This window comes from Theobroma cacao, chromosome 2 (assembly GCF_053813885.1).
Source record: "Theobroma cacao isolate CCN51 chromosome 2, ASM5381388v1, whole genome shotgun sequence".
NCBI classification, from domain to species: Eukaryota; Viridiplantae; Streptophyta; class Magnoliopsida; order Malvales; family Malvaceae; genus Theobroma; species Theobroma cacao.
In genome coordinates this window covers 39,932,695-40,004,783 of record NC_142640.1, presented here as the reverse complement: position 1 = coordinate 40,004,783, position 72,089 = coordinate 39,932,695, and the positions used below count along the sequence as shown (strand labels likewise).

Sequence of the window (72,089 nt, the reverse complement as noted above, 5' to 3'; positions counted from 1 at the left end):
AGGGTGATATTAGTGTTCAACAAATTCAGTCAAGTGACAATCTAGCATATTTGTTTATTGAAGTCATTCCTACTGCAACATTTGAAAAATTGGTACAAAAGATCGGAAGGCGCTATTTTAAATATCTTAAATAATGCAATTATCAAGGGAAGTAAAATACGCACTGTGTCATTTCCTTCATCAAGGTTTTTCCCACTGGGTTTTTCTTGATAAGGTTTTTAATGAGGCAGTATTTTAGAAGCGTATTCTTAAAAAGAATTATGTACTCTTTTTTCTTCACTCGAATTTTTTCCCATAAAGTTTTTTCCTTGTAAGATTTTAACGAGGCATATTCTTGATACAATAGATATTCAAGGGGGAGTGTTATGAATATTTTTGTGAATATCCAGTTATACTATATATATCTAGGTTTGGATGTAAATTAGATTGGATGAACATTAGAATTTAATCCATCCATCTAATCCCTTAGTATTATCTTCATCTTCTAAATTTAATCTAGATAAGGGGTTATTATCCTATAAATAGACCTTTTCACTTCATTTGTAGATACACACTTAAATAAGATTTTCTTAGTTATTAGCCTATAAATAGGCCTTTTCACTTCATCTGTAGATACACACTTGAATAAGATTTTCTTTCTTTCTCTAAATACTTTGTTTTCCTTTAAATACTTTCTCTTATATTTCTTTTATATTTGTTCTCTTAAGATTTATTTCATAACAAATAATTCATAAGAGCAATTTTTATCCTATTCCATTATCATGAATCAAACTATATAATAATTATTTACCTTTTATTCTATTCTTACGAAATGATTATTTCATTCCACCTAAACACATCTGAAAGTATAAAAATTAATAAATTATTTTTTTAATTAAAAAGAACTAAAATAATATGCATTGCAAATTTTGAAGACTATAGATTTAATTTATTTAAATCTTAATTTCATATTTAAACAAGACTTGACTTTGAACAAGGGTTTTTAAACCCAAGCATGCTATGATAAAAGGAAGATTAAAATCAGGTCGAATTCAGCTAGTATTATCTAATTTGCTATATATTTCAATTCTCTTATTATTTTTATATTAATAATAATCATAAATATTAAAAATGTGATAAAAAAATCCAATGTAACAGCTAAGACCAAATTATAGTATACATTAATAATCATCATAAATATTAAAAATGTAATTTAAAAAACTGTATATATATTGGGGAAGCTATTTTCCCCTTTTTAGACAAAAAATAAAAGGAAATTTGTCTCCACCAAATAATAAAAAAGAATTTTCATCAATAAAAGCACGAAAATGACTTATGGCTACCACCCAAAGATTAACTAATGGCCTAGATATCATTAAAATCATTTTCTAAAAATAGAAAAGAGGGCTTGGGCTTGCCTAACCCTATCGTCACTTAAATAGTTACATATTTAGGCCCAAATTTGAATTTTATCGATATACTTAGGGATGATAATGGATACCTTATTACAAAACACTCACGAGTATCTAACTCGATTAAATAGAGTTAAGGTGCCCTATAATCAGGTTCGGGTAGGGTTCAGTTAGTAATTTTATTACCTGTATTGGGTTTGGGTACCACCCCTTAGATACTCGATATTCGAACCTGATTATGTTTTTTTTTTAATTTTATGTAGTTAAAGACAAACCTATGTTGTTAATTAAATTAATTCATGAAACTATGATTATTAATTAATTTGTAATATCTTTTAATACATATACTTTATATATTGATTAATTTATAAAGAACATAATTAGTATTATATATATACTTTTAGTGTATATACTTTAAATATATAAATATATTTACTTTCTATTTTGTATTAATGTTACAAAAATTAAAACTTATAAAATTATTAATTATAATATATATATCTTTATTTATATAAGCTTATAAAATATATACTTAAAAAGAAGTTCTGAGATTAGAATAGTTTTGTAACCTAACTATTTTTTTTAATTTCATGCAATTAATAACAAACCTATATAGTTAATTAAACTTGTAATGTTGTTTAAGTTGTTGATTGGATATTTGTTTTTAGTTATTTAAGTTGATATTTGAGATATTTATTTTTTATTATTTAAATTTAAATTTTTTTTGCGTGCTTTTATAAATTTAATTTTTAGTGAATTATATGGAATATGGATGAAAATATTATTATATATAAAAACAGATATGAATTCGGATTCGGGTAATTAAGTACCCATGAAGAGTATTTTAATAATTTTTTTACATAATCAAGTTTTTAAACGTGATCAGATAATTATCAGATAGTGGATATGTATTAAAGTTCGCGTTAGGATAGTAAATTTAAAAAATATATGGATAATTATAAGATTCTGATATCTCATTTATTAATCGAGTTTGGGTACCTCAAAATTAATGAATACTCTACCCGTTGACTTTTCTAGATATACCTCTTAGTTATTGGCACATATTGCTTTTTATTAATTTTTAAGTGTAATTTTCACATTTAAGCGTTGATTTTTGGACCCATTTTACGTTGGATTTTGTGTCGAGCTCTTATTCCCCTTATTTTGAATATAAGTTTATGCTCTATATCTTTAACTTATTTGATGTGTTTATTTAATTTATCTCTTTATCATACTTATTTAAGTGATTCATTTTGTAAAACTTTTGTGTATGTTTGATATTAATTAAATTTTAATTTGAGACCAGGAAATTTTATCTAAGTGACTCTTTCCATTTGATTTGAGATTCTTATTTAAGGATGGTTTTTAGCTGATAATTCTTTGCTTGTTTATAATCCTTGTTTCTATGTTATAATTGCGAGCTCAATAATATGAACATGGAAAAGAAAATAAGATATACAAAAAATATTTACATCAATATGTATCCAAATCATCTTTAGAAACAAGTAACCAATCATTTTAACTTAAAAATCCCTTTAATTAGTATTTTTACTTTTCACTTTTTGATATTTACATTTTGTTTTCTATTTATTTTTATATTTATGTTTTAATTTTCATTCATTTTTTTTGCAAAAAAAAAATTAAAAATTTAAACAGTAAAAGTATATTGACGCTTTAGTGTTCCATTCAAGATTTTCATAACTTTTGGGTACATCAAAATTTTCAAATTTAATTAATAAATTGAAAGTATTAAAAAGAAAATGGGATAAGATCTAAATTTATAACTCCATGTAGGTTAATGAACCAAATTCACCACTTCTCTTTGAATACCTGCAATTTTAACACTATATTTCTAATTTGATTAAAAATAATGAACAATTAATGATAAAAGAATATTTCGTAAAACATTCCTTTACTTCTCTAGGTAATATTCTTTTTACATTTAATTTTTGACTTTCTTTAACTAAATCAAAATATAACTTTTAAATTACACTTATTCAAAAAAACTGATAAATTTAGTCAATTGCCTAATATAGAGTGGTACATTTAATCTTTATGTAAAAAATAAAAACAATAAATTCAAGAAGTTAATTGAGCATAATTTCAATTTCAACAAAACCAGCACAAAGCAATCATATATTAGTACTAAAAGCTTGGATAAATATTTTTATCTTAATTTGTATGATAAAGGGTCTTTTGCACAAGTTCTACTGTAACTATTACTTAAAAATTCAACATGCACCGCCATGATTGGAAATTTGGAATTACGTCTTTCTTAAAATAATTAAAAGCATATGGAAAAAGGGTTAATTATATATTTGATATCTGAATTATAATTAAATGTTTGATTTGATATCTATAAGTTAAAATTTGTATAAAACTTTTAACTTTGTTTCTGTTAAATAATTTGCATCTAAGGTTATTTCTTTTAGTCAAATAGGTCGTGTGATAAAAAATAATTAATAAGAATATAACGTGTGTCTAATTCTTATTGACTGTTTTTTAATTTGTCAGGTCACCTATTTAACTAATACATAGAGTTAAATATGTTCAAGGATAAAGGAAAATTGGAGTACTTAATTGTAAAATTATTGACTTCAAGTACTAAATCAACTTCTTTAAAAAAAAAAAAAAGAAGTACTAAATCAACAATTTCATTATAATCCAGATATGAAGTATGTAATTAAGCCATAAAAAACTGAGAAACTTAAAGCTATACAAGAAAGATCATGAATGCAAGATCTTTTCACTGCCATTAACTAGTTTGAAGTTAGATATATGCAATTAATATATTATTTTGTAATTCCTATTATGCATACCTTAAAGTATATGTATTCAATAATCTTAATTGTATTATTGAAAACTAATATATGTATATATGTACGTACGTACATATATCACAATAAAAAGAAATTAAAGGGGAAAGCGCAAGGAGTACATAGATATATCAGTATAAATTCATATATTTAATACGTTGATTGAGTTGCACATTTGGTAGCTAGAATCTGGATTTATGACATTATTACGAGCCTTTGACTTAATTAAAACGTTGATCATAAGCATTGGTTGATTTAAGCATCGTACGAAATCCATCACCATTATCCAGTTGTGCTTAACAGCTCACATATTAAATTTCAAGGAAGCACTCATCTTTGGAGTCAACCAGCAAGGAAAAGTTTATTAATCTTGACTCAAAAGACTCAGGCACATGCATGATTAACCATAAGGGCCCCTTAAAACAGTTGCAAAATTGTGCTTCAATTTTGATATTAGTCTATAAGCTTAAAAAAATGATTGATCAAAAAGGCTTACAGTGAAAGAGGAGGTGAGATGAAGTCACCTCTTACATATTAGATCAGCATTCAAGCCAGGAAGAGAGCCATCTATATACACAAAAATATTCCATATTCATTGCATTGGGATTCTAGGGACAACAATGCACAGAAAACCCCAAAAGAGGAAGAAAGAAAAATGATAAAAGAGAAGAAAACTTCCATATTCATTTGCTATGGCAATAAATCCCCTCACATCAAATTAATATGTCAAAATTGCCTTGCTATGACAATGATTTGAAATTTTAATACAGTGACAATATTGGCATGCAAATTAATTATATATGCATTGCCATTTGATTTTATAATATTATTACCAGATTTAAAACCTCATCTTTGCTTCATGCGTGAAACATATGAAAATATTTGGAAGAAGAGGTACGAAAAAAAATTATTGATACTCCAAGAAGAGCTTGCCGTGGCTAAGTCTCCTAGTTTTCTAGTTACATATAGAATTCAAAAAGGAAATAATTAATACATAAAAATTCACACAAACCAAAACCAAAAATTAAAAACGTAAATAAAACCCTAATTGAAGAGATGCACTAGAATACATGAATATATATAAACTATAAAAACCTGTCTATTAACATTCAAAAAAAGAGAGTATTTCAAGTGCTGAACATATATCAAGAACAGCATTTATTGACATATATATTGAAATCCAGATAAAGCATAAAGAAATTACTTAAGAATTTTTAATATTCAAGAGAGAGAGGTCATCTCATACTTTTACTTCTGCAAGTAGCACAGACACACATGTAAAAAAACATACATGACATACAATATTTATGCCATCTTTAATCACTTAATAAACCAAAACAGAACAAATCTGTTTTGAGCTTATATACGATTTCAGATGTTAAAATCTAAGAAATCCATACAGAGAAATGAAATAACTCTCAAACTTTGTATAACAATAGTAGTATTAGATTCTTATTGATCTAGTAAGCAATCGGACCGTGATGCTTCAATTCCCCAAGAAAGAAGAGAAAAGTGGATAAGATGTATTTGATATTAAAATCATTTTTGGTGAAGAAGAGAAGAGAGAAAACCTTTAGATCAGATTAGACTGGGAGTGAAAAGGCAAGCAGGTAGAGGTAGAGGTAGGGTTTCTTCTTCTTGAGTGAACCCATCTTCATCGGCTAAACCTCCTCTTTCTTCCTTCTCTTTCTGGTTCTTCCGAGCTTGGTTGGGGTGCTGGAAGGCGGTAGTTTTGGTGCGGTTGGTAGATAGCAAAAGATGGAGTGGCGATGATGAAAGTGAGGGAATAATGATGAGAGGAAGAGGGTAGAGGACATGATGATGGCTGCAGGCTGTTTTTTTTTTGCTTTGAATAGAGAGATAAATATCACAAAGATTTGCGTGCTTATTTAGTATTATACAAGAGAGGTTTTATGCTTTGCTTCCTTGTTTCACATGGGGATAATTATCATGGACGCCAGCCGAAGCAATTTGCTTTTCTCGATCCTAACCCAAAAGATTGAGAAGTTTCTACACACTCTTCTTGTCTACAATATATTGATATGCAAGAAGGGCGTACAATATAATACTGAATGTAAAGATAGGAAGAATGGACTAGCTTTGGTGGTGGTTTACCCTTTTCTCCAAGGAGGCAATATCGTTTAATTAATAACCCTAGCCCCTAGAATTATGCAATGAATATTACTAGCATGTCTCCTTTTTTCCCATAGCAACACTGTTATTTTTTCCTTTTGACCCTTAGGGATATGATATTCTCTTTCTTTTCAATGTATTCAATGTTACGTTCATCGCCTTATTCACCCAAGTTTGACCATTTTTAATTTGCATATATGCAGGTAGTTAATTCCGCAACTGCTCCCTATGAAATTGAGAACCCCTTTTTTGTGATATTGAAATTTGAAACTGTATGGCTTGACACCCTCAAGACATGCTGTTGTTTCTCTTAAAGAAGCAAATATAATATTCCTCTATATCTTAGAGCATACATACGTGATGACGTATCTATGTTTACACAGAACTAACTTTGATTTAACTGCCAATGAAGAATTTGTTAACTGGAGGTCATCAGGTTTAAAGTTACTAAGCCATTGCACATGTTTCAATGCGATTTGAGGATAAATTGGTAGCGGGGAAAATTAGCCAGCGATGACTTTGCCATTAGATTCCTCCTGTCCTTTTCCTTTCCTTTTCTCCCTTTTTTTTAAAAAAAATTTTAAGCTGGTTAAAATTTCCTCCTCTTGCACTCCTCTACCATCTGTGAGCCGAAGCCTAAAGACTAAAGAGGTACACCGACATGGAAATCAAATTGGATATTCGCAAATTTGGACATTTACAGCTATAGTTATTTTTTAAATATTATAGTTCAAACCCATAATCTATACCAGTTTTTATCTTAGAATATTGTAATCACAGTGGCATGCTTGGAATCTTAACATTTAATCAATGCGGACCTACCAGTTCTTGTTGAATGTTGATGTTAAACCACAAACTGTCCCCTACCTAGACTGAAGTATTGCTTTGGCATTTTTTTTGGGATATCCCATGAAACATTTCATTGACTAATGGGGTTACGTAAAATCGTAATCTTCCATAGGGAAACAAAATTTAACCCGTAAACAAGCACTCTATACAAAATTTGCCTGAAGCAGCCCTTTATAAAATGTACAATTCCAAAAAAAACCAAAACACATCTAAAAAGATTGACACAGCCTAAAAGCATTCTTAGTGTATGAACAGAACCATTTCTCAAGGGCCATACAGGGCTCAGCAAAGCCACACAAACCAGTAGCGACAACTCAGACCATAGCCAGTATCCCAGAACATAAAATGCCAAGCAAATCAAGGGCAGCAGCCTGTTTAGCCACCAAACAGTCCCAGTAAAATTCCAACGCAGCAAGCACCTTAACAGAAAAGGTTGTCGATAGTCGATACTCACACCTTGAACAGTCTGCTGTCATCCCTCATGTACTGCTTTGGCATTTGAAAGGCGCAAGATAATTTTCTCCAAATATTTAACTACAGCTGGTAGTGCGATACAACTACAATTTAGATTTCTAGCTTAATAATTACTATAATTGCCATTCATGATACGCGATTAGTACATTGGAACATTAATTTCTAAAACACGCATAAACTTCACCAGAAATATTGTGACATTTTCATGTTTGCTCCGATTATGAGATGTGATGGCTGCAAACAAGATGATGATGTATAAATTGAAGATAATGATTAGGGTGATGATATCATGACAATGATGATTACGTTGCTGGCACTTCATAGCAACAAGTAAACAGCATGAAAAGAGACTTTTGCTTATGACCCTTGTCCTTCCGTGCATGTAAATCAACATTAATTCTCTCAAAATTGACATTCCAAAGGGTTATTATAATTAAATTATCTGCTTCAGCAAAGCACATAACCTTCCTAATTTCAGGTAATTAAATGGGGGAATACTGTAACGTGCTCATTGTTCTTTGACATATTGGGGCTCTGTCTTAACTCCCATGCAAAGATTTCGTGAGGCACCATGATGACTCAAGCATTGGATTCTCTCTATCTTCAGTGGTCAACATAGCATTCATTGATTTGTTGTCTTTTGTTCATGCTTGCAGCTGAAACCATATCTATAGAATACTTAAAAATTAGTCTATACGTGTTAGTTAGATTAATCAAATTCAAACTGGTCTTGATTAGAACTTAGAAATCATTTTAAGTGCAGACAAGTTAAAGAACAGGAGTGAGGTTGAAATCTGTGAAAATTCATGAAAATAGAGAAAACCATTGTTTTTGGTACTGGTGCAGACAAGCGTAGGTTATCAAGCTTCCTGAGAGGATTAAAGTAACAATAAGCATATTCTAGTTTGGCCTAATTCAAGAGTTGTTTTACTTTTGATTACAAGGTCACACAAATATTGATGATAAAACGGCAAAGGCAATGGGGGTGAGGGTGGGGGAAAGAATCAACATTTAATCCATTCTTGCTAACTTAATGTTTGACCCTGATAAAGTTAGGCACTTCAGTGGACATCACTTTTAGAAAATTTCCTTTTAAACTTCTCTTTAGGGTTCAACTTTAGCAGCCGAGTCTCAAAAGCCTTATCGGGTTGGTCCTAAGGGGCCAATTAGAGGAAAAATGATTTCCATTTTTTTTCCTTTTTCAGTTTTTCCTGGAACAAACCGGCACATGATTTCACCACCGAGAGTGCTTCTGTCATTTCACAGGAAAAGCATAGAAAAGAATGATCATAAACAAACAGCCTTCCTCTTTTCGGCTGAGTGGAGGCAGACCCTTTTGAAATTTTGGAGCCATTCTCATTCTAGTGGGGGTATATACAAGTGATATGGCCAATGGCAGCCAAAAAGTATGTTTCAACTTTCTAATTTAATCTTCACAAAGTTTTCTCCTGTCTGCGGTTAAAAATCTTGAAAATTTTGGAGAGGGGATTGTTTTAAAATGTAATCCACTTTTAATCCTGCATTCTACTGTTCTATCTTTTGCTCAAAATTTGAAATTTTCATAGTGAGAGAACAAGATGATGTCAACCCATTTTCTCACCACAACAATGATTATGATTTCATTTTCTGGGGCAACCAGAAAGTCATAAACTTTGGGATGAAATAAATTCTTTTACCTATTGAGGAAGCAGCAGGGACCAATGGCCATCACCTTTACGCTCCACCACCAACCAACTCACCCCATGTCCTTTTTACCCAGCTGTAATACTTGTCAAAACTCCGTGAATCTTCGAAGTAAAATTTTTCCAAAGTACCTAATATAGTTGTATTCTATTCTGTGTATACCAAACTTTCCCACAACATCTGATAAACCGCTTAGTGATTTTTCTTGGAAGGTCCAAATCTCAAACCCCCGCAACATAAGAAGGGACCAGGAAATGTTGGGTGAAAGTAAATAAATTGGTCTTGCATTAACAAATGCCCAACCCACTGTATATAGTTTGACTTGGATGCAACAGTTTGTTATTATATTATTTTTATCATAAGGTGTGAATGTGACAATCCACCTATTAAATGTAAAACAGGAATCATTATCAATTTTTATAGTTTAAATGTGATTGATCATCTAATTGAATTTTTTTTTAATGAGATCTTAAACTTGATTTAGGTTCATTAAAAAAAGATAGGTTTCAATTTACAAAATAGATTTTGGAAGTGCAGTTAATATGTGAGGAACTAGAAGGTATTAACACCGTTAATGGTACCAATTAGTAATCTATTATCTTATTTTCATTTTAAACAAATAAATTTTTCTATTTGTTATGAAAAATAACTTAAAAGAACAAATAAAGATAATTGAAAGAACAATTAAAGAAAAAAAAGAAAGTATTTAGGGGAGAGAAAAGAGATCTTATTGAAGTGTATCTTTACAAATGAATTGAGGGGGCCTATTTATAGACAAATAACCTCTTATCTAGATAGAATTTATGAGATGAAGATAACACTTAGAGATTAGATGGATTTAATCCTAATCCAATCTAATTTACACAAATTTAGATATAGATAGAACAAATGGATATTCACAAAAATATTCATAACACTCTCCCTTAAATATCCATTATATTAAGAATATGCCTCGTTAAAATCTTACAAGGAAAAAATCTCATGAAAAAAAATCCGAGTGAAGGAAAAAGAGTTCATAATTCTTTTCAAGAATACGCTTATGAAATACTGCCTCATTAAAAACCTTATCAAGAAAAACCCAGTGGGAAAAACCTTGATGAAGGAAAAGAGTACAGTGAGTATTTTACTCCCCCTGACAACTGCATTATTTAAGATCTTTAAAACGACACATCCTAATCTTTTGTACCAACTTTTCGAATGTTGCAGTAGGAAGGGCTTTAGTAAACAAATCTGCTAGATTATCACTTGAACGAATTTGTTGAACACTAATATCACCTTTTTCTTGAAGGTCATGAGTGAAGAAGAATTTTAACGAAATATTTTTTGTTCGATCGCCTTTAATGTATCATTCCTTTAATTGTGCTATGCAAGCGGTATTATCCTAGTATAATATTGTTGGAATTTCTTTCTTGATTGACAAACCATACATTTCTTGAATATGTTGAGTTACAGATCTTAACCAAACACATTCACGACTTGCCTCATGAATTGCTAAAATTTTTGCATGGTTAGAAGAAGTAGCAACTATAGTTTGCTTTACAAAACGCCATGAAATAGCTATACCTCCATATGTGAATAAGTAACCTATTTGGGATCGAGCTTTATGTGGATCTGATAAATATCCTGCATATGCATAACCAATTAAATCTGATTTTAATGCATTTGAATAATATAAGCCCATATCTATTGTTTCTCGAAGATATCGAAGTATATGTTTAATTCCATTTCAATGCCTTCGAGTTGGAGAAGAACTATATCTTGCTAATAAATTCACAGCAAATAAAATATCAGGTCGTGTATTGCTAGCAAGATACATTAATGCTCCAATTGCACTAAGATATGGTACTTTAGGACCAATAAGTTCTTCATTATCCTCACGAGGTCAAAAATGGTCTTTTTTCACATCTAATGATCTTACAACCATTGGTGAACTCAATGGATGTGCTTTGTCCATATAAAATCATTTTAGCACTTTTGCTATATAATTAGATTGATGGACAAAAATTTTCATTTGTCAAGTGTTCAATCTAAAGACCTAAACAAAACTTTATTTTTTCAAGGTCTTTCATATCAAATTCTTTCTTTAAATAATCCACGGCTTTTGATAACTCTTCAAGAGTTCTAATAATGTTTAGATCATCAACATAAACAGCAATCATTGTTTAGATCTTTTTATAAAAACACATGGGCATATTGGATCATTTTTATAGCCTTCTTTCGACAAATATTCATTAAGGCGATTATACCACATGAGTTCGGATTGTTTTAATCCATATAAAGATTTATTTAATTTGATCAAATAAATCTCCCGAGATTTCAAATTTTGTGCTTCAGGCAACTTAAATCCTTCAGGGATTTTCATATAGATATCACTTTCAAGTGAGCTGTATAAATAGGCTGTAACTACATCCATCAAACGCATTTCAAGCTTTTCATGTATTACCAGACTAATTAAATATCGAAATGTAATTGCATCCACCACAGGAGAATGTGTCTTTTCATAATCAATACCAGGCTTTTGGGTAAAACCTTGTGCAACAACCCATGCTTTATATCTCACAATCTCATCTTTCTCATTTTGTTTCCGCACAAATACCCATTTATATCCCACTGGTTTTACCCCATTTGGTGTACGGACTACAAGTCCAAAAACTTCACATTTTGTAAGTGAATTTAATTCCATTTTGATTGCTTCTTTCTACATTGGCCAATCATTTCTATATCTACATTCTTCAACAGATGTAAGCTCAAGATCCTCATTTTCTTTCATAATATTGAGCGCTACATTATATGCAAAAATATCATCGACATTTATTTCATTTCGGTTCCATCTTTTCCCGTCATGATATAATTTATTGAGATCTCTTCATTTTCACTAATTTTAGGTACCTGAATTTCTTCTAAAATTATGTCAAGGGTCTTTTTTAGAGTTTTTGTTTCTTCTTCTTGACCATCTTAAATATTTGCTCCTTTTCTTTTTTGAGGATTTTTATCTCTGGAACTGATTGGTCTTCCACGCTTTTGGCGTGTCTTAGACTCATTAGCAACAACAGATTGTCCTATATAAATTTTGATTGGAGCATTTGCAACTGGTATATGAGATTTAGTTAGTCTTTATAGGTCAGTAAATGCGTCTAGCAACTGATTTGCTATATTTTGCAAATGAATTATCTTTTGAACTTCTTATTCACATTGATTTGTGTGAGGATCAAAACTAGATAATGATAATGTATTCCAAGATATTTCCTTTTCCAACTGCTTATTTTCTCCCCCTAATGTTGGAAAAATTGTTTCATTAAAATGACAATCAGCAAACCTTGCAGTGAATAAATCTCCTGTTGAGGGTTCTAGATATTTAATTATAGATGGAGATTCATATCCAACATATATTCCTAACCTCCTTTGAGAACCCATCTTTGTGCGTTGTGGTGGAGCAATTGGAACATATACCGCACATCCAAAAATTCTTAGATGAGAAATATTTGATTCCTGATCATAAACCAATTGTATAGGGGAGAATTTATAATAACTGTAAAACCCAACCCTATAAATACATGTCATGACATACATGCACTGAGTAGCATGTTATTATGCTAGGAAAGCACATAAGAAAAGACGAAACCCGATATCGTACCTAACGGTACACTTGAGTTGATTTAACCTCGAACTAGTTCAAATAGGAATTGTAGGATGAAATTTAATATTTTATAGTCCAGGAATGAAAAAAATGATTGTTCGGAGTTCGAGGGTTCATTTGGGGTAAAATTGGAAATTTTGATGTTCAAGGGCAAAATCATCATTTTGCCACCTAAGATAATAATTTGATCATGGAGTGAAATTTTTGACCAAGATTAACTATTTGGAGTATAATTTAATGATAGGAAGTGAAAAAGTTTAATTCTGGTGATTTTTGGAGTGTAGGGGCAAAATCGTAATTTTGCCACCCACGGACAAAATTTGAGATTTTGAGAGAATTTAGATCAAATTTGACAAATTGGAGAATGGTATGAGTATAAGGGATGAAAAATATGTCTATGAGCAATTTTTCAATTTTTGGGGCAAAAATGTAATTTTTAACTTTTACGGGGGCAAAAGTGTAAATTTTAAAAAATTACTCCACCGAGACTTTGGATAAGTCTGAGAATTTTATCTAAGCTATGGATATGTGGGACAAGTGTATGGTGAAAATTTGGAAACAAATGGATGAAATTTTAAAAATGGGCCAATGGGAAAGTGACACATGGCATTTTTTTAATAAAATAATATTATTTTAATGAAAAGTCAGCCATTTAAACCCAAATTTTAAGTGCTGGCCGACCATAAGGAAGAACAAGAGAGGAAATAGAGAGGAAAGGAAGAAAAAAAGAAAAACCAAAGAGAAACAAGAAAATTCAAAGGGAAATTCGCGGTTTTCGACCGTTTACGCGTCTAACGGTAAGATTTTTCGATTTTAGCTTGATTTCTACCTTTCCTATGCCTTTATTTCCATTTAGCATGCTTGAGGAGAGAGATCAAAAAGTGATATCAAGGGCTGGACGAAATTCTAGGAGAGAGAAATTGAAATTTTTAGGTTTTGATTTTTAGTTAAATTGATAGTTTTAGTTAGTTAAATGTGTTTAGAAATTAAATTGGGCAAGAAATCAGTAAATTTTCACAATACCCACTCTTGGCTGGATGCTCAATGCTGTAAAATGATGATGAATTGATTTTATTCTAAGGAAAATGAAGAGAAAATGATGAAAAACGATTAAACGTGATAGAAAAACAAAGTAGAAAATTAACCGACTTAATGTCCCATTTTTCGCCGAATTTTCCAAGGAAGGGAGTGAGCTGATTTTGTTGTTTTTAGAAGGTTATTGGCTGATATTTAATGGTTAGAAATGTTGGAGAGAGAATGGGATGATTTAGAGCTAAAATGGAGCGCGTTAGCAATTTATCGGGTAAAGTGCCAAAAATAGGTTAATACCGCATTTAAGCCGTTTTAGGCTATTGCATTTCATACCATGCATTAGTATAGGATTTAAGTTAATTATATAGTGATTTAGCATCAATGTGATGAATTGTGTAAATTTTTGTAATGTGTCTAGGAGGAGAGCCTTCCGAAAAAGGCAAAGAAGTCGTACCCGACAAGTAGTGATCGGGGCGCTTAGAAAGCTTTTAGTTTGTACAAACGGTGAGTAAACTTATTATTATTGTAAATTATCTAGAGTTTATTTTAAATGCCCTTAATGTATTTTATGAAATGAGAACGAGATTAAAACGGGATTTTTGATGTTTTAGGAATAAATGTGACAAATAAAAATATATTGTATTGATTATGAAATTGAGTAATTGGAGGCTACAAATTGACTTGAAAAATATATATTTTCCTAGGAATGGCTTATGAGAAATGAGTATATGTGGCTATATTTTGTGAATGCATTGGGAAATTTATGTAAGTTGTTTTACTATGCAGGCTGGATAAATAAATAAAAGCCACGTTATACTGTCGAAATTTTATTAAAATTGGTGGGTTAGTCACTGCAGTGACGGGTTTCCGTGGACTGCCTATTAGAGGGGCACGGTAAACCCAGTTATATAGTTACTCCGGTTGTAGAGGCGAGGAAAGTAACTCCTGGGGTAGTATTAGAGCTCACTTCACGTCGAACCCCCACGTGAATGTGTAACTCGGCCAACGCCAAGGAACGGCTGGTTTTTAAAAATAAAAATGTGTTTCACGTGTGAATATTTTAACACCCTTGGCGGACTCGGTTAGATGCCTCGGCCAAGGTATCCCCGAGGATTAGTTTTGGCTTGAGCCTTGTTTTAATAAAAGACATAAGCCTTAACAACTGTTTTGGTAAATTACAAATATTTTATGGTTTAAGAAACAAATTGAAAACATTATGAAATGGGTTGAAATTTGTTGTTTAAACTTGCCTCAATTTTACTCGCCTTTAGATATTTATGATAATGTCTGTTTACTCATTGGGATTGCAAAATCTCACCCAACTCCTTTCCACCCATTTCAGGTTCAGTATAGACTGTAGATAGCTGATCTCATCGAGGACTACCATTGGATCTGCATTTTCCAAACCGTAGGTTCACAGTCCTCTTTACTTTTGTTTATTCGGGGGCCTTCTTGTTATTGTAAATTAAATTAAATATTTTGGCTTACTGTATTTCAGTATGTATAAATTTATTTAGCTTTTACGCTATAAAAATTATTCACGTATAACTCTATAAATATTGTTTTATAAGAAAATAGAATATTTCCCTTAATATTTCTTTTATTTTCTTATTATATTCAAATAACCGTAATTTCGTTTTAAATGAAGATTTTTTACTTTTAAACTCATTTTGAATATGAATTATGTATTTTGTACTTGTATATTACGTTTTAGCCAGTTTTGAAATTTTTGAGAAAAAAATGACCAAAATACCCCTGTGTGGCGAAAATTTTATTTTGATTGTTTTTGATCTAAAATAGTAAATATTCTCTAAAAACTCGATATTTAACAATGATTGCTCACAGGAAAGGAAAGAAACTGATATGTAAGCCTTGCGGGGTTCCGATTGGCATTCCGGATAATGATTGTCATGGGCCTGAGGGAGGTTTCGGGTCGTGACAATTCTATTGGTATCAGAGCTTTTGGTTTTAAAGATAAGAGTTTTTGGTTTTAAAGTGGTTTTAAAAAATTACAATATCAGTGTGGCCCCGGATTAAGTTAGGTTAGGTTGAATAGAATGCATGCATCTGCATATAGAGCCTAAGGTTACCTAAACTTGCTCGTATTTTTTATAGATTACAATGCCTCCTCGACGCGGATGCCCACCTCTCACTAGATCGGTTGGGAGGGGAAGAGGTCGTTCCCAACGTCATCAGCCGGATACAGTAGAGGAGGAATCAACTGCATCTACCATTCGGGCAGCACCTGCTGCTGAGCAGGCCGATAGTCCTCCACATCCTCCATCTCCTCAGCCACCTACGGGTATTCCCGCCATGCCTACTGAGGCAGCACAAGCATTGGCAGCTTTCTTTGCAGCAATGGCTGGTCAAGCTCAGACTGGTCAAGTTCCACCTGTAGTGCCTCCAACTACTCCTTTAGTTCCACCACCAGTACAGGATGTATCCATTTCCAAGAAGCTGAAGGAGGCTAGGCAATTGGGTTGTGTATCTTTCACGGGTGAGTTGGATGCCACTGTGGCAAAGGACTGGATTAATCAGGTTTCAGAGACACTCTCTGATATGAGATTAGACGACGACATGAAGCTGATGGTGGCTACGAGATTATTAGAGAAGAGGGCTCGTACTTGGTGGAATTCGGTGAAGTCCCGTTCCGCTACTCCTTAGACATGGTCCGATTTTCTTAGGGAATTCGATGGTCAGTATTTCACTTATTTCCATCAGAAAGAAAAGAAGAGAGAATTTCTGAGTTTGAAACAGGAAAATCTAACTGTAGAGGAGTACGAGACTCGTTTTAACGAGTTGATGTTATATGTGTCGGATCTGGTGAAATCTGAGCAGGATCAGGCCAGCTATTTCGAGGAAGGGCTCCATAATGAGATTAGAGAGCGAATGACAGTGACTGGTAGGGAGCCACATAAAGAGGTGGTACAGATGGCTTTACGGGCAGAGAAGCTCGCGATTGAGAATAGGAGGATTCGGACTGAGTTTGCAAAAAGGAGGAATCCTGGTATGTCTTCTAGTCAGCCAGTAAAAAGAGACAATGACTCAGCGATTTCAGGGAGTACTACTTCTGTTTCCGTGACATCTCCTCGACCTCCATTTCCACCATCACAACAGAGACCTTCGAGGTTTAGCAGATCTGCTATGACTGGTTCTGGGAAGAGTTTCGGAGGTTCTGACAGATGCAGAAATTGTGGGAATTATCATAGTGGGCTATGTAGAGAGCCAACAAGATGTTTCCAATATGGACAGACGGGTCATATTAGGAGTAATTGCCCACGGTTAGGACGAGCCACGGTAGTTGCATCATCTTCACCAGCTCGCACTGATATACAGAGGAGAGATTCTTCTGGGTTGCCACCGAGACAAGGAGTGGCCATACGGTCTGGTGTGGAGAGTAATACCCCGGCACATCCACCTTCGAGACCACAGACTCGTACCTCGACAAGAGTTTTCGCTGTGACGGAAGATGAGGCACAGGTCCGACCTGGAGCAGTGACAGGTACTATGTCTTTATTTGATAAAGATGCTTATGTTTTGATAGATTCTGACTCAGATAGGTCTTATGTGAGCACCACATTTGCATCAATTGTTGATAGAAACTTGTCACCATTAGAGGAAGAAATTGTAATTCACACCACTTTAGGAGAAAAGCTAGTTAGAAACAGTTGTTATAGAGACTGTGGGGTAAGGGTAGGCGAGAAAGAATTTAGGGGTTACTTAATTCCTCTAGAGATCCTAGATTTTGATCTAATATTGGGTATGGACTGGTTAACTGCACATCGAGCGAACGTGGATTGTTTCCGAAAGAAAGTTGTTCTTCGAAATTCGGAGGGAGCAGAGATTGTGTTTGTAGGGAAACGCCGAGTATTACCGTCCTGTGTAATCTCGGCCATCAAAGCTTCGAAATTAGTGCAGAAAGGGTATTCGACTTATTTGGCATACGTGATTGATACTTCAAAGGGGGAACCTAAGTTAGAGGATGTCCCGATAGTAAGTGAGTTTCCTGATGTATTTCTTGATGATTTACAGGGACTGCCTCCTGATCGAGAGCTTGAGTTCCCTATTGATTTACTTCCGGGTACCGCACCTCTTTCTATCCCTCCATATAGAATGGCTCCGGCAGAGTTGAAGGAACTGAAAGTCTAGTTGCAAGATTTAGTGGATAAAGGTTTTATTCGCCCTAGCATTTCTCCTTGGGGAGCACCAGTTCTATTTGTCAAGAAGAAGGATGGCACTCTTCGATTGTGTATTGATTACCGTCAGCTGAACCGAGTGACCATCAAGAATAAATATCCTTTACCCCGGATAGATGATCTGTTTGATCAATTACGAGGTGCTATGGTATTCTCTAAGATTGATTTGAGATCTGGGTACTATTAGTTGAGGATTAAGGAGCAGGATGTACCCAAGACTGCTTTCAGGACGCGTTATGGGCATTATGAGTTTCTGGTGATGCCGTTTGGTTTGACTAATGCCCCGCCAGTTTTTATGGATCTTATGAACAGGGTGTTCCATCCACACTTGGATAAGTTTGTGATAGTATTCATAGATGACATCCTGGTTTATTCGAAGAATGATGATGAACATGCGGTCCATTTGCGCATTGTGTTGCAAACTTTACGCAAGAGACAACTCTATGCCAAGTTCTCTAAATGTGAATTATGGTTGAAGGAAGTGGTTTTCTTGGGACATGTGGTGTCTGGAGCTGGAATTTATGTCGATCCCAAGAAGATTGAGGCAATCTTACAATGGGAGCAACCTAAGACAGTGACGGAGATTCGTAGTTTTCTCGGCTTAGCTGGTTATTACCGGAGATTTGTTCAGGGATTTTCTTTGATAGCCGCTCCTCTGACTCGTCTAACTCGTAAGGGAGTTAAGTTTGTGTGGGATGATGTTTGTGAGAATCGATTTCAGGAGCTAAAGAACCGGTTAACCTCCGCTCCCGTTTTAACACTTCCTGTTAATGGTAAGGGATTTGTACTATATAGTGATGCCTCAAAGTTGGGGTTGGGGTGCGTATTGATGCAGGATGAAAAAGTTGTGGCTTATGCTTCTAGACAGCTAAAGAGGCATGAAGCAAATTACCCTACCCATGACTTAGAGTTAGTAGCAGTGGTGTTTGCTTTAAAAATCTGGAGGCATTACTTGTATGGTGAGCATTGTCGGATATTTACGGATCATAAAAGTTTAAAATATTTGCTCACCCAAAAAGAGCTTAATTTGAGGCAAAGGCGATGGTTGGAGTTGATAAAAGATTATGACTTGGTGATAGACTATCATCCGGGAAAGGCGAACGTTGTAGCTGATGCCTTAAGTCGTAAGTCTTCATCGTCTTTAGCAGCACTTCAGAGTTGTTATTTTCCAACATTAATAGAGATGAAATCTCTTGGGCTCCAGTTGAAAAATGGTGAGGATGGATCCTTATTGGCAAACTTCATTGTGCGACCTTCGTTACTTAATCAGATCAAGGACATTCAGAGGTCTGATGATGAGTTAAGAAAAGAAATTCAAAAACTGACCGATGGGGGAGTTAGTGAGTTCAGATTTGGAGAGGATAACATCTTGATGTTTAAAGATCGAGTTTGTATTCCTGAGGGAAACCAGTTGAGACAGGCGATCATGGAAGAAGCCCATTCATCTGCCTATGCATTACATCCCGGAAGCACCAAGATGTATAGGACTATCAGGGAGAATTATTGGTGGCCGGGTATGAAGCGAGACGTAGCAGAATTCGTAGCAAAGTGTCTCGTATGTCAGCAAGTTAAGGCGGAGCATCAGAGGCCAGCAGGTACACTTCAGTCTTTACCTGTTCCCGAGTGGAAATGGGAGCATGTAACTATGGATTTTGTTTTGGGATTGCCGCGGACACAGAGGGGAAAGGATGCGATCTGGGTGATCGTAGATCGGTTGACTAAGTCCGCTCACTTTTTAGCTGTCCATAGTACATACTCTATTGAGAAGCTGGCTCAGCTCTATATAGATGAGATTGTGAGGGTACATGGAGTTCCCGTTTCTATAGTGTCAAACCGAGATCCTCGATTCACTTCTCGATTCTGGCCAAAATTTCAAGAAGCTCTCGGAACCAAATTGAAATTTAGCACTGCTTTTCACCCACAAACGGATGGTCAGTCAGAAAGGACTATCCAGACCTTGGAGGATATGTTACGGGCTTGTGTCATTGACTTTATTGGGAGTTGGGACAGACATTTGCCATTAGTGGAATTTGCTTACAACAATAGCTTTCAGTCTAGCATTGGTATGGCACCATACGAAGCTTTATATGGAAGGAAATATCGTACTCCACTTTGTTGGGATGAAGTGGGTGAAAGAAAGTTAGTGAGTGTGGAATTGATCGAGCTAACTAATGACAAGATCAAGGTTATACGAGAGAGGCTAAAGGTAGCCCAGGATAGGCAGAAGAGCTATGCAGATAAACGGAGAAAAGACTTGGAGTTTGAGATCGATGATAAAGTTTTTCTTAAGGTTTCTCCTTGGAAAGGTAATAATTTGAATACTTTGAAGTATTAAATCTTATTGATTATACTATCATGATAAATTATGGTGTTTTATTGGATAATGAAAAGTGTGATTCGATTTGCGAAGAGGGAAAAGCTCAACCCGAGATATATTGGACCATTCCGAATCATTGAAAGGATTGGACCAGTGGCTTATCGGTTAGAATTACCTCCGGAGTTAGATCGGATCCACAACGTTTTCCATGTCTCCATGCTTAAGAAATATGTACCAGATCCTTCTCACGTCCTCGAAGCACCTCCGATCGAGTTGCATGACGATTTGAAGTTCGAGGTACAACCTGTGAGTATCTTGGATCGAAAGGATCGAGTACTGAGAAACAAGAGTATTTCAATGGTCAAAGTATTGTGGAAAAATGCTCGAATGGAGGAAATGACATGGGAAGTAGAGCATCAGATGAGGAACCAATACCCGCATCTATTTGTCGAATCTGGTAAGTGAAATTTTGAGGTCAAAATTTTATTTTAAGGGGGGTAGAATTGTAAAACCCAACCCTATAAAAACATGTCATGACATACATGCACTGAGTAGCATGTTATTATGCTAGGAAAGCACATAAGAAAAGACGAAACCCGATATCGTACCTAACGGTACACTTGAGTTGATTTAACCTCGAACTAGTTCAAATAGGAATTGTAGAATGAAATTTAATATTTTATAGTCCAGGAATGAAAAAAATGATTGTTCGGAGTTCGAGGGTTCATTTAGGGTAAAATTGGAAATTTTGATGTTCAAGGGCAAAATCGTTATTTTGCCACCTAAGATAATAATTTGATCATGGAGTGAAATTTTTGACCAAGATTAACTATTTGGAGTATAATTTAATGATAGGAAGTGAAAAAGTTTAATTCTGGTGATTTTTGGAGTGTAGGGGCAAAATCGTAATTTTGCCACCCACGGACAAAATTTGAGATTTTGAGAGAATTTAGATCAAATTTGACAAATTGGAAAATGATATGAGTATAAGGGATGAAAAATATGTCTATGGGCAATTTTTCAATTTTTGGGGCAAAAATGTAATTTTTGACTTTTACGAGGGCAAAAGTGTAAATTTCAAAAAAATTACTCCACCGAGACTTTGGATAAGTCTGAGAATTTTATCTAAGCTATGGATATGTGGGACAAGTGTATGGTGAAAATTTGAAAACAAATGGATGAAATTTTAAAAATGGGCCAATGGGAAAGTGACACATGGCATTTTTTAATGAAATAATATTATTTTAATGAAAAGTCAGCCATTTAAACCCAAATTTTGAGTGCTGGCCGGCCATAAGGAAGAACAAGAGAAGAAATAGAGAGGAAAGGAAGAAAAAAAGAAAAACCAAAGAGAAACAAGAAAATTCAAAGGGAAATTCGCGGTTTTCGACCGTTTACGCGTCTAACGGTAAGATTTTTCGATTTTAGCTTGATTTCTACCTTTCCTATGCCTTTATTTCCATTTAGCATGCTTGAGGAGAGAGATCAAAAAGTGATATCAAGGGCTGGACGAAATTCTAGGAGAGAGAAATTGAAATTTTTAGGTTTTGATTTTTAGTTAAATTGATAGTTTTAGTTAGTTAAATGTGTTTAGAAATTAAATTGGGCAAGAAATCAGTAAATTTTCACAATACCCACTCTTGGCTGGATGCTCAATGCTGTACAATGATGATGAATTGATTTTATTCTAAGGAAAATGAAGAGAAAATGATGAAAAACGATTAAACGTGATAGAAAAACAAAGTAGAAAATTAACCGACTTAATGTCCCATTTTTCGCCGAATTTTCCAAGGAAGGGAGTGAGCTGATTTTGTTGTTTTTAGAAGGTTATTGGCTGATATTTAATGGTTAGAAATGTTGGAGAGAGAATGGGATGATTTAGAGCTAAAATGGAGCGCGTTAGCAATTTATCGGGCAAAGTGCCAAAAATAGGTTAATACCGCATTTAAGCCGTTTTAGGCTATTGCATTTCATACCATGCATTAGTATAGGATTTAAGTTAATTATATAGTGATTTAGCATCAATGTGATGAATTGTGTAAATTTTTGTAATGTGTCTAGGAGGAGAGCCTTCCGGAAAAGGCAAAGAAGTCGTACCCGACAAGTAGTGATCGGGGCGCTTAGAAAGCTTTTAGTTTGTACAAACGGTGAGTAAACTTATTATTATTGTAAATTATCTAGAGTTTATTTTAAATGCCCTTAATGTATTTTATGAAATGAGAACGAGATTAAAACGGGATTTTTGATGTTTTAGGAATAAATGTGACAAATAAAAATATATTGTATTGATTATGAAATTGAGTAATTGGAGGCTACAAATTGACTTGAAAAATATATATTTTCCTAAGAATGGCTTATGAGAAATGAGTATATGTGGCTATATTTTGTGAATGCATTGGGAAATTTATGTAAGTTGTTTTACTATGCAGGCTGGATAAATAAATAAAAGCCACGTTATACTGTCGAAATTTTATTAAAATTGGTGGGTTAGTCACTGCAGTGACGGGTTTCCGTGGACTGCCTATTAGAGGGGCACGGTAAACCCAGTTATATAGTTACTCCGGTTGTAGAGGCGAGGAAAGTAACTCCTGGGGTAGTATTAGAGCTCACTTCACGTCGAACCCCCACGTGAATGTGTAACTCGGCCAACGCCAAGGAACGACTGGTTTTTAAAAATAAAAATGTGTTTCACGTGTGAATATTTTAACACCCTTGGCGGACTCGGTTAGATGCCTCGGCCAAGGTATCCCCGAGGATTAGTTTTGGCTTGAGCCTTGTTTTAATAAAAGACATAAGCCTTAACAACTGTTTTGGTAAATTACAAATATTTTATGGTTTAAGAAACAAATTGAAAACATTATGAAATGGGTTGAAATTTGTTGTTTAAACTTGCCTCAATTTTACTCGCCTTTAGATATTTATGATAATGTCTGTTTACTCATTGGGATTGCAAAATCTCACCCAAATCCTTTCCACCCATTTCAGGTTCAGTATAGACTGTAGATAGCTGATCTCATCGAGGACTACCATTGGATCTGCATTTTCCAAACCGTAGGTTCACAGTCCTCTTTACTTTTGTTTATTCGGTGGCCTTCTTGTTATTGTAAATTAAATTAAATATTTTGGCTTACTGTATTTCAGTATGTATAAATTTATTTAGCTTTTACGCTATAAAAATTATTCACGTATAACTCTATAAATATTGTTTTATAAGAAAATAGAATATTTCCCTTAATATTTCTTTTATTTTCTTATTATATTCAAATAACCGTAATTTCGTTTTAAATGAAGATTTTTTACTTTTAAACTCATTTTGAATATGAATTATGTATTTTGTACTTGTATATTACGTTTTAGCCAGTTTTGAAATTTTTGAGAAAAAAATGACCAAAATACCCCTATGTGGCGAAAATTTTATTTTGATTGTTTTTGATCTAAAATAGTAAATATTCTCTAAAAACTCGATATTTAACAATGATTGCTCACAGGAAAGGAAAGAAACTGATATGTAAGCCTTGCGGGGTTCCGATTGGCATTCCGGATAATGAGTGTCAATCGGGACGTCGCGGCGATTGTCATGGGCCTGAGGGAGGTTCCGGGTCGTGACAAAATGGATATTCACAAAAATATTCATAACACTATTATCTTATTTTCATTTTAAACAAATAAATCTTAACTTCATATTTAATTTTATTTTCCTTAATTGCTTTTATTTGTGTTCTAATTTTATTTCTTCATTTTAAATATTGAAAACTTTTCTTTAGTCTTTACAACACTTTTAGTGAAAACTAGGAGAATTCCCTCATCTAAAAAATATTCAAGAAAATCACTTAGTACCCGTTTGGCCTGACTTATTTTTAGCTTATCTACTGCTTAAAAGCATAAGCTAGATCAAATAGGGTTTCGTAAAAAGCTCTTTAAAAAAAGTAGCCTTTTTTTAAAGAATAAAATTTGAAAAAAAGAGCTTAAAAAAAAAGGCTCCAATTAGGAGCTTTCTCTTCTCTTTTTCTTTTAAAAAACACGCCAACTTATTAGGAGAGCTATTTTTTCCCAAAAAGATCTTCCCTCTCATAAAATACTCCCTCCTTCTCTCCTTATCGATCTTCCTCTCCTCTCCCTCCCTTTTTGTAAATCATCATTGTAGAGTTTTTTTGTTCTTACAAAAATTAAGAAAAAAGAAGATCAAAATTTCAAAACTGCATTCAGATATTATTTTTTTTCTTTCTATTTTGGTTTTCATTTTATTTTCTATCGTTTTTTTTTTACTTTGAAAACTCTCTTTATTAGTTGATATTTCTCAATTTATTGTTTGATATAACAATTATGTGATGTTTATTTATTCTTAACTTCTTTATAATGTATATAATATTTGATGATTATGATTAAAATAATTAATTAAATAGGTCAATGGTAGTTGAGATAAATTAAATGAAAATTAAGATAATATTTGTTGATTATGGTTGTTGAGATAATATTGTTCATAGAGGTGAACTTTGTTAGTAAGGACATCAATAACTAAACGTAATTTTCCTGAATTATTATTACCACCTCAGACTTTTCTTCTTCTTTTTTGGTTTCTCTTCCATTATTAAGGTTAAGAGTTCCAGTAGTCGACTCACTGCTTTCTTTGATCTCTCATTTTTTTTATTTGATTCAATTTTTCTCTCTTGATTTTATTTATTTATTTATTATTATTTAATAAAAAATTATTTATGAATTATGTGTTACTTATAAATTATTTGTGGAACTCTTTTTTTATGATTTATTATTAATTATAAACTTTATGTTATATAAAAATCCTTTTAATATTTTCAAAATTTTATTTTAAATAGATAAAAAAATAATTTTTTTTATTTTGAATAAAGAAATTTGTGATTAATAGAAAATTATTTATTAAATAAACTTTATAGTAATTTTAACTAAAATTAGAGTTTATATAAGTTGTTTTGCCAAACAACTTATCTATAAAAAAAAGTTTATAAAAAGTAAATTTACCAAACAACTTTAGCTTAATTTTAAAAACTATTATTTTTCATAAGAGCTTTATAATAGCTTTTAAGTTAAAAAAAAGCTAGGACAAACTTGCTCTTAATTTTTTTTTTGGAGAGATTTCATGGTTGGATTTTAATATTTTATGAAAAAAAATATTTGGGTTAAATTCTTTTATCTTTTAAATGTTCTAACATTTGGAAAAATATTTTATCTCCTCTATTGTAAAGCCCGACCTTATAAAATACTAGTCATGACATACATGTGATGATAGCATGATTGCATGTTAGGAGAGTCCCGAAAAAAATTTACAAAAGTCAGTATTGTACCTAGAGGTACAACAAAGTTGATTTAATCATCAAACTCGATTAAATAGGAATTTTAAGGTCAGATTAAGATCATCACAGTCCAAGGATGACTGAAAATGGTAATTCGGAGTTTGAGGATCAATTTGGAGTCGAATCGGAATTTTCACTATCCAAGGGTAAAATGGTCATTTGCCACATAGGGACAAAATGATAATTTTTAGAAAAGATTTATTTGGCCCCATTTGACTTATTGGAGTATGATTTGAGGTTTAGAAGTGAAAAATTTTAATTTCGATATAATTTGGAGTATAGGGGTAAAATGGTAATTTTGCCACTCCAGGGGCAAAATTGTAATTTTTCACCACCAGGACAATTTTCCAGCACATGGTCTTCCTTTTTCCTCATTTTTTACCTTTGACTAATCATGTGGTGGAGATAAAATGTTTAAATTTTTAAAATTTTAAAAATAGACCAATAAGAAAATGCCATGTGTCAAGCTTAGGATAATTTATTATTTAACTAAAAAAATCAGCATAAATCAGCCCATTACTCTCCAAATATTCGGCCAAGCAAGGAAGAGAGGGAAAGAAAGGAAGAACAAACCCTAGGTGAGGAATTTCAAGAGAAAAAGTGTGGAAAATCAAGGAAAACAAGTGAAAAAGGTAGGATTTTTCAACTTAAGCTTGAAATCTATTTTTGTCACGACCCGGAACCTCCCTCAGGCCCATAACAATCGCCGCGACGTCCCTGATTGACACTCATTATCCGGAATGCCAACCGAAACCCCGCAAGGCTTACATATCAGTTTCTTTCCTTTCCTGTGAGCAATCGTTGTTAAATATCTAGTTTTTAGAGAATATACACTATTTTAGATAAAAAACAATCAAAATAAAATTTTCGCCACACAGGGGTATTTTGGTCATTTGTTTTCTAAAAAATTTCAAAATTGGATAAAACGTAATATACAAGTACAAAACACATAATTCATATTCAAAATGAGTTTAAAAGTCTAAAATCTTCATTTAAAACGAAATTACGGTTATTTGAATATAATAAGAAAATAAAAGAAATATTAAGGAAAATATTCTATTTTCTTATAAAACAATATTTATAGAGTTATACGTGAATAATTTTTATAGCGTAAAAGCTAAATAAATTTATACGTACTGAAATACAGTAAGCCAAAATATTTCATTTAATTTACAATAACAAGAGGACCCCCGAATAAACAAAAGTAAAGAGGATTGTGAACCTACGGTTTGGAAAATGCAAATCCAATGGTAGTCCTCGATGAGATCAGCTATCTACAGTCTATACTGAACCTGAAATGAGTGGAAAGGAGTTGGGTGAGATTTTGCAATCCCAATGAGTAAACAGACATCATCATAAATATCTAAAGGCGAGTAAAATGGAGGCAAGTTTAAACAATAAATTTCAACCCATTTCATAATGTTTTCAATTTATTTCTTAAACCATAAAATATTTGTAATTTACCAAAATAGTTTTTAAGGCTTATGTCTTTTATTAAAACAAGGCTCAAGCCAAAACTAATCCTCTGGGATACCTTGGCCGAGGCATCTAACCGAGTCCGCCAAGGGTGTTAAAATATTCACATGTGAAACACATTTTTATTTTTGAAAACCAGCCGTTCCTTGGCGTTGGCCGAGTTACACATTCACGTGGGGGTTCGACGTGAAGTGAGCTCTAGTACTACCCCGGGAGTTACCCTCCTCGCCTCTACAACCGGAGTAACTATATAACTGGGTTTACCGTGCCCCTCTAATAGGCAGTCCACGAAAACCCGTCACTGCAGTGACTAACCCACCAATTTTAATAAAATTTCGACAGTATAACGTGGCTTTTATTTATTTATCCAGCCTGCATAGTAAAACAACTTACATAAATTTCCCAATGCATTTACAAAATATAGCCACATATACTCATTTCTCATAAGCCATTCCTAGGAAAATATATATTTTTCAAGTCAATTTGTAGCCTCCAATTCCTCAATTTCATAATCAATACAATATATTTTTATTTGTCACATTTATTCCTAAAACATCAAAAATCCCGTTTTAATCTCGTTCTCATTTCATAAAATACATAAAGGGCATTTAAAATAAACTCTAGATAATTTACAATAATAATAAGTTTACTCACCGTTTGTACAAACTAAAAGCTTTCTAAGCGCCCCGATCACTACTCGTCGGGTACGACATCTTTGCCTTTTCCGGAAGGCTCTCCTCCTAGATACATTACAAAAATTTACACAATTCATCACATTGATGCTAAATCACTATATAATTAACTTAAATCCTATACTAATGCATGGTATGAAATGCAATAGCCTAAAACGACTTAAACGCGGTATTAACCTATTTTTGGCACTTTGCCCGATAAATTGCTAACGCGCTCCATTTTAGCTCTAAATCATCCCATTCTCTCTCCAACATTTCTAACCATTAAATATCAGCCAATAACCTTCTAAAAACAACAAAATCAGCTCACTCCCTTCCTTGGAAAATTCGGCCAAAAATTGGACATTAACTCGGTTAATTTTCTACTTTGTTTTTCTATCACGTTTAATCGTTTTTCATCATTTTCTCTTCATTTTCCTTAGAATAAAATCAATTCATCATCATTGTACAGCATTGAGCATCCAGCCAAGAGTGGGTATTGTGAAAATTTAATGATTTCTTGCCCAATTTAATTTCTAAACACATTTAACTAACTAAAACTATCAATTTAACTAAAAATCAAAACCTAAAAATTTCAATTTCTCTCCCCTAGAATTTCGTCCAGACCTTGATATCACTTTTTGATCTCTCTCCTCAAGCATGCTAAATGGAAATAAAGGCATAAGAAAGGTAGAAATCAAGCTAAAATCGAAAAATCTTACCGTTAGACGCGTAAACGGTCGAAAATCGTGAATTTCTCTTTGAATTTTCTTGTTTCTCTTTGGTTTTTCTTTTTTTCTTCCTTTCCTCTCTATTTCCTCTCTTGTTCTTCCTTATGGCCGGCCAGCACTTAAAATTTGGGTTTAAATGGGCTGATTTTTCATTAAAATAATATTATATCATTAAAAAAATGCCACATGTCACTTTCCCATTGGCCCATTTTTAAAATTTCATCCATTTGTTTCTAAATTTTCACCATACACTTGTCTCATATATTCATAGCTTAGATAAAATTCTCAGACTCATCTAAAGTCTCGGTGGAGTAATTTTTGAAATTTACACTTTTACCCTCGTAAAAGTTAAAAATTACATTTTTGCCCCAAAAATTGAAAAATTGGCCATAGACATATTTTTCATCCCTTATACTCATACCATTCTCCAATTTGTCAAATTTGATCTAAATTCTCTCAAAATCTCAAATTTTGTCCGTGGGTGGCAAAATTACGATTTTGCCCCTACACTCCAAAAATCACCAGAATTAAACTTTTTCACTTCTTATCATTAAATTATACTCCAAATAGTTAATCTTGGTAAAAAATTTCACTCCATGATCAAATTATTATCTTAGGTGGCAAAATGACGATTTTGCCCTTGAATATCAAAATTTCTAATTTTACCCCAAATGAACCCTCGAACTCCGAACAATAATTTTTAGTCATTCCTGGACTATAAAATATTAAATTTCATCCTACAATTCCTATTTGAACTAGTTCGAGGTTAAATCAATTTAAGTGTACCGTTAGGTACAATATCAGGTTTCGTCTATTCGTAGGTGCTTTTCTAACGTAATAACATGCTACTCAATGCATGTATGTCATGACATGTATTTATAGGGTCGGGTTTTACAATTTTCCTTAAGCATTTCTCCTTATTTTCCATGCTTAAATTACATGTTTTTATGATGAATTGTTGGCTGATCAAAATGGGTTAGGAGAGAGAAAGTTGTTGGATTTATTTGATTTTAAGTTATGTTAGTGTTTTTAGTTAGTTTAGCATATTTAGAAACAAAACAACAAGAAAAGAATTTGTTTTCTCCCACAACCATTAATGGCCGAATTTACCATGTATGAGTGAGCATGAGTTTGATTTTTATTCTAGTAGAATTGGTTAAGAAATGATAAATTATGAGCCTAGAAAAATAATGGAAATTTTCGGAGCAAAAATATGAATTTTTACCCACTAGGGGTATTTTCATAATTTGCTATCGAGACTGATAATTTGCACCACATTGAGGGACATTAAGTCAATTTGGGTGCAATTGAGGTATAGAAACTGAAAAAAATTAATTTGGGATTAAATTGGACGTGTTAGTAATTTAATCAGGTGATAAGACAAATTAGGCCAATATCGAGTTTAGATAGTTACCAGTGCATTTTTGCATTCCATATTATGCATTAATAGTCTAAATTAGTTTAATTTCAATTTAGTACCAATGTAGTGAGTTTCTCAATTTTGTACTGTGTCAAGGTGGTGAGTCCTTCGATAAAGGCAAGAAAATTGCATTCGAGGACCAGTAGACAGAGTGCGTTGAAAGTCTGCATTCTAGACATTGTGAGTAAACTTATTGTTATTTTAATTATCTAGGGTAGTTTTTAGGGGATTTCATGATTTCTATGGAAAAATGAATTTAAAAAGGTAAATTTTCATGTTTTATGAATAAATGTGTTTCAATGAAATTAAATTATAAATTGTTTTGAAATTAATAATGATTTTGAAAAATAGAGTACACGGAGACTGTTAATTGTGGCAATTTAATTGTTTAAATTGATTGGCTTATGATAAATCGGGCATGATTGGCTAGTTGGTAATTGTATTGAAATGCGAATTGTTTAGTTACCTTGAAAGACTGTGAATTACAAAATTGCCATATCATGTTATTGAGTTTTATTGTATGGTGGATTATATATATTAATTAATCACTGCAGTATGGGGTTTCTGTGGACTAGCCTTTTAGAGGGGCACGGTAAACCCCATTATATTCTTACCTCGAACGGAGAGGCGCGTAGGGTATCTCCTAGGGTAAAGCTTAGGGTTCACTTCACGCCAAACCACCACGTGAGCGGGAACTCAGCCAACGCCAAGGAACGGCTATGTTTTCAAAACAAAAACATGATTTATGTGAAATGTGAATTTTAATACCCTTGGCGGTCTCGGTAGGATGCCTCGGCCAAGGTGTCCCTGAGAATGGATTTATGGCACAAGCCTAGTTTTTATGAAATTCATAAGCCTCTTTACATATTTTAAATGAAATGTATTCTAATGCTGTGACCCAGTTTACGATGATTTACTTTGTTGTCTCCATGTACTCGACTCTAGATGTTTATGATGATATCTATTTACTCATTGAGATTTTATAATCTCACCACCCTCCTTTCCACCCATTTCAGGTTCAGTATAGACTGTAGATAGCTGATCTCATCGAGGATTACCGTTGGATCTGCATTTTCCAAATCGTAGGTTCACAGTCCTCTTTACTTTTGTTTATTCGGGGGCCCTCTTGTTATTGTAAATTAAATTAAATATTTTAGCTTACTGTATTACAGTATGTATAAATTTATTTAGCTTTTACATTATAAAAATTATTCACGTATAACTCTATAAATATTGTTTTATAAGAAAATGGAATACTTTACTTAATATTTCTTTTATTTTCTTATTATATTCAAATAACCGTAATTTCATTTTAAATGAAGATTTTAGACTTTTAAACTCATTTTGAATATGAATTATGTGTTTTGTACTTGTATATTATATTTTAGCCAGTTTCAAAATTTTTGAGAAAAATGACCAAAATACCCCTATGAGACGAAAATTAATATTTTATTTGTTTTAAGTTGAAAACAGTTTAAAATCTTTTAGAACACGATATTTGATAATGGTTGCTCACAAGGGAAATGAAAAACTGATAGTAAAGCCTTGCGGGGTTTCGGGTTGACATTTCGGGCAATGAATGTCTACCTGGACACCGCGGCGGTTGTCACGGGCTCGAGGGGAGTACTGGGCCATGACATCTATAGCCTATTAACAAGTTCTTTTTGCAAGTTTCAACTAATATGGGATTTATTGTAGGTGATGGGAAATCAATTAACTTCTAGCATGATGCATAGCTGAAAGGCATGATACTTAAATATGAGTTCTCTAGTTCGATGCATAGCTGAAAGGTATGATACTTAAACATGAGTTCCCTAGTTTGTTTGCATTGTTAGTGGAAAAGAACGACAAGTTATGTGAATATGAAGAATGGGCGAATGGTAGTTGGAAATGGAAGATTGAATTATGTTGGCAACTATTTGGTTGAGAATTTCAACACTAGATGAGGCTATGGAGCTTCCTCAAACATCACATGTTGAGTGAGGAATTACATGATGAGGTGATTTGGAAAGCTACAACAAGCAGTAGATATTCTTCTAAGTCATTTTGCCAACTTGCACTCAACAATTAGCATGCAAATAATGAATTATGGAAGAAGGTATGGATGGGTTTTGCTCCATATAGGGTGGAAGTCTTGGTTTGGTAATTGATGTGGGAAAGGATGGTAGTGAAGTATGAATTAGTGAAAAGGGTACTCATTGATGAGGATCAAGCTATATGGATGTTGTGTCAAACTAATCAAGAAACCGTAAGTCATTTTTTCTTCACTTGCAGCGAATCTTGGAAGGTGTGGAATATGTGGTGTTTAGAATGGAATACTAATTAGGTGTCTTCATGTGATCTTTAATCTTGCTTCATGGCTTGGTGATCATTATGTTATGCTATTATGTGGTCGTTGTGGTTATTTCGTAATGATTTAGTCTTTAATGGTAAGGTGTGGGATGCTCGTCAACTATAGAACATTGCAAAACTGAAAGTGGCAATCTGGGCAAAAGCTAAATGGTTGGAACTAGCTAACTCAATAAAGGATATATTTAGGCATCCTAATAACGTAAAGTGCAGGCTAAAGACTTGTCATGACATTGCTGGTAATGGAGGAATAAATTATGCTTTTCACAAAAAAAAATGTGAAGTGTAATCAGAGTGTGAAGCAGGTAAGACCATTTGTTTTGTAGGAACCTCTTCCAAAAGGATGGGTTAAATTTAATGTTGACGGAGCATTGTCAGGAGAGGCAGGTATTAAAGGAGTGTTATGTGATAGTAGTAGAGTTATAAAAATACGTTTCTCAAAGTCAATTGGATTAGTTGACTCCAATCTAGCTGAATTATTAGCCATTATAGAAGCATTTTTTATTTTTACTCAACATATGTGCAATAATGTGTTCAATAATAGTGTGGACTGTCAAACTTGGTTATTTCAGATGGAAAGTATGTAGAAAAAAATTCAGCATTGGAAAATTACACATGTTCTAAAGAAATCTAAGTGCAAAGCAAATAACTTTGCTAAGGATGGCGTACAAAGAAGTGAGGAGTTGCTGCAAATCATTGAATAAGATCCCATGTGACACGTGGTTTAGAATTTCATCAACTTAAGATATCTAGATTGTAGAGTTGGAATCTTAGACAAATGCCGAGTAAGACATAAACATTAGGGATTTGGTTTTGAAATTCAAGTAGAAGTTTGAATGAAGAGGAGTCTTAGAGTTTGGAGGGAATGACTGGTAGGATGGAATACAACTCTACTACTGGATGAGGATAAATCTTATTGGTCTTCTACTAGCAAGTAAACACTTATTTGAAATTTTAATGAGTTATACATATGCAAAGGTCTAATTGTTTTGGATAGTCACAAGTTTCAAACATAAAAGGATTATGCCTTAAGGATTCGAACAACATAAATATTTGGACAGCTTAAGGATTCATACAACTCTAGCTTAAGAACGACAGTGAGTTTCAGATAGTGAGCTTTGGACAGAAATTATGAATTGTGGATGTACCCAGACATCCCTAACTGTAGGTTATTACTATATGGGGTTATCTATTTTTCTTTATAGGCAACAATAAAATCCAATTTTTTTTGGCTTTGGCATTTAACCAATAAAAAACATTTTTTTAGCTAATTAGGTTTCGATATTTGAGTGTTGGCATATGAGCTTCCAACATGGTTTTCAGATTGGTTTCCAAGGAAACAAAAAATCATAATCAATCTTCGTTAATAATTTACCAAAGTCTGTTCATTGGAGATGGTTGAGGGAAATATTCTAGAAGGTTGGTAATGTTATTCATGTTTTCATGGCTAGGAGGAAAAGTAAAGTGGGAAAAACATATGGTTTTGTTAGGTTTGGCTTCCTAACTGTTGCCCGTAAGGCTTATGGGATGATGAATGGAGTGTGGCTGCTTAACTAAAAACTCAATGTCAATATGGCCAAGTTTGGGGATAAGGAGTCCTATTGGAGAAGAAAACAACAAATTGGAAACATGAGAATACCTCAAATGGCGAAGGAAAACAACTAATCTGAGAAACAACCTACTCATTACCAAAGAGAAGAAAACAGGTCGTATGCTCAAGTGGTTAAAGGCACAGAAGATTCTCAAAGGGAATCGATCGTAGAAAATAGGAAAGATTAGAATGTAAAGAGATATAAAGGGATGATAAACAAGGAAAACCTCCACTAGCTGGAGAGGTTTGTTATTGTCCAAACGGAGGCGGAGGTGCTAGTTAATTGTTATCGCCTAGAAAAAAAGACTAGGTTGTCTGTCAAAGGATTATCCCTCAACCACTTCTTCCTCACTTTTGTTGATGTGAAAGAGTTGCTAAAACTTGAACAAGATGACTGAGGATGGTTGAAAAGTCATTTTGTGTCCATTTCAAGGTGGTTAAATGATTTTCATATGTTTTTAAAAAAGAAAAAATTGGTTGTTTATGGAGTGCCAACCCATGCATAGACATTCACCACCTTTCAAACGTTGTTGCAAACTAGGGAGATGTGTTTGTGGTGCAAGATCGCACCCTTAGAGGTGATAATATGATCTACGGGGTAGTTCTTATCTCAATGGCAACAAAAGAAAGGATTGATGCAAGGATTGAACTAGAAGTGGCAAGTAAAATATTTGACATCTATGTTCAATAAGTATTGATAAAAGAGGATCAAATACAACACTATGGTGGATAAGATCAAAAGACAAATTTGATAGTGATGAAGATTATAACGATCCTCCAAGAGGTTGGTTCATGGCCAATGACAGTGAGAATAAATTCATGGAGGCAGACCGATCAGTGAACGAAATTCTTGACCTGGTGGTACAAGGGGAAATGGGGCAAAACTCAAAGTTAAACCCTTTACATGGAGCTGTTTGTGGGTTGGTGAACACTAATAATGATAGCCATGTAGAGGATCTAAGAATGGGTTGTATGTCGAATGGAGAACAAAGATTTATGTTAGGTCCTTAGGAAGGTGGAAAAGAACTACATGAGTTTAATGTGGAAACTTGCATTAATGGCTTAGTTGAAAAATGAGGTAGAGATGTTGAAATGGGATTTGAAAATATGGTCTTGAGGTTTGGAGATAAGGAGAATTGGGTTGACCAAAGCCAACTTTAGTTGGAAGGCCTAAATTATGATATTAACATTAATGAGGAGGCTAGGCCTCATAAAGCTGGTAGGTTAATGGTGGCCTCCCAAAGTGGGCTTTACCACTTGAAAGTAAGCATATTAAAGGGCCTGTTTATCCAAATAAGCCATTCAATGAATGTTGCCCACTTGCTTTTTCCATATCTTCTCCATCCGTAGCTTTCCTTCTGAAAGCATTAGATCTAGCTATTCTCCTGTCAAGTTTTTCATTATTAGGTAAGCTCAAAATAAAAAATTAGAGCTCTTGAGTGAAGTGGAAGAAAGCATATGTGGTAAGAAAAAAATAGAAAAAGGTAAAGAGAGAAGAAAAAAAGCTGTGTCGAGAATAATCAATGAAGATAAGGAGTTTGGTATAGATGTTGTCAATTCAATTTCTAACGAGAACATCAAGAACCAAAATCTTGCTATCTTGGAAGAAGCTAAGGAGGTTTGGAGACTCTACAAAAATGTTGGCTTAAATGCCAACTATGAAAAGAATGAAATTTATAACCAATTATCAAGCATGGGGGTTATGCCATCGGGTCAACACAGGTGAGCTGTAGGTAATTGGGTATTCGGCCTTTGTTGCCTCAAGATGTAATGGGCTTATGCTTACCACATTCAATAAGAACATGAAAGGGTTTCTCTTAAAAAAATTAATATACTATAGCTAATCTTGACTTGCTCAAAATTTTAATAATATTCTTTTATCAATTAATTAACCAATAATAAATCCTTAAAAATTTGATAAAAAATCAAATCAAATACCCAAAAAAAAAAAACAAAACAAAAAAACCTTTGAAAATCTACATAGCAACCCTAAGCCCTAATAAGCATTTTCAAACCATGGAAAAGCTAGTAAAGTAAAAACAAAAAAATTCTAAGCCTAATAAGCATTTGTTTTAGAATTTTTTTGTTTTAAATAGATTAAAAAATCCTACATTTGATCATATAATTTATAGCTTTAAAAATAAAAAAATTAGAACAAGAGCAACGTTACATGAAAATCCAACAATGAAAATTTAATCACAATATATTAAATGCTAAAGCTAAATGCTTTTTCTTTTTTGAATCTTAACAATTAGGTAATATTTTGCATGTAAATTAAATTTTTATATTTTAAAAGGTAAAATACCCTTACCTCCTTAAGTTTTGACCATAATTCTACATGGATTCATTATAATTTGAGATGGACAATTCGCCCCACAAGAATATCTTTCATTAGACACATAAGTTTAGCCGTTACTCCACCGTTATTATTTCCGTTAGTTTGATGATGTGGTAATATTTCTTGAACAATTTTACCTTTCATTAATTTTAAAAATTGCCACACTATATAAATTATAATTTTTCATTTTAAAATTTGTTTCTCTCCTATTCAAAAAAAAATCATCTCCACCTTACCTCTAGCATTCTTATAGCTGGAGTGCCAAATTCGGCTCTTGTCAGGGAGTGCCAGATTCGACTTTGGCTGGATTTCCTCAAGAAGAGTGTAATCTAGCTATGTTGTAACACCTCGTAGTCTTATTTAACCGTCAACAAGACCCTATCGATAAAACAAAGAGTCATTTAATGTAAATTAAGGGTCGAAAAGCGATTACGAGTGAAAAGAATATTTTAAAATAAAATATTATTTTATGAATAAAATAATATTAAAATATTAATATTTTATCTATTATTGAAATTAGTCATGAAAAAGGATTATATGATTAATCTAAGTGGGGGAGAAGAAATAAGAAAGAATTTTGAAGAAAAATGATGATAATTGTGCTCGGGTGATTTTATTAATCAAGTTAACGCAGATAAGTAAATATTTAAATATTATAGTGATACTGTGTTAAAGTGCAATTTCGATATTTTGGTGATACACGTGCAGAGGAAATTAAAATTTTTAAACGCATATGAAGGATCAAATTTTAAAATATGAAAGTTGGAGTATTATGTAGTAAAATTAAATGGGAGAAATAAAATAAAGAAATATTAAAATAAATAATACAATAATAAATATATATATATATATATATATATATATATATATATATATATATATATAAAAGAAAGACCAACATGGGCAGCCGTCCATGTGGTCAATTAAAGGGTCAATAAGTATTTTTATGGTGGTAAGGGCCAGCCAACTTGGTAAGTAAAATGAGATAAGGATGAAAGGAAGAAAAGACAAGAAAAAAAAAGAGAAGAAATGATGGGGAGCCGGCCAAGTGAATAAAAAAGAAGAAAAGAAAGAAAAAAAAAGTCAAAGCCGGATATTTGAAGAAGGAAAAAAGAAAGAAAGAAGTCAGTTTTGAGGGAGAAAGAAAGAGCTGGTACTGCCGGCTAATGAGGGAAAAATAAAGGAGTGGTGCAACCAATGCTTGAGGGAGAAAACAAGGGCTGGTGCCGTTGGGTTTGTGAAAGAATAAACAAAGGTTTGTGCTGCCGAATTGTGAAGGACAAAGAGACCTTGTGCTGCTGGATTTTTGGGAAGGAAAAAAGAGAGGAAGCCAGGCTGTTATCGTGACCGACGGTGAGAGTGAAAGTAGAGAGGGTGCTACCGATGGTGAGAGAGAAAGAGGAAGGAAGAGTAGTCGGTTGGTGAGTGAAATGAGGGATAAAAAAGGAAGAGAAAAATGAGCAGAAGAGAGAAAAAATAAACAGGAAAGAAAGGTAAGAAAATAATAAAATATATAATAATAATGTTAGAATAAAATAAAATATATAGATATATTAATTAAGTGGGTTTCAATATTTAAGAAAAATAAGTAAATGTGGCGCACTGTGGCGGCAGGTCAGAGGAAATAGTGAGCGACCAGTAAGAAGGAATAAGTAGATATGTTTTCGAATTAACAGCGATGTAGTGTCTCGCTATTTTGAGGTGAATAGGGGGTGTCAATTTTAAAATTTTCATAATAGTGTAAATGTACGTATATCTTATTTTAGATATAAAATTGTGGATAGCATTTGTTGGTAGAAATTTTAAGGAATTGTGAATGCAAATTATGTTCAAAAATTATTTTGAATATATATGTATAAATTATATGTAAAGTGTTTTAAAAATCGGGAAACAAGCCCTTTGCACTTTTTTGCTTCAAAATATGTGCCTTATATTTGTGCAGTGTGCATTCATGGTTATATTGCTTATCCACCATGTAAATTATTGTTTTGAAATTCATGCATAAATTCATTTTGAGAAAATGATAGTTTTATCATACCCTATGTTGAATGCTTTGAAAATAATTAGAAACGAGATTTCAAGGACATAAAGTGATTTTTAAAATGATTTTATAAACCGAGAGATTCGAGAGTAGGCCGATTGTCACTTCGGTTAAGTGTGACCCTCGTGCACGAATGTGCTCTAGCTAGAGAACCATTGGGTCGTCGACAGGCGATTAGGCGTGGTTGGGGCCACAGCCTGTGATATATGTATGCGTGGCTAGGCCACCAGATGATTACGTAGTTGCGACCATTTGATTCTTCAATGTCAGCCAACATCGTGAGACTGCCATGGCATTTGGGATCCGGTGGAGCGAGGCTCTCGGAGGTTATTACGTGATATCGGGACCACGAATTTTATTTGATTTCCTACTCCAGATAAAAATCTCTTTGGGTTTTCAGACTCTTATTTCTTGCATGATGATAACGAAATTATACGGTTTCTTGCAGCTCCCCCTAGTTTTATTGTTATATGAATTTTACCCTCACGTGCGAGGCGATTTGCAAACTGTGTATAAACTTGGTTACTATTTAGTTTCACGGGAGCTTACCCAACTTTATTGATTTGATTTGAATATTACATGAGATAATTTCTACTGCAAAGATCTTTTACGAACATGAGGTTTAAAATGATATTTTACTAATTTAGTTTGAAAATGGTTATTAACCTTCTCACTGCACAAAAGTTTACTTACTTGATTTGATATACATTGAAATACCCCATACTTTGATATGGTGATAAATAAAGTTGATCGAATGTAAATTGAGGTCAATTAAAATGTTTATGAGTGATAAAAGACGAAAGGAGTAGTTTAGGATAAAATATTTCACAAGTGAGAAAATAATAATAAAATAATAATAATTTTATCGAAGGAGAATTTGTGAGATAAAAGGTGATTTGGATGTCAAGTGAGGCATAATAAGGTATTTTAGGTACCAAGGAGACAAGATAAAATTTTTAGAATAAAATAATATTTTATTAATAAAATAATATTAAAATATTAATAATTAGCCGTATATCGAAATCAGTTATGAAGAAGAATCATATGGTTGATCTAAGTGGGGGAGAAGATGACAAGCCTGACTCTATAAAAATATTTGTCATGACATACATGTGATGGATAGCATGTTTGCATGGTAAGAGAGTCTCGAAAAATTTACAAAAGTCGATATTGTACCTAGACGTACAACAAAGTTGATTTACGCCTCGAACTACATTAAATAGAGAATTTACGATGAAATTAAGAATTTTAAAGTCCCAGAATGGTTTCATATGGTGATTCGAAGTTCGATCATCAATTTGGAGTCAAATCGAAATTTTCGCTATCTAGGGGCAAAATGGTCACTTGCCACCTGGAGACAAAATGAGAATTTTAGAAAAGATTTTTTTGGCTCCATTTGACTTATTGGAGTATAATTTGACTTATTGGAGTAAGATTTGAGGTTTAGAAGTGAAAAATTTTAATTTCGGTATAATTTGGAGTAAAAGGGTAATATGGTAATTTTGCCACCCTAGGGGCAAAATTGTAATTTTCCACAACCAGGACATTTTTTCAGCACATGGTCTTCCTTTATCCTCATTTTGACCATTGACTAATTGTGTGGTGGAGATAAAAAGGATTAAAATTTTAAAATTTTAAAAATAGACCAATAAGAAAATGACATGTGTCATACCTTTATTATTTTATTATTTCTTTATAAAAAGGCATAAAATCGGCCCATCTTCCACCCCATGGCCGGCCAAACCAGCAAGAAGAGAGAGAAAATAAAAACAAAACCCTAGAGAGAGAAAATCAAAGAAAAAGTGTGAATTTTCAAGGAAATTAAGTGAAAAAGGTGAGATTTTTTCTATTAAGCTTGAGTTTTCTTATTCCCAAGCATTTCTCTTTATTTTCCATGCTTAATTTACATGCTATTATGATGAATTCCATTCTGAAAAATGGGTTAGGAGAGAGAAAGTTGTTAGATTAATTTGATTTTAAGTTATGTTAGTGTTTTAAGTTAGTTTAGCATATTTAGAAACAAAACAACAAGAAAAGAATTTATTTTCTCCCACAATCATTAATGGCTGAATTTATCATGTGTTGAGTGAGGATAAATTTGATTTTCATTTTAGGAGAATTGGTTGAGAAATGATGAATTATGAGCCTAGAAAAATAATGGAAATTTTTGGAGCAAAAATACGATTTTTTACCCACTATGGGTATTTTCGTAATTTGCTACCGAGACTGATAAATTGAATCTCATTCACAGTCATGGAGGTAATTTAGTTATAATTGCAGTGTAGAAAGTGAGAAGAATTGATTGGAGTTAAATTGGAGATAATAGGCCGAATTAGGTCAACACCGCATTTAAACGGTAGTCAATAAGTTGTATATTATATCATGCATATATACCGAGCCTGAATTGATTTTATAATAGTCAAGTATTGATGTGGTGAATTATGTATTGTACATTATGGATAGGTGGTGAGTAAAGTACACTGGTAAAAGTACAGAGATTGTGCTTGGAGATTGGAATTAGGAGTACATCGACTCCTAGAACAGTGAGTGAACTTATTATCGTCTTAGTTATCTAGAGTAGTTTTATACAACTGTGTGATTTTATGAAAAATGGGTTTAAATGGTAAATTGCTATGTTTTAAGAGAAATTGTGATTTTATAAAATGATTTTATAAATTTTCTGGAAAATCGAATATTGGTTTTGAAAATAGAGTAATTGGAGACTGTCTGCTTGTGTTGCAAATTTATGGTTTTGAATTGAATGGCTTATGACAATAAATGAGCATGAATGGCTAAACTGATTTTGGTGTTATAATTATTTATACTGTGTATTCAGCCTTGAGAGGCTAGGTTGCGATAAATTGCCATGTCATGCTAGAATAAATTTTATTGATTGGTGGATTATATATTAATTATTTACTGCAGAGGGGGGTTCCGTGGACCAGCCTATTAGAGGGGCACGGTAAACTCCATTATATTATTACCTCGAACGGAGAGGCGCGTAGGGTATCTCCTGGGGTAAAGCTTAGGGTTCACTTCACGCCAAACCACCACGTGAAGGGGAACTTAGCCAACGCCAAGGAACGGTTGTATTTTTCTCAAACTAAAAATATATTTTAAGTGTATACAAAATTTTAACAGCCTTAGCGGACTCCGTTAGACGCCCTGTGCAAGGTATCACCGAGTATGAGTTTTGGCACGAGCCAAAGTTTTAAGAAATTCATAAGCCAAGTTGATTACTCGATTTTTATGGATTGATTTTATTTGGTTGAAATGAGTTGAAAGGTAATGAAATTACAATATGATGATTTATTTTAATTGTCTCCATTTACTCGACTTTAGATAGTTTAGATGGTATCTGTTTACTCACTGGGATTTTATAATCTCACCACCCTTATTTCCTCACATTTCAGGCTTGGGGAATTCCATAGTTAGCTGACTTTGACAAGGACCTTCATTTGGACCCGAATTGGTAAAAGCTGTAGGTTTCCAACTTCCGATGCATTTTGGATAGATGTGGGCCCACGTGTCACTGTAAAAGAAATTTTATGCTTTGGTTATTTGCTTTATAGTATATATGAATATAATTATCTTTTACGCTATAAGAATTATGTATCGATAGTTTTATGAAAATTATTTTACAAGAAAATAGTTTATTTTATTGAATATTTTTATTATATTCAAATGGTCAAATTTTCACTTCAAATTAACGTTTTAGATACTTAATTTTTTTTAAATCATTAAATATATATTTTCGGCTTACCTACTACATTTTTAGCAAGTTTCTAGGTTTTCAACAAAAATGACGAAAATACCCCCGTGAGCAAAAAAAAAAAACAATATGTTATGTTATGATTTGGAAATGATTTGTAATCCTTTGTATTTTGATTATTTGATAACTATTGCTCACCGGGGAAGTGCGAAAGCTGATACGAGAGCCTTGCGAGGTTTCGATCGACATTCGAGGTGAAGAATGTTTGTCAAGGCTTCGCGGCGGTTGTCACGGGCTCGATGGAGAGTTCCGAGTCGTGACAATTTAGATTGGTATCAAAGCATGGTTTAAAGATTAAAGATTTTGATTTTAAAGCTTTGGATTTTAAAGTTTTTGATTTTAAGGTTGTTTTAAGAAATCCACACTGACACTGCGTGGCCCCAAGTCCAGTTAAGTTAAGTTAAGTTAAGTTAGGTTAGATTGAATAGAATATATGCATCTACATATAGAAATCTACCTACTTTTGAGATGCATAAATAATTAAACAATTACTATTTGATTGCATATAGGTTTTGAGGTGCACTAGTGACATACACATCATGTCTAGAAGAGGTGGTAGTCTCGATACCTCTCATAGTGATAGCGAGGGATAGCTAGATTCTACTGCTAGGAGCCGATGGCAGTCCGAATAGAGTAGTCCAAAAAGTGTAGATAGTGATAATATTAATGTTAGCATGAGAGGTTCCCTTTTGAGAGAATCTAAGGAACATGTTAAAGAAAGGGGGAAATTAAGGATAGCCGAATGAGGTATTCATTCTTGGAAGAGCGTGACAGTAGTCCGACACTTTCCACCAGGTAGTGGGAGAAATGTAAGGGGACAACCAGAAAAGGATAAGGAGAAAGTAACAGTGGCGAGTAAACCCCTTAAAAAAGTGTTAGGTGTACGACATTTTCCTCCTGGATGTGGAAGAAATGTTGCACCGATGAGTGCCGAGGAAATTAGGAGAAGACAACAAGCTTGGATTGAAAAGCAAAGAAAAAAATCTCAAGAGGAGGAAAACCCGGAAGAGGATCTTCAAGAGGACTCGAAGTAGAATCTTCCGATAAGATCAGATTAAGATGATGATCCCAAGGACATGTAATATTTTCGTAAGATTTTACACTACCTTAACTCTAAGTAGATGTTGTGTAAAAGAGATAATAATTATCTGTACAAAGAAGTAAAAATAGTTTGGCTTTTAAAGTATAGGACTAGAATGTATTATAAAATGGTTGTTTAAGTAACTGAAGGTATATGGGAATCTTTAGTATGATAGGGATAAATTGGTAATATAATTATTGAGAAAGGTTATAGAAGGAAGCAATAAAGTTATAAATGACATTCGGAATTGATAATGTGATTACGTTAATGATTGTAATTTAAGCATGAAGGGGATTATTCAGTGATGTTATGACACTATGAGGCAATAGTTGGGCCAAATATAACCCAATGAAGTTAAATTATGGAATATGGGGAATATAAAATTTTGATTCAGTAAGGATTGCGAGAATAAAGTGAGGAGAAAGCTGGGCTGTTTTCATAGTTAATTACACCGAAAGTCAATAAAATTATTGGAGTAGAAGACAAAGAAGATAATTGGATAGAGATGACAATAAATTTGAGAAAAGTTGTAGATAGTAAGCAACTTATGTGTGGAGTGGTATATGTATCATGTATTTATTACACTGTATGGAAAGGATGTTTTGAGGTGAAATTTTATGAATGTTGATAAACGTCAAAAGATGACATGAGATGAAAGTATTAATCTGGCTTAGTGTGTATGACAAGAAAATAGAAGGTACCTATACTTATGGAACTCATGATATATATCTAGAAGGGAAACCATTAGTTGAGAATGATTGACATGGTGACTTTGAATGCAGACATATAGCTTTGATGAGAAAATTTCTAATAGCTACAATACTTCAGCATTGACTGTTCAACGCTATACTGCTCTGAATACCTCGCACCTATGATGCATGAGTAAGATGGAAGTGACACGATAATGAGCTTACAAATTGAATTTTGGTTGTTGGTCATTGTGTTTTGTTATCTGGGAGTCTTAAATATTCTGGAGAATGTTTACCCAAATGAATTGAAAAACTTCTTTATTGCCTTGTATATAGGCATATAATTAAAAGAAAAACTGAAAGATTCTTGAAATGACTATATTGAGATGATATACCAAATAATGAAAATGTGAAGGAAGAATTACGAGACTGATATAGAAAATCAGTTTATATAGAATATCATTACGAGAATTTGTAATATCTGTTTTGATACAGTAAAATGACAAGAGTTAGGAACAACATGAGGCTAATTGTATGACACCCTAGAAACCCATGAAGATGAGTTAAGGATTGAATGGATGAGTACGTATTTATATACCTTTAAGATTAAGTGTTTTAGGAATACATAAACATCTTTGAGAAGAGATTCTAATCATACACAGTAAGTATGAAACGTAAAATTTTTAAAACTTGCTGAGAAACCTAACGGCTAAATAACAAGTTAAGGGATCACATGCTGTGAGACATAAGTTTAAGATAGATATTCTCAAGGAAATACTCAAGAGAAGTTTTGTTTTGGATCTCGTTAAAGCAAGCACTAAGTTATGTGATTATAAAAAAGGAAGTTGTAAGCTGAGAGTGATATTAGTATTAATATTGAAAAATACTTTAGGAGAATCTAGTTTTAAGTTTTACAATTTCAAGTACAATTTATAAATTGGTTAAGGAAGAATGATGTTATGTTCATATAAAGGAGTGGAACAAAGGATGATAAAAGTTGACCTTGAAAATGAAGTCAGATAATGAAACTTTCCTAATATATTATGGAAATTGGAATTCGAAAATGCTTAAGGCATACATGATTCAAATGGGTTCGAGTCTTAAGTGACAAATCAATATCGTAATGCAAGAAAGATACAAGGTAATATAGAGGCATGAAAGATGATTAAGGACAAAAGGATGACTCTTAGGAATTGTGGTATTGCATGAGATGCAATGATCAAGTTGAGATAAATCTTTGAGGCATCAATAGGAGTATAAAGCATACACACATAATAGATTATAATTCAATGGAGATGACATTGTGATTAATGATATATAGTATAAGGAAACTCAAACATATGGTTGGAAATGATATGAATGATATGAAGTTATACACAAGTATAATAAGAAGGTTGACATGCACTATAAGAATTATTACACTGAAACTAGGATTGGGATATGGATGAATAAAGGGGGAATGTAGTCCAAGGCATGTGAACACATGGATTCCTATATATAAAGAGAGATGTTGACATTTGAAAATGCATGTATATATGTATATACGAAATTGATAATTTTACTAACTGAAGTGAAGAATGGTTCTCGGTAATTGGGAGATTTTGAAATAGTGTCCAGAGAGGTTAGTGAGCTAAAGTGTTAACGGACATGTAATGAACGATTAAAGTTATGAATGACTTTGAAGGTAAACCTTGAATTGTTTAAGTTCTTAATGGAACTCTATTAAAGGAAGGGTATGGACCAGTATAAGATGGATGAATCAAGGTTGAGAAATTTGGTACGGAGCGAATTAATAAAATGATTATTAGGTATACATAAGTAAATATGATATGTGATCGAAATCAGTATAATTGAGGTGAAGTTATGGTTCAAATTTAATAATGGTGATAAAGGCATGCTTAGTGTCTCGATATAAGAGATCATGGTTGTGAAAAGTATTACCGATCCGGTTCCAAAGGATGATAATTGCCATAAATAAAGCATTTAATTGAACTGAAGGTGAACGAGGTAAATATATTGAATGTCCCCATAGAAGGAACAAATAGTAGGATCATAGAAGGAGATTGATAACGCAACATCGACGGGAATTCGGGGACGAATTCTATTTAAGTGGGGGAGATTGAAATACCCCATACTTTGATATAGTGATAAATAAAGTTGATCGAATGCAAATTGAGGTCAATTAAAATGTTTAGGAGTGATAAAAGATGAAAGGAGTAGTTTAGGATAAAATATTTCACAAGTGAGAAAATAATAATAAAATAATAATAATTTTATCGAATGAGAATTTGTGAGATAAAAGGCGATTTTGAAGTCAAGTGAGGCATAATAAGGTATTTTGGGTACCAAGGAGACAAGATAAAATTTTTAGAATAAAATAATATTTTATTAATAAAATATTATTAAAATATTAATATTTAGCCGGATATCGAAATCAGTTATGAAGAAGGATCATATGGTTGATCCAAGTGGGGGAGAACATGACAAGCTTGACTCTATAAAAATATTTGTCATGACATACATGTGATGGATAGCATGTTTGCATGGTAAGAGAGTCTCGAAAAATTTACAAAAGTCGGTATTGTACCTAGACGTACAACAAAGTTGATTTAAGCCTTGAACTAGATTAAATAGAGAATTTACGATGAAATTAAGAATTTTAAAGTCCCAGAATGGTTTAATATGGTGATTCGAAGTTCGAGGATCAATTTGGAGTCAAATCGAAATTTTTGCTATCTAGGGGCAAAATGGTCATTTGCCACTTGGAGACAAAATGGAAATTTTAGAAAAGATTTTTTTGGCTCCATTTAACTTATTGGAGTATAATTTGACTTATTGGAGTAAGATTTGAGGTTTAGAAGTGAAATTTTAATTTCGGTATAATTTGGAGTAAAAGGGTAAAATGGTAATTTTGCCACTCCATGGGTAAAATTGTAATTTTCCACCACCAGGACATTTTTTCAGCACATGGTCTTCCTTTATCCTCATTTTGACCATTGACTAATTGTGTGGTGGAGATAAAAAGGATTAAAATTTTAAAATTTTAAAAATGGACCAATAAGAAAATGACATGTGTCATACCTTTATTATTTTATTATTTCTTTATAAAAAGGCATAAAATCAGCCCATCTTCCACCCCATGGCCGGCCAAACCAGCAAGAAGAGAGAGAAAATAAAAACAAAACCCTAGAGAGAGAAAATCAAAGAAAAAGTGTGAATTTTTAAGGAAATTAAGTGAAAAAGGTGAGATTTTTTCTATTAAGCTTGAGTTTTCTTATTCCCAAGCATTTCTCTTTATTTTCCATGCTTAATTTACATGTTATTATGATGAATTCAATTCTGAAAAATGGGTTAGGAGAGAGCAAGTTGTTAGATTAATTTGTTTTTAAGTTATGTTAGTGTTTTAAGTTAGTTTAGCATATTTAGAAACAAAACAACAAGAAAAGAATTTATTTTCTCCCATAATCATTAATGGCCGAATTTATCATGTGTTGAGTGAGGATAAATTTGATTTTCATTTTAGGAGAATTGGTTAAGAAATGATGAATTATGAGCCTAGAAAAATAATGAAAATTTTTGGAGCAAAAATATGATTTTTTACCCACTACGGGTATTTTCGTAATTTGCTACCGAGACTGATAAATTGAATCTCATTCACAGTCATGGAGGTAATTTAGTTATAATTGCAGTGTAGAAAGTGAGAAGAATTGATTGGAGTTAAATTGGAGATAATAGGCCGAATTAGGTCAACACCGCATTTACACGGTAGTCGATAAGTTGTATATCATATCATGCATATATACCGAGCCTGAATTGATTTTATAATAGTCAAGTAATGATGTGGTGAATTATGTATTGTACATTGTGGATAGGTGGTGAGCAAAGTACACTGGTAAAAGTACAGAGATTGTACTTGGAGACTGGGATTAGGAGTACATCGACTCTTAGAACAGTGAGTGAACTTATTATCGTCTTAGTTATCTAGAGTAGTTTTATACAACTGTGTGATTTTATGAAAAATGGGTTTAAATGGTAAATTGCTATGTTTTAAGAGAAATTGTGATTTTATAAAATGATTTTATAAATTTTCTGGAAAATCGAATATTGGTTTTGAAAATAGAGTAATTGGAGACTGTCTGCTTGTGTTGCAAATTTATGGTTTTGAATTGAATGGCTTATGACAATAAATGAGCATGAATGGCTAAACTGATTTTTGGTGTTATAATTATTTATACTGTGTATTCAGCCTTGAGAGTTTAGGTTGCGATAAATTGTCATGTCATGCTAGAATGAATTTTATTGATTGGTGGATTATATATTAATTATTTACTGCAAAGGGGGGTTCCGTGGACCAGCCTATTAAAGGGGCACGGTAAACTCCATTATATTATTACCTCGAACGGAGAGGTGCGTAGGGTATCTCCTGGGGTAAAGCTTAGGGTTCACTTCACGCCAAACCACCACGTGAAGGGGAACTCAGCCAACGCCAAGGAACGGTTGTATTTTTCTCAAACTAAAAATATATTTTAAGTGTATACAAAATTTTAACAGCCTTAGCGGACTCCGTTAAATGCCCTGCGCAAGGTATCACCGAGTATGAAGTTTGGCACGAGCCAAAGTTTTAAGAAATTCATAAGCCAAGTTGATTACTCGATTTTTATGGATTGATTTTATTTGGTTGAAATGAGTTGAAAGGTAATGAAATTACAATATGATGATTTATTTTAATTGTCTCCATTTACTCGACTTTAGATAGTTTAGATGGCATCTGTTTACTCACTGGGATTTTATAATCTCACCACCCTTATTTCCTCACATTTCAGGCTCGAGGAATTTCATAGTTAGCTGACTTTCACAAGGACCTTTATTTGGACCCGAATCGGTAAAAGCTATAGGTTTCCAGCTTCCGATGCATTTTGGATAGATGTGGGCCCACGTGTCACTGTAAAAGAAATTTTATGCTTTGGTTATTTGCTTTATAGTATATATGAATATAATTATCTTTTACGCTATAAGAATTATGTACCGATAGTTTTATGAAAATTATTTTACAAGAAAATAGTTTATTTTATTGAATATTTTTATTATATTCAAATGGTCAAATTTTCACTTCAAATGAACGTTTTAGATACTTAATTTTTTTTAAATCATTAAATATATATTTTCGGCTTACCTACTACATTTTTAGCAAGTTTCGAGGTTTTCGATAAAAATGACGAAAATTCCCCTATGAGCCAAAAAAAAACAATATGTTATGTTATGATTTAGAAATGATTTGTAATCCTTCGTATTTTGAATATTTGATAACTATTGCTCACCGGGGAAACGCAAAAGCTTATACGAGAGCCTTGCGAGATTTCGATCGACATTCGGGGTGAAGAATGTTTGTCGAGGCTTCGCAACGGTTGTCACGGGCTCGATGGGGAGTTTCGGGTCGTGACATACATTATGGTTGATTACAACTTACAAGAGATTCTCAATATTTTCTTATATATATATAAGGCACAAATCTACGTTTGAATTAAATATTTTTATCTACTCTTGCAAGTTTTATTATTCAAAATCTCAACCTTATTGCTTGTTTCTCATCTACCCTCTGCACATGGAGCCGATGATCACTGAGTCTGTGAGGCTCACACCCCTCTTATTTCTCTTTTTGCAGACAGGGATCGGCCTAGTGTGTAATCATCGGCGCGTACGGTCCACCGCAGATAGGTAAAGGCATATCATAGCATTTTATCCCGAGTCGCTCCGCTGTTAGAAGTTGAGTTGTAGTACTCTGATTTTACTATGTAAACAAATATTAGTTTTGATATAAACGGGAAATTTGAGATTTTTGAACTTAATGTATTTAATTGTGCTCTCATGACTTAAAGTCAAAATTGAATGGCTATGGTTATTGTTGAATTAATGTTTTAAATATTTATGATTCAAACATGAATACGGTTTAGTAGAAATATACAATGAGTTATTGAGAAATTTCTTTAAAGCTTGTTCGGGATTTGACGGGATCTCCTAGAGGTCTCGGACGCCGGTAGCGACCGAGGAGGGGTCGTTACATATGTTGCCTTGCGCCCTTCAAAGGAGCACCAATCTTGCGCTACCTTGTGTTCTCCTTAAAGAGATCTAGTTGGATTTGTCATTCAATAGCTAAATCCGACCACGGGGTGGCCAATCAATGTAAGGGGGCATCATTAGTCAGCTTGCGAAAAAAAAAATAGTGAAAAAGAGTGAAGGAAAAGAAGGGTATTTTGGACATTTCACATTTTTGTTAACATCGTTTACACATTTGGGGCAAACTGTCCATTTTGAATACTAATAGACTCATGTAGAATTATGGTCAAAACTTAAAGACATTAGAATATTTTATCCAAAAATTAACAGAGAACAATCAACTTGGCGTCTTAACGATCAATCTCTAATTATAAAGAAAAGTAAGTTATTCTCATCAGTCAAAATAAATATTAAAAAATGAGATATAATGTCACGACCCAGAACTCCCCATCGAGCCCGTGACAACCGCCGCGAAGCCTCGACAAACATTCTTCACCCCGAATGTCGATCGAAACCTCGCAAGGCTCTCGTATCAGCTTTCGCACTTCCCTGGTGAGCAATAGTTATCAAATATCAAAATACGAAGGATTACAAATCATTTTCAAATCATAACATAACATTTTTTTTCTGGCTCACAGGGGCATTTTCGTCATTTTTGTTGAAAACCTCGAAACTTGCTAAAAATGTAGTAAGTAAGCCGAAAATATATATTTAATGATTTAAAAACAAATTAAATATCTAAAACATTCATTTGAAGTGAAAATTTGACCATTTGAATATAATAAAAATATTCAATAAAATAAACTATTTTCTTATAAAATAATTTTCATAAAACTATCGGTACATAATTCTTATAGCGTAAAAGTTAATTATATTTATATATACTATAAAGCAAATAACCAAAGCATAAAATTTCTTTTACAGTGACACGTGGGCCCACATCTAACCAAAATGCATCGGAAGTTGGAAACCTACAGCTTTTACCGATTCGAGTCCAAATGAAAGTCCTTGTCAAAGTTAGCTAACTATGGAATTCCCTGAGCCTGAAATGTGAGGAAATTAGGGTGGTGAGATTATAAAATCCCAGTGAGTAAACAGATACCATCTAAACTATCTAAAGTCGAGTAAATGGAGACAATTAAAATAAATCATCATACTGTAATTTCATTACCTTTCAACTCATTTCAACCAAATAAAATCAATCCATAAAAATCGAGAAATCAACTTGGCTTATGAATTTCTTAAAACTTTGGCTCGTGTCAAAACTCATACTCGGTGATACCTTGCGCAGGGCATCTAACCGAGTCCGCCAAGGCTGTTAAAATCTTGTATACACTTAAAATATATTTTAGTTTGAGAAAAATACAGTCGTTCCTTGGCGTTGGCTGAGTTCTCCTTCACGTGGTGGTTTGGCGTGAAGTGAACCCTAAGCTATACCCCAGGAGATACCCTACGCGCCTCTCCGTTCGAGGTAATAATATAATGGAGTTTACCGTGCCCCTCTAATAGGCTGGTCCACGGAACCCCCTCTGTAGTAAATAATTAATATATAATCCATCAATCCATAAAATTCATTCTAGCATGACATGGCAATTTATTGCAACCTAGCCTCTCAAGGCTGAATACACAGTATAAATAATTCTAACACCAAAATCAGTTTAGCCATTCATGCTCATTTATTATCATAAGTCATTCAATTCAAAACCATAAATTTGCAACACAAACTAGCAGTCTCCAATTACTCTATTTTCAAAACCAATATTCGATTTTCCAGAAAATTTATAAAATCATTTTATAAAATCACAATTTCTCTTAAAACATAGCAATTTACCATTTAAACTCATTTTTCATAAAATCACACAGTTGTATAAAACTACTCTAGATAATTAAGACGATAATAAGTTCACTCACTGTTCTAGGAGTCGATGTACTCCTAATCCCAGTCTCCAAGCACAATTTCTGTATTTTTACCAGTGTACTTTGCTCACCACCTATCCACAATGTATATTACATAATTCACCACATCAATGCTTGACCATTATAAAATCAATTTAGGCTTGGTATATATGCATGATATGATATACAGCTTATCAGACTACCGTTTAAATGCGGTGCTGACCTAATTCGGCCTATTATCTCCAATTTAACTCCAAATCAATTCTTCTCACTTTCTACACTCCAATTATACTTAAATTACCTTAATGACTGTGAATGAGATTCAATTTATCAGTCTCGGTAGCAAATTACGAAAATACTCCTAGTGGGTAAAAATCGTATTTTTGCTCCGAAAATTTCCATTATTTTTCTAGGCTCATAATTCATCATTATTCATCATAATTCCTCAAATAAACATCAAGATCATCAGCCAATATTCCCCTAGAAAATTCGGCTAATAATGGTAATGGAGGAAAATAAATTCTTTTCTTGTTGTTTTGTTCCTAAATATGCTAAACTAACTTAAAACACTAACATAACTTAAAATCAAATTAATCTAATAACTTTCTCTCTCCTAACCCATTTTCTCAGAATTGAATTCATCATGAAATCATGTAATTTAATCATGAAAAATAAAGAGAAATGCTTGGGAATAAGAAAACTCAAGCTTAATAGAAAAATCTCACCTTTTTCACTTAATTTCCTTAAAAATTCACACTTTTTCTTTGATTTTCTCTCTCTAGGGTTTTGTTTTTGTTTTCTCTCTCTTCTTGCTGGTTTGGCCGGCCATGGGGTGGAAGATGGGCTGATTTTATGCCTTTTTATAAAGAAATAATAAAATAATAAATGTATGACACATGGCATCATGTCATTGGCCCGTTTTTAAAATTTTAAAAATTTTAATCTTTTTTATCTCCACCACACAATTAGTCAATGGTCAAAAATAGGATAAAGGAAGACCATGTGCTGAAAAAATGTCCTGGTGGTGGAAAATTACAATTTTGCCCCTGGGGTGGCAAAATTACCATTTTACCCTTTTACTCCAAATTATACCGAAATTAAAATTTTTCACTTCTAAACCTCAAATCTTACTCCAATAAGTCAAATTATACTCCAATAAGTCAAATGGGGCCAAAGAAATCTTTTCTAAAATTCTCATTTTGTCCCCAAGTGGCAAATGACCATTTTGCCCCTATATAGCAAAAATTCTGATTTGACTCCAAATTGATCCTCGAACTCCGAATCACCAGATTAAACCATTCTGAGACTTTAAAATTCTTAATTTCATCATAAATTCTCTATTTAATCTAGTTCGAGGCTTAAATCAACTTTATTGTACCCCTAGGTACAATACCGACTTTTGTAAATTTTTCGGGACTCTCCTAGCATGCAAACATGCTATCCATCACATGTATGTCATGATAAATATTTTTATAGAGTCGGGCTTGTCATCTTCTCCCCCGCTTGGATCAACCATATGATCCTTCTTGATGACTGATTTCGACATCAGGCTAAATATTAATATTTTAATATTATTTCATTAATAAAATATTATTTTATTCTAAAAATTTTATCTTGTCTCCTTGGTACCCAAAATACCTTATTATGCCTCACTTGACTTCCAAATCGCCTTTTATCTCACAAATTCTCCTCCGATAAAATTATTATTATTTTATTGTTATTTTCTCACTTGCGGAATATTTTATCCTAAACTACTCCTTTCGTCTTTTATCACTTCTAAATATTTTAATTGACATCAATTTGCATTCAATCAACTTTATTTATCACCATATCAAAGTATGGGGTATTTCATATAATTTAGCATAAGTAGGGGTGTCCAAATGCGAACCAAATTGAACAATCGAATCAAACCAAATCGAAGTGAGTTCAGTTTTTTTAGTTTGGTTAGTTCAATTCTTTGGATAGTTCGATTAGGATAGTTCGGTTATTAGAATTAATTCGATTCGATTTCTGTTAGGAATTTTCCTAACCGAACTTGAGAAAGGGTATTATGGGGTTTCGCATGGGAAATAAATCATAAACCTAACATCTTCTCTTCAACTATTCCTCTTTCTGTCGTCTCCACCTTTTTCTCTTCTTCTTCTCTCCTCTTTAGTTCATCACTTCGATTCTTATTGGCTTTTGCTACCGTCTTTCACCCTTCCCACATCACGTAAGTTTTTTTTTTTTGTTTTCATTTGGTTCCTTTTGTTCTATGTTCTCTTAGGTTGAATTTTTGGTTAATGCTTGTGCAAGGGTGGGTCTGTTTGGTTCATGGAAATGACAGAGATGAAAATGGAATTCTTGGATTTCAATTTCTTGTGCTTGGTGGAGATGGAAAAAATAAAGGTAAATTTAACTAAGGAGAAAAATATAAAGGAAATTAATGATACGTAATACTTGATTACCAACTAGCTTTCGAGTTTACCATCCTAAATCCAAAAATTATGCAAGTATTGGAACCTTTCTTAAAAGTTTAGAGTAAGCACTGCAAAACAAATATTTTTCTTTAAGTTTAGGGTTTTTTTTTTTTTTTTTTTGCAACTTATCTAAATAAAAAAGCCATAGAAAGCATTGAACTTTGGGTGGTATTTTGATTTTCCAAATCTTAATTTGTAAGAGCTCCTTTACCCTAGTTTTCTACTACACAATCAAGAGATAGAAAGATGCCTGATTGAGAAGCTTCATTCTCATTGAAAATCTAAATCATCATATCCTCCTTCCTTTATATTATGCACACTTTGCATAAAAGGGCCATTAATTGATAGTGTAGTTCCTATTCCACTTGAATAAGTCTATTTGAAATTCAACCTCCCATCTAGTATTGTACGAGGAAATCTCCTTAGCATAATCTCTCACTCGCCTCTTTGTTTATTGCCACTAAGAACAACCTAGGGAACTTTGTTTTCAAGGGTTTACTATCCACCCAAGAATTAAACCAAAACATAAAATTCTTCCCATTGCCCACCATCCATCGACATGCCTCATTTCCTAAAAATGATGATAGGCTTGTTACATTTTATTATGCTTATGATGTCCCCCCACACCCTTACACCCTTGACATCTTTTTAATGTTGTTTGTTGAAGGGATCTAAGAATAAGTCTTAGATCCTACATATTTCTTGAGGATAACCTTTCTCCAAGGAAAATTTGTCTTATTCTCGAATCTCTAACACCATTTGCCTATAATTGTCAAATTTTTATTGAGTAAATTCACAATGCTCATGCACTTTTGCTTTACGTTTTGTCTCCTTTTTTGTACAAAGAAAGAAGAATGAAATTTATTAGCTTAGACATATATCAAATTCTTATGAGTATAAAATTTGAAAATGATGGGATAATGACCCCTTTATAGTGAGTCATGCACATATTTAGTTACAAACTTACAATGTAAATATATCATGGATAGGGTATTTCTAAAATCAAAATACATATGATGAATCCATTCATTACACTAACGTTCACGGATAAGGCACTTACTGTTAAAATCCCCAACCATAAGAAAATAAAAGTGCAAACTATGGACTATTTTAAGAGAATCAACAATTTTCAATGCTGCAGCCAATGCCTAAAAACATGATATTTGATGATGCAGTAGAGTGCAGAAAATTAGTGAAACATATATAATTGAAAGCAAATTTCTACATATGAATGATTATATTAAATTATTATAATTGCTAATGTTTTTTTAATATGTGCTATTAGTGACAGATTCTTTAATAGATTCTTGAATTATATATTTGCTAATCAATTAATTCTTTTTGAGTGACAGATTGAAGATTTCAATGGCAAGTTCTACTCCTAGTGATGCTACTACGCGATCTACATTTATTGACATGCTGTCATTGTCACCGTCATTGACTACACAACAAACTATAATCTCCACTAATGAAAGTGATGCTATCAATTTTAAGAAAAGGAAAGCACTTCCACCAAGGTCTAAAGTTTGGAAACACTTCACCAAAATCGTCAATGATCAAAGTGAACATAAAGCTAGATGTAATTATTGTGATAGGGTACTTTCTGCTAATACTATATATAATGGCATAACTTCATTAAAGATTCACATGGATTCTTGCAAAAAGTTTTCTAGTGCTACTAATGATTCTGCTCAAACTGAGTTAGCTTTTCAATCAGGAGATAGGTCAATAAGAACTTGGAAATTTAGTCAAGAAGCCATTAGAAAGTCTCTAACTAAAATGATCATTAGAGATGAGTTGCCTTTAGATTTGTAAAAGGAGAAGGATTTAAGGAATTTGTGTCAACTTCATGTCCTAGATTTATTGTGCCATCACGATGGACTATTGCTAGAGATTTCTATAACCTTTTTGTTGATGAAAAGAACCATTTCAAGCATATATTGAGAACATCTTCTTTTAAAGTTTCTCTAACCACAAAAACATGGACATCAATTCAAAAAGAGAATTATATGTGTCTTACGGCTTGCTTTATAGACAATGATTGAATATTACACAAAAGAATTTTAAACTTTTGTCCCATTTATAGTCACAAAGGTGAGGCCATTGGGAAAACAATTGATAAATGTTTGCGTGATTAGGGTATTAGTAAGGTTTTCACTATTACTGTTGATAATGTTGGTTCCAATGATGTTGCAATAGCACGTATAAAGAAAAATTGAACTTATCAGGAAATAGTTTTTAGAAAGTAAATTTCTACAAATGAGATGCATTGCACATATAATTAATCTCATTGTCACTAATGGACTGAAAGCAATGAATGATTCAATTGCTTGTATTGGAGGGGCAGTTAGATACGTGAGAAAGTTACCTGCTAGGTTAGTAAAGTTCAAAGAAAGTGTTGAGTCTGCAAATATTCAATCAAAGAATTTGTTGTATTTAGATGTTAGTACTAGAAGGAATTCCACTTACTTGATGTTAGAAACAACTTAAAAGTTTGAAAGAGCCTTTAATTTATTTAAGGAAGCCAATTCTCAGTATAAAATTGATTTGTTGATGGGAGATAGGATACCTAAACATGAGGATTGGGAAAATGTTAAGAGGTTGAATCTTTTCTTGAAACGTATTTATACATTCACAGTAAAAGTTTCAAGTACTTCTTATACCACTATTAATACTTTCCTTGATGATATTTATGGTGTTTAATGCATTTTGAGAGATAGGCAAAGACGTCTTGATGTTGAGTTGCAAACAATAGCAAAGAGAATGAAAGAAAAATTTGATAAGTATTGGGGAGCTACTCTATGTTGCCTTTATTCTTGATGCAAGGAAGAAACTTATATTTGTGGAGTTTTGTTTAAGAAAAATGTATTCAAATGAGCAAGCTTCGTCGATTTGTGTGAGTTTCAAAAAAACAATGGAAGAATTGCTTACTGAATACCAAAAAAAGGTACAACCTCCTCTAGAGAAAGTTGGTGACAGTAGCCAATCCTAAATGAGCTAAATTTTAGAATTTGATGATGATATTGACTCTAATGCTAGTGTTGCTCTTTTGAATGAATTTAAGAGGTATAAGATTGCAATTGGTAGGGAAGAGGATAAATCAAAATTGGAGAAGTATTTGAGTTTAAATGAGCCTGTTGCAATTGATAGTGATGACTTTGATGTTTTCACTTGGTGGAAACTTAATACTCATAGATATCCTACTCTTGTCCTACTAGCTCGTGATATATTGGCGATTCCTCCATCCACAGTTGCTTCAAAATCAGCTTTTAGCATCGATGGTCGTGTGCTTGATGCATATAGGAGTTTTGTAATGCCTAAGATGGTGCAAGTCCATACTTGTGCCCAAGATTAGCTATGTGGACCTTCCTATTATTTTAATGACACTGAGAATGATTTGGCAGCGCTTGAGAAAGTTGATGAAGGTAAGTATTTTATTTATATCATCATTTCATTTTTGTTGTTTCAATTGTTAATATGTTATTGCTTTATTTCTTACTTTCTTGTTTATGTATTTTAAAATTGTCAAAGATTGCAACGAACAATGTACTTGATAATCTTGGAGGTAATCAAGTAATGTACTAATGTTATCTAATATCTATTTAAATTTATAAAATATTTAACATGTTCTAACTTACTTTTTTTATAATCTATTTAAAACTAATTATGTTTTTTTTTTAATTTTTTTTAACTTTTAAAGGTACATCCTATGTTTATGCTAAGTTGCTAATGGCATCAAGAGGCATTTGGGGAGGAAGTAATCTTTGAAGATTATTTCCATTTAAGACTATTTGTTGTTGCTTTTATCCATTGTTGAAGACTGTTAATTATTTCCTGTTATTTGTTGAAGACTATTTGTTATTGTTTTTATCCATTGTTGAATATTGTTAATGATTTGTTGTTCTTTGCTCATGACTATTATTGTTGCTTTCATCTATGTTTTTAATTATTTGTATGAGTAATCATCTTATTTATTATAATTTTTTACTATCATTTTTAATATTTTTGTAGTATTGATTTATAAAAAAAAATACAATATAAATAAATATATACAAACAAAAAAATAAAAAATTTCCCAAGTTCAATTTTCGAAAACCGATTTGAATTAACTGAATTAGTTCGATTACGATTAGTTTGGTTATTTGTAGAATTTGGTTCAATTTCGATTATTTTTAAATATAAGTTAAATTAATTAGATTATTAGATATATAAAATCGAACTAACCGAAATAATCGTTTGCACACCCCTAAGCATAAGATTAACCATTTTTCATGCCTATTTTTTAATATATGAAAATTTGGACCATATTTAATGTTGCACTTTAAGGATTTCTTTGATTTTTTTTATTGGTCATCTTTGTTAAAATGAAGCCATCCTTAATGTATCTTATCTTCTTAATCTAATTTTTTTAAAAAAAATATGTGCAGCTTGTTGTTATCTATAAAAAAATGATTTTTTGGTTGAATATTAATGTTAGAAGACCTACACTATCCTATAGTTTCAAAATTGACATATACGTTACTTTTATTATTCTTTTTATCTCGTATATACCATCTTGTTTTAAATTCTGAATTTAATTATTTTAAATTTTTGATAAGATTAAATTTTAACAAATATATATTTGAAAACTAATTTGTTTATAGTTTTGAAAGAAAAAACTTTTATTAATAATAATTTATAAATAAAAATAATAAAATTTGAAAAATTTTAAATAAAAAAATTAAATTCAGAGTTTTTTAAAATATTATTGAGAATTGCATTTGCAAGACACAAAAAATATATATAAAAAAAAAAACATTTTCCCCGCCAAAGAGCACATTTTAGATTTTCCCGTATGATGATCCTGAAATTTCAACAGAAAATAACCGGATTTTTTTTTTGGCTGGGCGTAAATCGTGTGCTCCAGGTCAGTTTCTGCCGTAAAATTTGATTGTAATATTTTCCTTTTCCTTGTTTTTGTTTCTTTACATTTCCAGTGGAAGTGCTGTGAACATAAGATAATAAATTCGCCAGGCTAGTATGTTGTAATTATCTTGAAACTTTCATCTTCCACAAATTATAATGGTTAAAATGCTAATAATAACTCCTCAACTTGGATTCTGTTTTTTCCTTTTGTTTTTACCCATTCTTTGCATTACCATTTGTTATAATTTGTGGATTGATTACTCTCAACTTTGAAATTTACCCATGCTTGTTTTGGAATATGAAGGCACGGGAGGAAACAGAATCAGGTGAATTTCATGTTATACCTCTTCTCTGGTATCTATCTTTATTTATTTATTTATTTTTATAATGGGTAATTGGGTATCTATCTTTATTGATGCTATGTTTATCTGTTATTTTATTTAGCCAAAACTTCAAAGTTTACAGTTCAGCGTTAAGTAGACATCATATTTTGTGCATTTGGATGAAATTTATTACAATGGAAGAAATTCTGCTACAATGTTCTTTTTCCCCATGATCATATTCACTTCTACAAGAAACTCTGGCACTTTACTCCAAACTTGTCAAAGATGACTGTAGTAAAATATATATATATATACATACATATATTTGGGTTTGCAAATGGGAGATCCTTGATTCTTAGCACCGAGGTTGATAATGTAAATTTATCTACCGGCTTAACTTTCTGCTCTTTCACTAATTTCTTTAACTCTCATGAGATAAATTGGTCATTTCTTGATCTTCCAGATGGGTTCAGATAATGTTTGGATCAGCCACACATACTCCATGTTGATCTTCCATTAAATTAGTTATACTTGAGGAAATATTCTTGTTTGATAGAAGTGATTCCTCCGATAAATCTACAATTAGTGCACAGATCACGATGCACAAGAGCTTCACATGTGTGATTTACAGGCATTCTCATCCAATTAATGTCAATGGAATTCATGATTGATTATCGTAACATTCATATAGGTCCTAACCTCAACACACACTCTTCCCTGTCAGTGAGACCTGTGGCATCTTAAGAACTTATGCTTCAGCTTTCTGTATCTGATGTGTTTACACGAGGAGAGGGAGAAGAAGGAAAAGAAGTAGGGGGGAGAGGAAAATGAGATGGATTATTTAGATTTCTTTGATTCATATTAGGTATAGTATACCTTGTTCTGATATCAAGTCTTTCTTATGAGGGCATAATTATACCTACCTCCAGAAAGAAAGTAGCCTGCTAGAAATCTGGTTACCAGACATGGCAGATGATGTAGTAGTAATAATTTTCAGAAAATTATTAGTTCTGTGATTAATATTGCTTTCCTCTATGCAGCTTACAAAATTAGATAGGCATTAAAAATTTTCTGAGAAAACATCATTCTGGTTTTTAGCTCAGAAAAAAGCATTCAGCTTGAATGTTCTTTGTAGTTTAAAAAGAAGAGGTGCCAAATTATATTTGCTTTAACATGTCATGATTAGTATTTCAATATTAAACTGCCGAATAATATGTTTGCATAGGCTAAACTTGAACTTTGAAAAATATTAAATTTGCTTAGTGGTTGTGAAGGAAGAGGTATTGCTGCGGATTTACTTATACCCATATTTATTAGGCTTTGCTATGCATAACTATTTCATTGTCGGTGGGCAGCTGGCTTTGATACTTGTCTTAGGTGTTGGATGTTGTCAATCTCACGTCAGGCTAGAGTATAACTGCTGTTTGATTTAGCCATACCTTTCCAGTTTATAAAGGCTATGGATAAAAAGCAAAGAGGAGAATATTTCTTGCCATGGATATGTTAATCAATGTGGCAGCAGAAACATGGATGTGCACAAAGCTGCTACATCAAATAGGTTGATAATGTTTAGCATCTTTCTTTAATTACCTTCAAGAGGATTGTTAACTGGACCTTGTGCCCTATTTGAAAAAGTCCCATCTCCATTATCTTTAAATATCATGAAAAAAAAACAAAAGTTTGTAGAGGATAAAGTGAGGGTTTAATAAACTAAGGCCTGGTAGATGACTTTTAACGTAACTGACACCCCACTTGTGATTAATTAAGTGGACTAAATCTTTACAACACATCATGGAATAATATATTTTAGTAAAGATATAATAATAAATTATAGAAATATATGATCAACGGATATAATTATACCAACAAAGTACTCATGAAATTGTGCTGAAAACTTCAAAATCATACTAATTTAGTTTAGTGAGGCAATACTCATTCCTGGGTAAAGCTTTTTTATATTTTTTAGATTTCCTGTTACTGTGTGAGAAGAATTATCTATTTCTTTTTAGCAATTGAGCTGTTCTCCAGATTTGTGTAGGACCATTTCAAACATCTGTCCAAATCCATAGCTTTTGGTTGTCTGATTTATCTGTAAAGGGTAAGAAACGTAGAAATTGTTCAAATCAAAATGCACATTAATTCCTCTTGAGTTTGTCTTGGTACACTGAGGAACATAAAAATTTAAAATTTCCTGAAATAACAAATTAACATATCTCTGTTCAACAAGAAAATTGAATGACTGTTGTATACCTCATGACATTTGAATTATTAATAGTTATACTTTTTTTGACTGAGTAATTATTAGTACTTAAGGTGTTGTTTAATGCCGCATGGATACTAGGTCACAGTCAGTTCTGTAATTTATTATTTTACTTCTGGTCGCAGCATATTGGTCCTCGTTTATTGGAACAAGATTTAATTTGGTGTTAATGCTTTGACATACCATCTTATCATCCCGTAAGCTACTCAATGACATAATGTATTCATTTAATGTCTGGTAATGGCAGCAATTTGAGTTTTTTTTCATGCATAAACCCTTCTGGTTGTGTCCTTTTCAGTGCGGGCAGTTTACTAACTTTTAGTTGGCTGTGATCTGATGGCATACGACAGATTCAGATCATATCTTTGCAGCAACAGTGTCAAGCTTCTCTTAGAATAGTTTAGTAATACCTCTGAACATTTTGCTTGCTCAAAATGCAAATTGACATTGATCTGCGATGATATAAAAACTAGTTTTGCCTTGTTTAGTTGAGCAATGCCCATGTATGGGAGAAATATAAAATATTTTAATTGTTGATCCTTGCTAATCTAACTTTCTAGCTTTTTTATTTTTATGTAAAACTTTTGCCACCTCTTGCAGGCAACTCATAAAGCATACAAATCATTGAGAAGATAATTAAATGCTTCTTACTGTAAAAGATGTAAGGGAAGGTCAGATTTTCCCTTTTCTATGCATTGATTGTCTTTCTGTATGAAATCCCTTTAAATGCTGTTAGGTCTCTTGTCATATGATGCTAAAGAAAGTTGAAACACTTACAGCAGCAATCTTCAACATCAATGCTTCGGTTTTAATAAGTTGATAAACTTTGAATTTTCTTATTAAATTTTGGGTATATTTTGTGCATGTGAGGCTAAGCATACTAAAGTTGTTTTCATTTTTCAGAAATGATCAAACTCTGGAATTTGAGAGAATATTTCTTAATAGCTTCTACACTATGGGATAAATTGAAGATACATCAACTCATTTGATCCAATTAATGGATCTCTCATCTGAAATCAAATTCACAATAGATCACTATCTATATATTTCGGACAAACCACTAATGTTAATAGAATTCAATTCCTAATTTTCCTGAAGCTACTAAGTCTTGTATATGCCAGGAAAACCCACTTTATAAAATCACAAAGTAAAGGAAAAAGAAAAAGATCAGAAAACTGGAGCCCATACTTGCCAGACCTTAATATCATAGTCCAAACTCCCACTGCAAACCATGTAAGTAGTACCAGGTTCAGAAGCACCTGCAGTTTTAGTTTACCATCAACTGCTGCCGTCAAGCATTTAACTGGCCTTCTGTGCCCTTCCAAAACTGCCAAGCAAGAATAGCTTTTGTCAGTTCCTCTCCTCCAAATCCTAACTGTTTCATCAGCTGATCCACTGCATGTCAAATCCATCACAACTGCCAAGCACAATATAGCCTTGGTACGCCCTCTAAGTGCACCAACCTAAACCATGTGCCTATTACCACTCCCTTGGCACTGCTTTCCCTTTCCCAAACAAGAATGGATCGATCACATGCACCAGAATAAAGTACAGTCCCATCATTATTAAGAGCTAAAGCATTAACAGCTTATTTGTGTTTCTCCGGTGTTGCTAGCAGCAAATGTTTATTTTCTCCTGCATGCTTCTTCTATACCTTAAATGTCTTGTCTGCTGAACCTGTATAAACAAAGCCATCTTTAGACAATACTATGGCATTCATGGCATCATCATGTGCATTTTGTACAGACTCCAAACACTTGAAATCAGATGTCCGCCAAACTTTGAATGTTCGATCCCATAAGGCAGAATAAAGAAGAGAGCAATCTATTGATATTGCCAGTGCAGATACAGTATCAACATGATGTACCCACATGCTTTTTCTGTGACGCCGAACTTGAACATAATTCTTTTTTGAGAAGCATCTTAGGAGGTGATCATTCAATGTTGGGAGAGTGGCTATGCATTTGTACTTCTGCTTTAAGTGATTATGGATTTTCCATATGCGGATTTTGTTATCTTGGTGAGCACTGAAAAGCTTATCCCTTAAAACCACTAGGGACTTAGTTGCAGTGTTGCTAGTAGCCACAATGTTATCAGCTGGATTATCTTGCTCAGAAAAATCCTGGCTCCACGCTTGTATCTCACCGTTTGAAGAGCCACTATAAAGGACTTTCCTGGCAAGAGCGAGGGAGAATACATAGGAGTGACCTTTAAGGGTGGCTATGCACTTATGGTGAATGGTTGGGGTTTGATCATGTTGCGAAACTGGAGTAAGGGAGGGAACAGATGGTAGACTTGATTGAGAGGAGATGGAAGAGTTTGATGATTCTGAATGAAGATGATTGGACCTTGATTGAGATTCATCATCTCTGTAGCAAGAGAAGTGACATGGAAGAAGTCCCATTTTTGTCAAAGCTGAACACAAGAAACAGTTGACAAGATTATATGGGTGGTAAGGTTTATGTCAAACATCTTGATAAATGCATCACCATGAAGGGAAGGGAGGCTTATTAAACAAAACATAGCAGATGGCACGTTTTAGCAGTAGATGGAAAAAGCTACTGTCGGCTGTTCTTTCCTAAGATATGTGTCCACAAATGCTAAGATAGGGGAAATTGCCATGAAAATCAGTATGTCATATGAGAGCATGTATTCAAATGTAAATCTGCATTGCCTGTTATTGAGATAAAACCTGATGCTTCCACTAAAGGGTTTGAATACAAGTTTTGGAATTTTAATCTCTTTGCCTTAGCTTTGAGTTTGGTAGGAAAAGCTCACATCAGCGGGGCCTAGACTTGTTCGTTACAAGGGACCACTAATCTTGATGGCTCCACTATTAAAAGAAATACAAATATAGCATTCATTTATCTCATGTTTTATTGTAGGTTTAACCTCTTCTGATGTTAGGTTTTAATCTTCTTTTTGGACGGTTGTTTGAGAATCATAAACGAAAATTCTAGATAAACTTTTAGCGGTCGTTGTTATCCCATGATTTACGAGCTGCGAGTTCCCTTTTTGATGGGTCCGGTTGTACAGGATTTTTTGCAGGCAGTCGTTCCCTGAATCACGATCATCACATTTCATGCTTTAATTTACGTTTCAAATGCTGTTATCATTATCATTACCATATATAATATAAATATGAGAGCCTATTTGGATATAAACCATAGGATAAGACTTTATCTGGGTACAAGAGAAGAAAAGGAAATTATTTAAGAAAAGTGGAAAAGTTTAGAGACTTGTTTACAAGGGAAGAGCCTCCTTAAGTGATGGAGGCATGGCCTCCAAAATTTTTAAAATTTTTAAAATTTTTTATATATTCTTTTAATGACTCTTTTAAAATAATTTTTTATTTAATAATTAATATAAATAATAAAATAATAAAATAATTTTGCATATTTCACTTAATTTTAAAGTTTTATTTTTTTTTAATTTATATTTGTTTATTTTTTCATTTTTATTTGAGTTGCTCATATGTTTTAAGTTTTTATAGATTTTTTTCTTAAATTTCTACAAACAATCATATTTTTTTCTTTTTTGTTTTGTCATAAATAGTATATATATTCTATTTGTCATGTTCTTATTTATTTTTTTGTTTGTAAGTTTTATTTTTTATGATTTTATTATTTAAAAATTAATAAATTATTACCTAGTTATCAAATATAAGTTGTAGTATTACATTATTACTTAAAATTTCATCAATATATCATTGTTTTTATTAATCTTAATTATGTAAGAGAAAATTAACTTAAGTATTTTTTTTATGTGCTTTAAGTTTTATATTTAGTTGAAATGAAATTATTTTGAATATATAATACTTAAACAATCCTGATTATGTAAGAAAAAATTATTAATTCTATATATAGTATTTAATAATTTATATTTTACATATTATAATTTTATATTTCTATTATCAATCTTTTAATTGATGATTAAATTTAACATATTAGCTTTTAAAATTTTTAACCCTAATTCTTGTGTGTTTGGCTCCCCTAACAAAAGTTAGCTAGCTCTACCTGCTTGTTTAGTATTTTAGGATTAGAATTAACCAAGTTTACATTTTAGAAATAAAAATATCATTTTAATAGTTGTCTAATGAGTGCCATAACTTATATATTTTAAAATTACATTAAAGAATTACAATAATTATCACATTAAATAAGTTAAAGTATTTTAATGTTTAAAAATTATATAAAAAATTACTTGATTTAAGATGAGGCATACTCATCAGTCAATTTTATATATATATATATCACGTATAATACCTTTATTATTATACTTATTATATATTACATATTAAATCTTCCACCTGCAACGTAGATGAAGTCAAAAATCCATGAATTGAATTTTATGCTTCTTACTGTGGAAAACTAGTTTGGTTATAATTTTTCGTGTGCGACTGAATTGCTTGGTTTGTTAAATCTGCAGCACATGAATTTAGAGTGCTACAGCTAAGTAACAAGCAATTAATTGACAATCATTCAATGAGATGAGCCGTTTTATGCTCTATCCGAGACTCCAAATTTTAAGACTAACCGTTGGTCTCAGATTTGATGCTTTCATGCTTCATGAATATGGTCACCTAGCATTAATCTTCGACAAATTGGCATTGCCATATTCATGGAAATCTTTGAAGCAAGTTGGCTACCAAAGAGGGAGCAAGTGGCCCAATAAAGTTACGAATAACGGCCCCGTATTAATTCATATCATAAGTGAACTAAGGGTCTAAGGCCTAAGAGCCCTCATAAGATTCGAATTAAGACTCTGCATTCAAAAACTAGTCTCCCAATCCACCATAAAGGTTTTAAGCATTTATTTCATTTTCGTTATTTTGCAAGGACACAAGTCGTGCAATTGGTCGAAAATTGACAAATTCATGCAGCTTAACCATTGAATTACACATTACATAGCTAATCAAGTCGTGGAAATCTCTTTTGAAATGGATTAATAATCCCAAATATATTTGTAATTTTAGATTTTTTTTGAATAAATTAGTAAAAAAATAAGAGATTTTTCAACAGAAATAATAGATATAGAATTGCAATTTTACCAGAAAAGAGAAAAACATAGAGATGCAAAGGCCGCATTAGCCAAAGAGAACGGGTATCCGAACAAAGTATAATTCTTCATGAAAACAAAATATAGGAAACACTTAAAAGGTATAAGCTTTGAACGATTCCAGGCTCCCGACCTCCAACCATGGAGAAATCTAGTTCTTTCATCCTTTGAGTCTTTCTTCAAACTCAAAAGAACAAGGGAAGAGATTTTGTCATCACTGTCCTGCTGGAAACCAGAGCCCCATCGTTTGGTGCGGCACAAATTCTACCATCTTTACCCTTCCAAAGTAGGGGTCACAACTGCGACAATAGGAATGAGGGGTAGGGCGCTGTAAATGATCCATTTTATTGGTTCGATGTGCATAAAACGAAAATTGAATAAATGAAATTTTTATGAAAAAATTAGTTAAATTAATCGAATAAATAAAAATTGAACTGATTGAAAACTGAATTAGTTTGATTAATTATCTTAACAGTCAAAATTTTAAATTCTGATTGTTTGATTGATTAGAGGGGGGGAAATTTTGTCATGGAATATTGAATCAAACAATAATATTAGAAAAGACTGTTTGCTGAATTGATTGAATTACATTAATTGAACTCAATTCGGTTCAAAAAAACTCAATTGATTTTGCTCAACCCTAAGAAGAAGGTATCGGTATTATTTGTTTGATGTTGATATTTTTTATTAAACAGAAAATATTACTAGATCTGTCAAATTCTGGATGTTTGTATTTTGTTTCTTTATAGAGATTAGAGAGTTTGAATTTCTTACTGTCTTGGTTTTTCAATTAATTTTTCCAATGAACAAGTTTAATTAATTATTTTTCATTTATTTACTTAAAATTGCCACATCATCTATTTTTGTCTATGCAAGCATTGCCGTGTCATCAAAATTTGCCCACAGGTATGGCAACACAATTGAATTAACTGAGCTTTTAATTATGTCAACATTATGAATCCAAATTTCACTTGTTTAGAAAAATAACAAGTTGAAAAGTTAATTAACTCAAATAAAAGAATAAAAGCTTAAATCGAAATGTTGGTATAATTCGAAGTCCTTTTACAGAATTGTGCCCTTTTCCGCCAACCTTGAAGGAGAGTCTCATTGCGAGAGGCCCAGTGAAATAATGAATGTACTGGCGCAGTCATCCATTTATAGAAATCCAGCTCGGGTTGAACAAACAAAAGATATCGCATTGCACCCATTTTTTTCTTCACTATAAGTACCACTTCTATCCACATAAGTTTTTGGTAAACCCAAATTGCTAATGACTAGAAATAAAGGAACAGTGTTCGCAAAAGAAAAAAAAAAGCTGAAATACAATAAAAGAAATGTTATATCTTGGATTTATCTAATTTCACATCCAAAAATCAACTTATTAATCTTATATAATTACAGGCAAAAGATAAATCTATGAATACTCTCTTTATTAGAATTTAAGATTTTAACTTAAAAATTTTAAATTCAAATTTTAAGAAAAAATAGAATTATAAGATAGAAAGTAACATTTCCCATAATATAATTTAATATCACATCACTCGTACCAAAAGTAGTTATGTTAATCTACATATGTTTTATGATTTAATTTGTGTACTCAAAATTTCATGATTTTGAGTTTCGTCTAAATTAAAATTTTCCTTTGACTAATTTTGTTTGTCCAAACATGACATAATTGAAACCCAGCTCCAACGCTGGAAAAAGAACTTTAAAAGAAAAAAAAAAGTTAAAAGTATCTGTGTAATCAAGTTGTAAGTATACTAAAAAATCAATACATATACACCCCTAACAATATGGCTAACAAATAACCTCATGGCATGGGGCAGCACAGCATAAATATCACCCAATAAAAACAAAGAATTAATATACTCAAATAAAATAATTACATAATAATCTACAAAAATAAGAAGCTAAATCCGACGGTCAAGAAAACGCCAAGGCCCCACCGTGAACCCAAGTAACGGGCTTCACCATCGCTAGTTTCCCTCTCCTGAGTAGTCGAAGTAGTCGCCGAACCATTAAAGTTAGGATTACTACCGTACAACGACTGAATCCCATCTATATCATCATTCGCCAGCTCCACTTTCCTTGTTCTTGAAGAGATCGTTGGGAACATAATCGCATCTTCAACCGACGAATGTCCCAGCCCCAACAAATGCCCGATCTCGTGAACAGCCACGGACTCCAGATCCACCGCCGACGACAGCGAAGACGTCGTGACATCGCCCGACACTACCCAGTTTTCCGCCGCGTCCAAATGGAACCTTCCGTTTGTCGGAGAAAACGCGTGAGCCAAAGTTCCTAGAACCCCGTCGAAGGGCTCCCCATCTCCGTGATCTCCGCTGTAAAAAGCAATTTTAATGTCGGCGGAGAAGAATGAATCCGTTTGCGTGAAGGTCAACGGCGTAACGGCAGACCATTTCTCGAAGGCGCGTGTGAACACGGCCTTTACCTCGTCTGATAATTCGTTTGCGGGTAAGAACCCGTATGTCAAGTCCCGCCTATTGGCAGGCCAAAATGGTCTTCCCGGGAAGAAAGCATAATGAGCCGTCGTACGGAAGTGTCCAGTGGTGTGAAACGACGACGATTTGCCGGAGTTCATGGAACTCGTCCCATTGACTATATCGGCGTTACCGCACCTCGGTCGTACGATCTGTTGAAGAGTCTGATCATCCAGTTGACCGGTAACGTTAAGGTTGAAATTCTGTTGGTATATTTTCAAGGCTTTTTCCAGCTCGTCATTGAAATCGTCGCTAAAATTTGTCGGAGAGTTGGGGATATAACCGAAGTTGTTAAAGTACTGTTTGAGCTTGGACAAGCCGTCTCTCTTTTCGCCCGACTGGCAACCGGCGAATTTCTTGAAGGCATCCCAAGGGGCGAGTGAGGTGGCGTTAGGAAGTGGCCATGGCGGAATAGCTGTTATATTTGGAAAGAATCTAGCTGAAACTGAAGCGAATGATGAGAGCGAAACCAAAATGGTAATCACAAAAACTTGATGCTTCATCTCTTTTTCCTTGCTTTCGCTCTTTCTGGACGTTGAAAAAAATGGAAACGAAGGAAAGCTTTATGGGGGATGGTAGATAATGAGAGAACAAACAAGTCTAAACGTTCTTTTTCTTGTTTCTGGAAGTTGAAGCCGGCTGCTTTGATTTGTTGGGGTTTTTTATTTTTCTAGTGTGTACCTATGTATTCGACGTAACCACATATTTGCATTGAAATCTTCCGTCAAAGGATGAAGAAGATAATATTATAGTGGGGTTGAACGGGTTCAGGGTATCAGAAATTATGAATTGAAACGGTTGCGTTTTCTAGGAATGTTCCAAGTGCTGATGTTTACTGCTTCTAATTAAAAAATGGAATTATTTTGACAGGAACAAAGGTCAAAATTGGGGGTTAGGCGAATAGGATCGCTGTGCTCCCTTTGCTGGAAAAGTCGTTGAGGCTTCCATTGTGTGACACGTGGAATAACGACGTAGGTTGAAGTTAGGCCGTTTGTGGATCCTCACCTCAATTTTGACGCGGTAATGGAAAGAAGGGGAAAGTCAAGCAATGATTCATGTTTTCAAATTGGAGTTAAAAAATAGGAACACAATAAATAAATAGCGAGACCTCTTTGTTTCGTACACGTATTTTTAAGTTGATGTGTCCTTTTTCTTTGGCCATATAAATTGATTTTTGTGGATGATAGGATAATGAATGAATTTGTCTATTTATATTTCCTTTAAGACTCATGTCATTTGCAGGTTCAAATGTTACCTTACATAACTTTTTGGTTGTTCTTTATTTACTTAACCAATAAAAGCACCACAACATAGATCTGGAACTGCTACAATTTTGCTGGGGTCTTTTTTTTAATCTACGTTTTGAAGAAATTATCAGACAGACGCTATGTTGTCCCACTCCCACCCCTTTCCACTCTTTCCTTAATGGGAATATTAAAGATATATACTAATCAAATAATCAATTATTAGGAACATGTTATACCTTATGATGGACATGACACAATCTGTTTTATGTGCAAGAGTGATATCTCACAATTTTTTTTTTGGTAAATTTCATTTACATCTTATGTAGTTTCAAGTTTTCAATTTTTTCACCTAATATTCTGTAATTTATTTTTTTAACTAACATAATGTGATTAAGTTTTGTTCTCAAGAGGTTACTTTGTTAATTTCATCTAATAAAAACATAAAATTATTAAATTACTCTAAATCAAAAAATAAGTGAGGGGCGAGACTTGGAAAAGGAAAAAAAAGGAGAAGAGAAGAACATGAAGAAGAAGAAAAGGTGTAAAGAGAAAATTATATTATATTTTTTATCAAATGCCACGTATCACTTAAGGGTAGAGATTGACATGTGGTTTGATAAATCCATGCCATGTTTAAAAGAAATAATTAAAAAATCTAAAAAATTTACATAAACACCACATCAACCTATTTTTTTTTTTTCAAACAGAATAGAATCCATTAATTAAAAGAAACAAAGATGAACAAGTTAATATCTTCGTGTTCATAACAGTCACATCCTGCAGCGTGCAGTAGACCCAAAAGATCTGTAGAAAAGAAAAATTCTAAGTCTCCCATCACAACTTGTACATCCCCAAAACAACCCGGAGATTTGCACGACCTCCATCTATCCGCATCAACCTATTTAACAGCAAAATTCTAATGGTGTTAACTATTGGATCGAAATTAACAGATTTTTGAATTACTGAAACTTAATTTATATAAATTATAGTGGAGAGATTATATCTAATATTTTCGTATGATAGAAGGATTAAATTCAGAATTGGACTAAATTAATAAATTAATATTATTATCAAAGAGTCATTTAACAACCCTTTAAATACATAAACTTGTATCTTCATTACCAAAATAATATAGGAATGAAATTTTTTTGGTACAAATATAAGAAGTTGAGTTGTTATCTTTCCGGTCCATTAACTTGCTCATGCCTTTTTTTTGTTTTTGAAATTTTGCCTTCACAAAATACATATAAAAGAACTTTATACCTATGTATCACTCTCCTAGTTTAATTCTCTCTCTATTGTTTTATAAATTCTAACTTTTAACATAAAAATTTTTATTTTCTTTATTTTAATGCACACACATGTATGAATT

The 72,089-nt window shown here is 32.8% G+C and overlaps 1 protein-coding gene, 3 long non-coding RNA genes and 1 pseudogene across 4 annotated transcripts; 3 read left to right on the top strand and 2 right to left on the bottom strand.

Moving 5' to 3' along the window:
* Positions 1-13,682: 13,682 nt before the first annotated feature.
* LOC148764266 (uncharacterized) lies at positions 13,683-15,459 on the top strand. Its single transcript, XR_016024472.1, has 3 exons — positions 13,683-13,780; positions 14,434-14,519; positions 15,358-15,459. It is a non-coding gene; the product is annotated as an uncharacterized LOC148764266 (long non-coding RNA).
* Positions 15,460-22,588: 7,129 nt separating this feature from the next.
* On the top strand, positions 22,589-24,140 carry LOC148764265 (uncharacterized). Its single transcript, XR_016024492.1, has 3 exons — positions 22,589-22,675; positions 23,514-23,579; positions 24,017-24,140. It is a non-coding gene; the product is annotated as an uncharacterized LOC148764265 (long non-coding RNA).
* Positions 24,141-59,191: 35,051 nt separating this feature from the next.
* On the top strand, positions 59,192-62,775 carry LOC148764264 (uncharacterized). The gene is made up of 3 exons (XR_016024441.1): positions 59,192-59,329; positions 59,633-59,654; positions 62,512-62,775. It is a non-coding gene; the product is annotated as an uncharacterized LOC148764264 (long non-coding RNA).
* A 303-nt stretch (positions 62,776-63,078) lies between these two features.
* Positions 63,079-64,398, bottom strand: LOC148764263 (protein JINGUBANG-like; annotated as a pseudogene).
* Positions 64,399-68,695: 4,297 nt separating this feature from the next.
* On the bottom strand, positions 68,696-70,239 carry MMP (matrix metalloproteinase). The gene has a single exon (XM_007044429.3). The coding sequence runs from the start codon at positions 69,971-69,973 to the stop codon at positions 68,864-68,866; it is 1,110 nt and encodes a 369-aa protein (XP_007044491.2). The 5' UTR covers positions 69,974-70,239; the 3' UTR covers positions 68,696-68,863.
* Between the last annotated feature and the right edge of the window lie 1,850 nt (positions 70,240-72,089).

Coding starts and splice junctions, on each gene's coding strand:
- MMP (XM_007044429.3), bottom strand. CDS start 69,973: ATGAAGCATCAAGTTTTTGTGATTACCATTTTGGTTTCGCTCTCATCA.